Source organism: Sparus aurata, chromosome 5, assembly GCF_900880675.1.
Source record: "Sparus aurata chromosome 5, fSpaAur1.1, whole genome shotgun sequence".
In the NCBI taxonomy this organism is placed as follows: domain Eukaryota; kingdom Metazoa; phylum Chordata; class Actinopteri; order Spariformes; family Sparidae; genus Sparus; species Sparus aurata.
The window spans coordinates 35,418,644-35,489,653 of record NC_044191.1 but is presented as its reverse complement, the minus strand read 5'-3'; the positions used below and the strand labels follow the sequence as shown (position 1 = coordinate 35,489,653).

General features: G+C 41.9%; 7 protein-coding genes across 8 annotated transcripts; all 7 read left to right on the top strand.

The window, feature by feature from the left end:
• The first annotated feature begins 2,662 nt into the window (after positions 1–2,662).
• LOC115581354 (tripartite motif-containing protein 16-like) lies at positions 2,663–5,534 on the top strand. The gene has a single exon (XM_030416379.1). The coding sequence runs from the start codon at positions 2,663–2,665 to the stop codon at positions 4,328–4,330; it is 1,668 nt and encodes a 555-aa protein (XP_030272239.1). The 3' UTR covers positions 4,331–5,534.
• A 5,763-nt stretch (positions 5,535–11,297) lies between these two features.
• Positions 11,298–15,014, top strand: LOC115581374 (sulfotransferase 2B1-like). Of its 2 annotated transcripts, XM_030416412.1 has the most exons (7): positions 11,298–11,471; positions 11,993–12,189; positions 12,313–12,439; positions 12,571–12,665; positions 14,377–14,505; positions 14,550–14,554; positions 14,735–15,014. In XM_030416412.1, exons 1-7 carry the CDS (start codon positions 11,339–11,341, stop codon positions 14,787–14,789), a joined length of 741 nt encoding a protein of 246 aa, XP_030272272.1. In that variant the 5' UTR covers positions 11,298–11,338; the 3' UTR covers positions 14,790–15,014. The 2 variants fall into 2 exon arrangements, with proteins under 2 accessions (XP_030272272.1, XP_030272271.1); XM_030416411.1 differs by having other exon boundaries at positions 14,377–14,554.
• A 4,336-nt stretch (positions 15,015–19,350) lies between these two features.
• On the top strand, positions 19,351–21,128 carry LOC115581349 (tripartite motif-containing protein 16-like). Its single transcript, XM_030416374.1, has one exon. The coding sequence runs from the start codon at positions 19,351–19,353 to the stop codon at positions 21,022–21,024; it is 1,674 nt and encodes a 557-aa protein (XP_030272234.1). The 3' UTR covers positions 21,025–21,128.
• An 8,221-nt stretch (positions 21,129–29,349) lies between these two features.
• LOC115581351 (tripartite motif-containing protein 16-like) lies at positions 29,350–31,142 on the top strand. Its single transcript, XM_030416376.1, has one exon. The coding sequence runs from the start codon at positions 29,350–29,352 to the stop codon at positions 31,015–31,017; it is 1,668 nt and encodes a 555-aa protein (XP_030272236.1). The 3' UTR covers positions 31,018–31,142.
• Positions 31,143–37,826: 6,684 nt separating this feature from the next.
• On the top strand, positions 37,827–40,742 carry LOC115581387 (sulfotransferase 2B1-like). Its single transcript, XM_030416434.1, has 5 exons — positions 37,827–37,914; positions 38,035–38,161; positions 38,293–38,387; positions 40,097–40,274; positions 40,455–40,742. The coding sequence occupies exons 1-5, from the start codon at positions 37,867–37,869 to the stop codon at positions 40,562–40,564; spliced, it is 558 nt and encodes a 185-aa protein (XP_030272294.1). The 5' UTR covers positions 37,827–37,866; the 3' UTR covers positions 40,565–40,742.
• Positions 40,743–45,146: 4,404 nt separating this feature from the next.
• LOC115582203 (uncharacterized) lies at positions 45,147–56,712 on the top strand. Its single transcript, XM_030418019.1, has 2 exons — positions 45,147–46,820; positions 54,973–56,712. Exons 1-2 carry the CDS (start codon positions 45,147–45,149, stop codon positions 56,710–56,712), a joined length of 3,414 nt encoding a protein of 1,137 aa, XP_030273879.1.
• Positions 56,713–67,387: 10,675 nt separating this feature from the next.
• On the top strand, positions 67,388–70,259 carry LOC115581353 (tripartite motif-containing protein 16-like). The gene has a single exon (XM_030416378.1). The coding sequence runs from the start codon at positions 67,388–67,390 to the stop codon at positions 69,053–69,055; it is 1,668 nt and encodes a 555-aa protein (XP_030272238.1). The 3' UTR covers positions 69,056–70,259.
• Positions 70,260–71,010: the final 751 nt, after the last annotated feature.

Below are 71,010 nucleotides of genomic sequence, written 5' to 3'. Positions count from 1 at the left end.
AATATTCTTGAAATGATGCAGAGGAAGACGGAGGGAAAAAAGATTGTTTTGGTACGTGTGGACTCAGAGGCCGTCCACACAGAAACACTCTTTAGTGTAAACGCACATGTATTGCATCGTTTTGGCCGATCGTCTGCACAGATCCTGAAAACGCACTTTTTTGAAACTAGGTCTCAGGTTGGAAAAAATCAGAAAACGCAGCCCTCACGTTTTTGTGTGGACAGCGAACCCGCAAACTTTTCGCAACGATGACGCCATCAACCCACCCCTCGACCTCTAGCCTTCGACCTCTGAACCCCGCGACGTCTCATGACAACAACAACAACGGCGTACTTCATGCTTGTGTTGGTGTTTTCTGCAACTTACTCTCCTTGTAGTCGAGTGTGAGTCGCAGCAGCAGTTCGACCTCATTAACGGTCCACACAAACGAATCTGGTTTCGTTGCAGTAGCCATTTTTGTCTTCTTCTTGTTGTGCTCGGTTTCTCCGTCTACTGTCTGTTTGTTTACAGCGCGCAAGCTTAATGCACATGCTCCGTCTCTTCTTCTTCGTTTTTGGTGAATTTCAATCACCACCTATAGGCTGGAATATGAACTACAGCGTTTTGAGTTTTCAGTGGATTCATCTGGACACAAATACTCTTGAAACGATGCCGGAGGAAAAACGATTGTTTTGGTACATGTGGACCTACGTCCAGGTGAGCCCCGGTGTGAATGGCTGTTAAGCTGTCTGAGGAGAGATATCAGTGCAAGATTGTCTCCCCAGTGCTGGAAAGGAGTAAGGTTTAAGTGATGAAGTCTCAAGTCTCACCAATTGCTCCTAAGGAATTTTAGGAGAAACAAATGAGAAATGTTTGAGACCAAAAAAGACGACGACGAGACTGAGATGAGAACTTTCATTGAGCTCCTGAGCAGTGAGCAGTAAAACTTTCCTCTGGGTGATGATGTTGTTAAGTTTTGCTTCATCTAAAAACTGCAACATGTAAACATTTCCTGACTAATAGAAAAACAAAAGATCATTTTAATAAAATAGATTCAAAGATATAAATTACTGAATGACTTTAAAACAAGATATTTCATCTCATCTCTCCAAAATCTAAGATATTAAATCTTGGTGAGCTCAGACGTTTTTCTGCTCGTCATCTTGTTTGATAGAGTGAATACACAGATGTTGAATTTGTACAGTAGGTACTACTCAGGAAAATGTAGAAATATATAATGTATCTTTCTAATTGTCTAAGCTGGTGAGGCACTGGGCTAACTACGATTCTCAGCTGGATTGGATAAAGATGGAAATGGACATGGTGGCTCCCTCCAGAACCAAACAGGCTCTTTCTCAGATTAAAGTGGTTGAGGGGAAAAAATCCATTCTGAAGAACTCTCAGTGGTCTGAGGTGCAAAAGGTTGATGGGAAATCACAATACAAGCAGGAACATTCTTCCATATGGGATAACCCACGTATCGTGATGGGTAAACACTCATTTTGTTGGGATCCTTGGCAGAGGAATGGTATATGTGTGATTGATGATCTATATAAGTCATATCAGGAGCTGGTAGATCAATTTCTTTTGGAGGGAAGGGGTGAATTATGGAAATATCTACAACTAAGGAGCAGCGTGTGAAGTGTGTTCCCACTTAACAGAAGTATAGAGGAATCTAATATGTTGATCTGCCAAGTACAATGCATAGAGCTTCAATATTATACAAAAATATAATAGAATTACAAAGTGTGAATACAGAGAATCTTACATTAATATGGCAAAGAGATTTAGAATGTGAAATAAGTAAAGAGAAATGGCATCATATAGTTTCCAGGGTTGGTTGGGCCACTAGAGATATTAGAAGCAGATTTACTCATTACAGAATCACACATAGATATTACTACACTCCTGTGAAGCTTTTTAGAACGGGCTTAGTAGAAGACACAAGGTGTTGGAAGTGTTCGGGCCTTTTGGGAATGTCCTGTGGTGTTACCTTTCTGGAAAGAAGTATTAAGGAAACTGGGAGATTGGTTGGGACACTGGATACAGGAGTCTCCACTGTTCTGTCTCCTGGGAGAAAGCACACTTTTGCCACAAGGAGTCAACAAAGGACAGCATGCACTAATAACTGCAGGCCTCATCACTGCAGCGAGGCTGATACTGAGGAACTGGAAGAGCTCATGTTCATGTATGTAACAAAAGAAATGAACTCGTTATCACGGGACAACAGAGGACATAAAATGAATGAATGCATGGCCCTTTAGGGCTTCCGTAGATCACTCCCAACTGTCAGTCAGCTGTTTATCTGAAATATCAGCAAAGCCTGAGGAGCCAAGAAACATTTTACAACTACAAACTTTGATGTTTTCAAGTGTGGAGCAGGTTTTAACTGAGGCTCTGTTGTAAAAGAGGGAACAAAGTTCAGATTGACAGAGCTGCTCCTCGTCCTGGAGTGACTCACAGCTCCATCAGCCCTCCCTCTTCTTCCTCCTCTCACACAGCAGCTCCACTCTGTCACTATATTTCCTTGTTCCCTCCCCTTCATATCTACAGTCTGTGGATGGGCGTAACTGAGCTGACAGACCTCATTCGCTGCACAAACACACGTGTTCAGATCAGAGCTCAGACTAGTTTCAGTTATCAGGAAGTGAAGCTCAGACGGTCGTTGACACTGAGAGGTGAAATGGAGCAGAAAGCAGTTCAGCTGGACCGAGAGACTTTCTCTTGTTCCATCTGTTTGGATCTACTGAAGGATCCGGTGGCTACTCCCTGTGGACACAGCTACTGCAAGAACTGTATTAAAGACCACTGGGACACAGAGGATGAGAAGGGGATCCACAGCTGCCCTCAGTGCAGGAAGAGCTTCACACCGAGGCCTGAGCTGCTGAAAAACACCATGTTAGCAGTTTTAGTGGAGGAGCTGAAGAAGACTGGACTCCAAGCTGCTCCTGCTGATCTCTGCTATGCTGGACCTGAAGATGTGGCCTGTGATGTCTGCACTGGGAGGAAACTGAGAGCTGTCAAGTCCTGTTTGGTCTGTTTGGTTTCTTTCTGTGAGAAACACCTCCAGCCTCATTATACTGTGGCTCAATTCAAGAAACACAAGCTGGTGGAGCCGTCAGAGAAGCTCCAGGAGAACATCTGCTCTCGTCACGATGAGGTGATGAAGATGTTCTGTCGTACTGATCAGCAGTGTATCTGTTATCTCTGCCCTGTGGACGAACATAAAGGCCACGACACAGTGTCAGCTGCAGCAGAGAGGACTGAGAGGCAGAGAGAGCTGGAGGGGAGTCGACACAACATCCAGCAGAGAATCCAGGACAGAGAGGAAGATGTGAAGCTGCTTCAACAGGAGGTGGAGGCCATCAATGGCTCTGCTGATAAAGCAGTGGAGCACAGTGAGAAGATCTTCACCCAGCTGATCCGTCTCATGGAGGAAAGACGCTCTGATGTGAAGCAGCAGGTCAGATCCCAGCAGGAAACTGAAGTGAGTCGAGTCAAAGAGCTTCAGGAGAAGCTGGAGCAGGAGATCACTGAGCTGAAGAGGAAAGACGCTGAGCTGAAGAAGCTCTCACACACAGAGGATCACAACCAGTTTCTACACAACTACCCCTCACTGTCAGCACTCAGTGAGTCTACACACTCATCCAGCATCAAGATCCGTCCTCTCAAGTACTTTGAGGATGTGACAGCAGCTGTGTCAGAGCTCAGAGACAAACTACAGGACGTCCTGAGAGAGACATGGACCAACATCTCACTGACAGTGACTCAAGTGGATGTTTTACTGTCAAACCCACAACCAGAGCCCGAGACCAGAGCTGACTTCTTAAGATATTCACGTGAAATCACACTGGATCCAAACACAGCAAACACATATCTGTTATTATCTAAAGGGAACAGAAAAGCAACATACACGAGTCAACAACAGTCTTATTCTAGTCACCCAGACAGATTCACTGACTGGTATCAGGTCCTGAGTAGAGAGAGTCTGACTGGACGTTGTTACTGGGAGGTGGAGAGGAGAGGAGTAGTTTATGTAGCAGTCGCATACAAGAATATCAGCAGAGCAGGGCTCTCAGATGAAAGTGGATTTGGATACAATGACAAATCTTGGATGTTAGATTGTTCCACAATCAGTTATAACTTTTTTCACAACAAAGTCCAAACTCCCGTCTCAGGTCCTCAGTCCTCCAGAGTTGGAGTGTACCTGGATCACAGTGCAGGTATTCTGTCCTTCTACAGCGTCTCTGACACCATGACTCTCCTCCACAGAGTCCAGACCACATTCACTCAGCCTCTCTATGCTGGAGTTTGGGTTTATGACTCTGCTGAGTTCAGTAAACTCAAATAGACTGAAGTCATTTCAGGGTCAGTGGGTTAAATTGTGTGTTTCATTCCTTCAGACTTGTTGTGTTTCCATCATTGTTGCTGAGAGCTGATTGTTGTGGCATTTCTTCACTGCACACAGATCAACCTGTCAATCAAACATTGTGGGCGGTACTTTGCCGCCTTCTTGTTGTTGTGTAAATGTTGGACTTTCTTCAGGCGGCGCTCCTTCCTGTGTCTGTTCAGCCACGGAGGCTCTCGCTGCTCCTGATGACTTCACTTCACATGATCATAATCAATAAGGAGATGCTTCATTATTTGCTTGTACATAGCTGAGATTCTGCTCCAACACACTGATTGTGTGGATGAAGTGAATCTGATCATGAAATCACTGAACAAGAGTGCTTTAACAGACTTTACTGATATGTTTAATATACAAGTTATTAAAGGGTGTTTGTCCTTCACTGTTTTATGTTGTCATATTTCTTCCACAAGGAAACTTCTCACTTGTAAATATTCATAAAAGTCTGATTTCGGTAGGTTATATAGTTTTGATAAGTTCTCTAAAGTCTCTATTCCTTTATCTGTAACTATCTGATTATATCAGTCAAGCCTTTACTTAAACAGTTTTTAAAAGTTTTGTCATTCAAAGTTGGTTTAAATTCTCTGTCCATCACAATCTGTCTCATAAATATCAGATCCTTTTGAATATCCTTTGGTTTTGTAACTTTTACTCAGGCCATTATTGTGTTTCTTGTACATGTGTTCTCAGTTTTTCGGGTGTCATTGATAGTTATTTTAGCAGATATATACATATTCCAATATTTACCCATTTGTTGAATTTCAATTTCTTTCCACTTTGCTACTGAGGAGTTACATAACCAGACGGTGAGCGGTTTGACTAGAGCAGCGTAGTAATAATTCATTAAATTTGGGAGAGCGAGTCCTCCGTGTAGTTTGGCTGTTTTTAGCTTCTTAAGTTTCATACGAGGTTTTCTTTCTCCACAAATAAGTGTATAAATCATTTTAACAGTTTTTTATCGGTATGTAAATTGGCAAATTTTGAAAGAGGAATAAAAATCTTGGTAAAATGTTTGTTTCCATAATCTCAATTCTCTCTGTTATTGTTGGTGGGATCAGTTTCCATTTTTGTAAGTCTTGTTTAATTTGACTCTCCAAAGCCCCAAAATTATATTGATGAAGCTGATTAAAGTCAAATTGTCACCCCGCAGTATCTCCATTTATTGTGTTGCCATTTTAGGTTATATGTAGATCTGATAGTTTGTGATATTGACTGCCCAACTATCATTGCTTCTGATTTACCCATATTTAGTTTATAGTCAGACGTTGCACTGTATTGTGTTATTTCCTCCATAACTACCTCCAGGGATTGTGATATATTAGTTAGGTAGAGGATCAAATCATCCACATATATATTGCTAATTTGTGCTCTTCTTGTCCCAATAACAGTCCTTGTATTTTACAGTTTTGTCTCATTCTCTCTGCAAATGGTTCCATGGCCAAAATATAAATCAGTGGGGAGAGAGGGTCTCCCTGCCTTGTTCCCCGAAAAATACTGAAAGAATCTGATATTATACCATTTACTCGTATTCATGTCTTAGTTCTATTAAATATCATTTTTAACCAGCTGATAAATGCATCATTAAATTTACATATTTGACACACCTCAAATATAAAAGACCAAATGCTTTTTCTGCGTCTAGCGTTAAGATAATCATTTGTTGTTTTGTCTTTAAAGAGTTTTCTATTATATTCAAGGTTCTTCTGACGTTTATCCCCCAGAGTTCTATTGGGGACAAAACCTGACTGATCAGGATTTATAATGTTAGGAATAATGGATTTAAGTCATGTTGCAAGAACTGAAGTGAGTGATTTATGATCTACATTTAATAAAGATATTGGGCGATATGAGGCACAATCTGTTAGTTCTTTACCTTCTTTATGAATTAATGTGATAACAGCAGAATTCCAAGTATCTGCATATTGTCTGTTCTCCAGAGCCAGTTAAAGGTTTTACATAGCAGAGGTCCTAATAAAGCTTGAAATACTTTGTACAACTCATTTGTGGATCCATCACTTCCTGGACATTTCTCATTTTTTTTGTCTTTTTTATAATATCATACAATTCTGTCTCTGTTATTGACTTAATTAAATGATTATTTTGATCTTCCGTTACTTCTGGCAGAGTCATAGGTGTAGAATTGCGTATGGACGTGTCCACACCAATATTAAGGATGAAGGGAAATAAATGTGCCTCATGCGGCACACAAAGGGTTAAATCCTTTCCCACTTCAGCACCGCCTCCCAAATACGTCTTTGAGACAGGTCTGTGTTCTGATTGGCTGAGCTCCCTGTAGGCTCCTCCTCCTCCTGCAGGCTGTTGAAGGTGTTTCACTTGCAGACTTTGCAGAGTTGATGAGAGGAGGTCGACACTGTTCTCATGCAACACATGTCTGAGGATGTCGGGTAAGAAAAGAAAGGTGGAAGATATTAGAAGCTATTTCACCAAACAAAGTGTAAGTCACCTGAGGAAAATAGTCCCCCCTCGGCCTAATGAATACTACTGATCTCCTTGGAGGTTTGAGTCGTGCTGTGTCACTGCTCATAGCATCACTATTTTATTGATCAGGTGACAGAGGAACCCCGGACAGGTTGTAGCTCATATAGGGAAGATTCAGGGCTACAGGTAAATTTGACATGGTGCTATACTAAATGTTTTACTGCATATGTTTGACTGCTTATGTACAGCAGGTAATGCATCGTACAAACTTAATGTCAGGCTGGCATCATGTGTTATTTTCACACTTAAATTGTTTTTTGTCTCTTCCGTGTAATTTTCATCTATAAAATCAAACTGTGCCATTTTTTTTGCCAAGTTTTTACTCTTTCAAATGATCAACCATCTACAGAACTTTTCAGTACTTTCTGCTTCTTCTTCTTCTCATCATCATTATCATCACTTGTTATTGGTATTAATAATATTGTTTAAAGTGAGCCTCTTATCGTTTAACAGAAAAATACATCATACAAACAGCAAGTTTTGCATTCTTGTCAGTCTGATGGCAAGTTATCTGTCAAACTAACCAAAAGCTTCTTATTGATCATTATAAAGTTTCAGGGCGTTCCTGTAACCATGGTAACTGACGGTGCCAGAGGGGGGAGACGCTAAAGCCGTTTACACAGATACACTGCAGACAAAGTCCAGACTATAGTTGTTATTTCACACATGTAGCACACAACAGGAGACTCTCCATGTCAGACGAATTCTCATGTGTTGACTAAACTCAAAAACTAATTGGTAAAGTAGCAGCGCGACGAGTCCTTGCTAGCTAAGCAGCTAAACTTTAGCGCTGCTCTGTGTTTAGATCCCGCCCTGTGTGGGTCACTACCAGAGATGGACAGAGTACTCGACCCCAGTACTTGAGTAAGAGTACAAATACTACTGGTCAAAATTTACTCCGTTACAAGTAAAAGTAGCTCAGTCGACATGTTACTCGAGTAAGAGTAAAAAAGTACTTGCTTTTAAAAGTACTTAAGTATCCAAAAGTACATGCTTTTAATTTACTTTAAGTAAGAGTAAGAGTACATTTCTTATTTTTCACATCAATTAATTACTATAATTTTTTCTAAATGAATTTAAGGAGCTTTTAACTCTTGTTTCTGAGAATGAACTCTTTGAAACCACCTGCACTGATGTGCTTGCTTTTAGAACCACAATGTTATATAAAGCCTGCAGAAACACCTATAAAAACAGATACAATGAATGGGATCACAGGAGGACAGCAGATGTTGCAGATGCAGATTTTTATTAACAATCATTAAAACTGTAACCAAATGAACCTGCACCGTCCAACTGACTCTCTATCATTTAGCTAAGTTGGGAACTGGAACCCCCTCAGAGACCAATGTTGTCCCCAGACCACTGGTTGAGAATCACTGCTTTACAACAAACTACATCTGATGCAGCCATTATCGCGGTTTTGTGTTGACAAACGCAGTCGAGAGCGTGGCTACTTTGGTGGTATCCTTATGGGGAGGGATGACGTATTTCAGCTTTTACGTAGATCCCAGTGGAGAGCGTGCACTGTGATAGGTTTCCTTCTTTGACAAACACAGCTTGTGTCCAATAGTATTTTAGAAAAAAAAAAAAAAAAAAAGAGCAGACCTGAAAGTCACGAGTACTTTTCAGCCTTCCTAGAAATTAACTCGAGTAAAAGTAAAAATATTTGTCTTGGAAATGTATTCAAGTAAGAGTAATAAGTACCAAAGAAATCTAATACTCAAGTAAAGTACAAATCCTCTGGATATGTACTTAAGTACAGTACTCAAGTAAATTTACTCCGTTACTGTCCACCACTGGTCACTACACTGTCATTGGTCAGGCACGCACACGCTGTTAACGATACCATTGGCTGTAGAGTGTGACAATCTGTCAAAGATCAGCCACAGGTTCTCCTCTGATCTACATCAATCTCATAAGTCGCCTCTGTGAAGTTTGAATGACGGAAATCTGTCATAGCGACGGAGAACTTTAATCCATGCAAATGATAACTTGGATTGATGCTGCCTCTTACCACTAAGTTGCATCTTTGCTCCGATTCATTCAATTACCGTTCTAAAAATAGACCTGCAGACCTCACCTGGCAGTATCGTTATCTTCCTCCTGTCATCTGAAAATGTCCCGCGATTTCCACCGGAACATCAGGTAACTTCCTGCGTGCAGTTTCAAAATAAAAGCTGTCCGGTGTGTTAATATGTTTAACATGATGCTGTTCGGGGCTTCTTCTGTTTTTTCCTCTCAGAAATTTTTACTGAGGTCCGGACCTCGGTGACCTCATAGCTGGCTACGGCCCTGAGTGCAGGGGCACTTTAACGTTAGCATCAAAATCGCTATTTTTAAAACAGTAAGAAGGCTCGACACAACGTGAAACTTTGCTGGTAGTATCACCAGGGTCTCTACACATGAACACGAGCATTGAGAACATTGTTTGTGTACGCAGAGTTTACTAAAAAGAAGGTTTTTGGACAACTCACGTTAGCAGTAGCACCTCCGGCGCGCCGCCGTCCTGGCAGACAAAAAGTGTGTCTGTCAGGACGGGGATGGGGATCCCAGTGAGCAGGCACTAAACCAAAAGTTAGCTGGCTCAGTTGGTGGAAGTGTGCTTATTTTAGATGCAAATCCAGGCATGTCATACGTCTTCAGATAATAATCAGAGAGCTTATACATCAGCTGATTTGCAATGTTTTACCTCGTTTTACTGGTTCAAGGACCAAAGTGTCACAGAAAGGCTAAAATGAGAATCTAAATGACTAAGCAAATCAAATAGCTGATAGGAAAAGGAAAAGCAGCAGGTAAATGGAAATGCATCGTAAATATTAAAATCTTAAAGAGAGAGTGCACAGAAAGAAAACTGTTATGCTGCAGGCTAACATTGCCAGGGTTAATGTCTTAGCTAACAGTAGTTTGTTGGCTTCAAAGCTTGTGAATAAACATGCAGGGCCTTTCAGTTATAACTTGTCATGAACAAGTAAACGTTTGGGTCGCACAAATACATTTCTTTTTCATATAGTTACCTGTTGTTCAAGTAAAACATGAGAAATGAGCGTAAATACGCATCACGTATGACTTGTTGTTGACTAAAACTTGACTAAAACATCTAGACTAAAACTATGAAGGACTAAGATCAGTAAAATGTGCAGAACTAATGAAGCTTTTACGTCTACAGGTTAAGACTAAAATAGCTGCCAAAATGAATAATGCAGTATATAAGCACCACTGTTACAGACAAAACACTCTAAATAAAAAAGAAAATTCAGCATCCACGCTATTGTGACTATCCATCACTTTGCTTTATTTTAAGCACTTACCTTTATCTTAGATCTTTAGTGAGGGTGTGTCATTTTTGACCTGGAGGACAAGACAGAGCAGAATGTGAAGACAACAGGAGGGTTAACCTGACATATGTGTTTTACCAGTAGAGTGACAGACACCATATATAACCTAAATGTAAAGACAATACGGTTGTGTTGTAGTCAAGACCACACCAACCGTGACCAACACATTACCGAGACCAGAGAGTACCGAGACCAAGACTAGGCCAAGACATTTGGAAGTCGAGACTGAGACGCGGACACGTGCCTTCAAATATAAACCTTCATATATAGTACATGCAGACAAAATCATTCAATATCCTTTTGACATGAAAAGTCAATTTAAAAGTCAGTATAAACCGACGGGGCCTGTGTTCATCTACATTCTGCAAGTGTGAATGGGCACTAGAAGAAATTCAACCTATAATTTTAATATTTACAATACCGGTATTGTAAATAGTAAAATCTTAAAGAGAGAGTGCACAGAAAGAAAACTGTTATGCTGCAGGCTAACATTGCCAGGGTTAATGTCTTAGCTAACAGTAGTTTGTTGGCTTCAAAGCTTGTGAATAAACATGCAGGGCCTTTCAGTTATAACTTGTCATGAACAAGTAAACGTTTGGGTCGCACAAATAAATGTCTTTTTCATATAGTTACCTGTTGTTCAAGTAAAACATGAGAAATGTGTGTAAATCACGTATGATTTGTTGTTGACTAAATCTTGACTGAAATGTTAAATCTAGACTGAAACTATGAAGGACTAAGTTCACTAAAATCTGACAGAACTAATGACGCTTTTATGTCTACAGGTTAAGACTAAAATAGCTGCTGAAATGAATAATGCAGTATACAAGTGCTGTTGTTACAGACAAAACACTCTAAATAAAAAAGATCATTTAGTGTCCAGGCTAATTGTGACTTTCTATCACTTCGCTTTATTTCTTTAGTGAGGGTGGGTCATTTTTTAACCAGAGGACAACGGGCGTATACAGAATGTGGAGGGTTAACCTGTCATACATGTTCTACCAGTAAAGTGACAGAGAGCCGACACCCAAAGACAATACAGTGAATAAAGCTCCACTGCTGCCTGCACCGGTCTGATACTAACTACAGGGAATCTGCTAGATGTTCTCTCTGAACTATGACTGAAGCAGAGTTATACACTGTGTACAAGGGAATCTATCTCCTCAAAGAATTTCCACAGATTTCCAAATACTTTGAGGAGTTTTCTTTTCGGCCAGATGATATCATCATCTCAACATATCCCAAGTCAGGTACGTATTTGAACTGTTTTCCAAATGTTTGTGTATTTCAGGATTTGGGAATACCGTTAAACATGAACTACAATGTGTGTTTGTTTTTTAAAATACATGTCTTAATGTAGTGTTATTTCACATTACCCTTCATGAGTATTTAACCAACACTCGTGCATTTCTAACTGAAGGTGTATTTAATGGGAGGAGTTAAAGGCAATATGAGCACTCCACTAAAAACCTGTGAATGAATGGAATACCATTAAACATGAACTAGTGTGTTTTTAAAAAAAATACATGTGTCTTAATGCTGTCAAACAGACTCAAGACTCACTTGTTCAGACTTCACCTCGACCCCTCATAGCATGAAATGTGAATACAAGACAGAATACTTGAATCGAACAAAGGCGCACAACACCTAATTTGTTGTTTTGTTCTAATTTGATTTGGAATGATTTATTCACTGTTGGACTGTTGAAAGTCTGCAGGAGGCTGAAATGATAAACTAATAAGTCAAAGAAATTCTCCTGTCCTGCTCTCAGGTACCACATGGTCACAAGAGATTGTCCCTCTGATAGTCAATGGAGGAGATCCCACCTGTCTCCAGTCTCCTAACTGGGATCGTGTTCCCTGGCTGGAGGATCACCCAAACTTTGAAGAGAGGCCATCTCCACGAATAATTGCTACACATATACAGTACAACATGATGCCACCATCTTTCTTCAAAGTGAAGCCAAGGGTAAATCTGGCATAAAGTTTGTCAATGATTATTATCATCAACATTCTTTTCATTGATGCACATTCTACCTTTGGTGCCATACAAACAGCCATGTTAATGATGAATGTGACAACATCATTCCAGGTCATCAATGTCATGAGAAACCCCAAAGATGTGTTCACATCTACCATTCACTATCATGAGAAGGCCTCCTATCATGTCAGCCCAGGTCCACAGAACGAGTTTCTCCACAAGTTCCTCGATGGAAAAGGTTGTTCTCAAACTCATTCCAAGAAATGTGCTTTTTATCATAACACACAGTAAAGTAAGTGACAGTAACTTGAACTGCATTTCACTGATGGATGGATTATTGGAGTGTTTGTGATTTTCTTTCTCTTCTAGTTGCCTATGGCTCATGGTTTGATCATGTGAAGAGCTGGCTGAATGCTGAGGATAAAGAGCACATGATGCACATCTCCTATGAAGAGATGATAATGGTGAGACATTTAACAGTGTGCAGTAGCCTAGAGGTTAGAGACGCAACGTGTGGCTGGAGGGTTGGCGGTTCAAATCCCCAGACAGACAGGACTAATGTGGTTGGAGAAGGCAGTGCTTGCCCCTCCCTCATTACCACTGCTGAGGTGCCCTTGAGCAAAAAAGCCGTTAACCACAATTGATCCAGTGGAGCTGCTCAGCGGCCAGAAGATCAGACTGTGGTTGAGCTCTGATTCTCCACTTGTCCAACAGTTAAGTCCTTTTCCTTTGACTTGTTCTGCCTGAGTGTCTGCATCTGGGTTTTCGGGTCCTACTGCAGAAATGTTGTCCTGCTGATGGTGCAAGACAAAAGGTCTCTGGGGTCAAGGAATTTACAAATTATCCTCTGAGGACAATAGCCGTGTTGCCATGAAACATTTGTAAGAATATCACATGAGACATTTTACGAAAACTGCAAAATCCCCATAAAGTTTGTTTGTTGGCTTGAAGTGGATTTGGTCTTTTGTGAATCAGAGTTAATGCACAAATTGTTTAATGGAAACAGATTCACTGAATAAACTGTGACGTAGCGAACATTCAGCTCCCATGACTGATCAGCTGTTCACATCCACGCACCACGTAGCCTACACCGTGTCATGCTCTGACAAAATGAAGCTTTATGAAGCTAGTTCATTCGCTCGAAACAGTTTATGGTAACACACTGGATTCACATTTTGATTTTTTGGATTTTTTGCAAATTTTCAAAAGTTTGCTTAAAATTTGCTTGGTATTTTATGGAAACATGGCTGTATATGTCTGTATATTTCAGTGCATTACTTGTTGAGATATATTTCCACCTGAACCAATGTACCAACATCCTGGGAACGGACATTGAGATGGTGATATCTTACAAGTACCTGGGAGTTCACCTGAACAATAAGCTGGACTGATCACACTGTAGCAACATATAAGAAAGGTCAGAGCAGACGCTCAGGTCCTTTGGAGTGCAGGGGGCACTCCTGACTACTTCCTCCAACTCTGTGGTGGCATCAGCCATTCTCTACAGAGTAGTCTGCTGGAGCAGCAGCATCTCAGAAGCAGGAAGGAAGAGAATGGATGGAATTATGAGGAAGGCCAGCTCCATCCTGGGATGCCCTCTTGACCCAGTGCAGGTGATGGGAGGTGGGATGATGGATAAGCTGTCATGGCTGCTGGTGAAGGAGTCTCCCCCCCTGCAGGTCACTATCACAGCACTGGGCAGCTCATTCACTGATAGGCTGATACACCGTGAGTGTGTGAAGGAGAGGTATCACAGGTCCTTCCTACCTGCTGCTGACAGACTGTACAACCAGCACTGCTCCCAACAGACATCACATGTGCACTATATCATAAAATAACTCATTTCTCCGTTGTTTTTTTTTGCACTAACTGGACAATTTTTCATACCCAGATTTATTATTTATTCAACAACACACTGCCACACTGCTTATAAATACACAGTGTAAAACATTATTTATTTACAATATATATGAGTCTATTTATATTTCTTACTTTTTTATTGTATTGTTTATTTTTTACTATTATCATTGTTTATTACAATACTACTGTCCTTTGAAGAAATTTCCCCATTTGTGGGACAAATAAAGGAAATTCTGATTCTGATTCTAAACATATTTAAACAATTCCAACATCACAAGAATACACACATGGTGTGTGTGTGTCTGTTTATTGCAGGACCTGAAGGACTCTGTGTCCAGAATCGCTCAGTTCTTGGAGATACCTTTGGACGATGAGGTGATCGAGAAGATAGCAGACCGATGTCTTTTCAAGAACATGAAGACGAACAGCTCAAACTTCTCTTTGGTTCCTCTTGAAATTGATGACATGTCTAAGTCTGAATTTATGAGGAAAGGTGAGATTCAACAGATGATTCATACAGTATACAGTCCCGTTTAATTTCCACTGTTATTGGGGGCAAAGTATAGAGCCAAACACACTATCTTTATGAAATTTCATGTAAGCTGTACCCTAAAATGGAGCCACACGTCATTTCTTCAGTTGCACGATGATCATCCTGCATGTTGTGTTTCAGGAATTGCCGGAGATTGGAAAAACCAACTAACCGTGGCAGAAGCAGAGTACTTTGATGCAGTTTACAAAGACCAAATGAATGATGTCAAATACAAATTTGTATGGGATTAAGACAGAACTCATGAATGTCATTCCACCATACAATGATGCACAGAAACCTGTAAAGATGATGCAGTTGGTTGTTGTTCACTGAGATGTTCTGTCTGATTCTTGAGGTTTGTGGAAGCAGAAGATGATCTGAATACTAACAATGAAATTACATTAAAACCAACAATTTTCTGGTAAGTTCTCCTATTGTCCTTCAATGTTTTATCAATGTCTTGCTTTCTCTAAAGCAAGATGTTAAACATAAACATATATTTTCATCAATTCCCATCACTTTGGCAAATCATTCCAACTTTGGAACAATGTTTGAGCAGAAACTAGTTAGGAATTAATACATACAGAAGGGGTATGATCACTGGCAATTTGTAATTGCAACACTAATGTCAGCTGGTGGTACATGATTGGCTGATGTTCCCAATGAACTATGGACAAAACACAAATATGATGCAGGATTGATGAAAACTTCAGCACCATTGGTTGTCACATCTTAGTCAGTCTTAGTGATTACAGACCTTGTAAAGCTCAATACCCACTGAATCCAGAACTTATTGAAGGGATAACTCCATTATTTGGTTATTCTGCCGTGTCCAGACTCACCATGTCGTACTCCTATCTTCCCAGTAAAATAGACTCCACAGGAAAATCTACCTACAACTTGCTGATTTGTCCGAGATTTAAAAGCAGTGAATGACGCTGTACATGCCAGAGCACTGGTGGTTCTGTTTCCCCACACAATTCTGTCTCAGGTACCTCATGAAAGCAAGTACTTCTCAGTTGTAGATGTAGCAAATGCTTTTTTCAGTATACCCAGTCCCGCCCTGAGTAATTTGGTGCCCCAGGCAAAATCTTAGCCGGCGCCCTCTTTGCATCGCAGTCAAAATACTCACACAGAAACTGCATATATATATTCAAGATTTTATTTGTTTTAAGTCACACCAAATAAAAACTGAGGAAAGAAACAAGTGATAAAAATACAATATAAATAAGACATTGTGCAAACATATTATCTCTCAGCCTCAGAGTGCCGTCTCTCACTTATCTATCGTCAGCTGCTTTGCAAAACGACCTCCATCTCCTTCCATGTAGCCATGTGGGTATTGTGCTCCTGGCTATCCTCATGAACCTTCAGCAAGTGGCTTGCATTGTTCCAGTCCTTTAGTCCTTCTTTATTAAGTCTGTAGTCTTTTGGAGAAAACATTTGGCAGCAGAAGCAGTGCAAGCTATCATTTCTGTTTGAGTACATCAGCCAGCTTCTTTTGATTTGTTCAGCATTGACTAAGACTCTGTTACAAAAGTCATGCTGACACTCTCCCATCTTTTTATTTGAACTGGTCCTCTGTGAACTAACTCTCATCTCACTTTGTCAGTGAGAAGAGATGTCCAGTCAGCCTTTAGTCCTGATGCTGTGTCACTCTGCTGTGCTGAGGTAGAGGACAGGAGCACCTGATGCTGTATCACTCTGCTGTGCTGAGGTAGAGGACAGGAGCACCTGATGCTGTGTCACTCTGCTGTGCTGAGGTAGAGGACAGGAGCACCTGATGCTGTGTCTCTCTGCTGTGCTGAGGTAGAGGACAGGAGCACCTGATGCTGTGTCACTCTGCTGTGCTGAGGTAGAGGACAGGAGCACCTGATGCTGTGTCTCTCTGCTGTACTGAGGTAGAGGACAGGAGCACCTGATGCTGTGTCTCTCTGCTGTGCTGAGGTAGAGGACAGGAGCACCTGATGCTGTGTCACTCTGCTGTGCTGAGGTAGAGGACAGGAGCACCTGATGCTGTGTCACTCTGCTGTGCTGAGGTAGAGGACAGGAGCACCTGATGCTGTGTCACTCTGCTGTGCTGAGGTAGAGGACAGGAGCACCTGATGCTGTGTCTCTCTGCTGTGCTGAGGTAGAGGACAGGAGCACCTGATGCTGTGTCTCTCTGCTGTGCTGAGGTAGAGGACAGGAGCACCTGATGCTGTGTCTCTCTGCTGTGCTGAGGTAGAGGACAGGAGCACCTGATGCTGTGTCACTCTGCTGTGCTGAGGTAGAGGACAGGAGCACCTGATGCTGTGTCTCTCTGCTGTGCTGAGGTAGAGGACAGGAGCACCTGATGCTGTGTCTCTCTGCTGTGCTGAGGTAGAGGACAGGAGCACCTGATGCTGTGTCTCTCTGCTGTGCTGAGGTAGAGGACAGGAGCACCTGATGCTGTGTCTCTCTGCTGTGCTGAGGTAGAGGACAGGAGCACCTGATGCTGTGTCACTCTGCTGTGCTGAGGTAGAGGACAGGAGCACCTGATGCTGTGTCACTGGGCTGCTGGTGGTGAAATATGTTAAATGCATCTGAAGAGAGAAGAGAGTATATGTGACCACTGCATGTTACATTTTAATCAAAAATAATAAAAAAACAGATTGGTGTGTGCCATACATAAGACTAATATAGACCAATAATGGAAATGTGATGAGATTCATTCAACTTTATTGTCATTGAAAAGCAATACAGTCTAACCAGAATACAAGTGCAGTGTTTATATTTCACCTGTGAATGATATGTGAAAGCTAAGGTGTGGAGTATTAACAGTAATACACTCTAACTGCACTTTAACACTGATGTAACTTTAACAAACATAAACTGTGACACAATAAACCAAAGGTTTACAACTACACTATTACAAAGGGGATGGAAAACTAACAGCATTTAACTGACATACAAGCAGGAAAGACACCTGTAATAACACCTGAACAGGTCTAACGTTAACTTTCCAAACGTTCCTGATGAATTTAAGGTGGAGTAACATTAACACACGTCGACTCAGCTATTTATTGATTATTAAACGATGCTGCTATCGTCCGAAGTAAGCTAGCAGGCTAACACTCTGCTCCAACAACGATCATTGAACTATTAATTTAATTCACTTCATCACATTGACGTTACTGTATCTGTATCTTCTTCACGTCTTCCTCTTCTTTCCTTCTTTTCCTTCACTGGGTGCCGGATGGTTTCAGTCTTTTGGACCTTGTGGTTCTGCTACAGTATCAGTAAATCTCTCTCTTGGTCTTGGGGTCTCAGTCCGGTCAGATTCAGGCAGCTCGCCTCTCGACCCCCCTCACAGAGGACAGGTACAGTGCAGAGAACCGGGAACCAGAAAAAAGGCCTCTCCGTTAAATAATAGTCCTTGCCATATATATATATATATACATATATATATGTATATATACTGTATATATCCTCATATTTAAAATTTTTATCACCATACATTTTTTCTCCCCCTGTTTTCGGTGCCCCCCGCCAGTGGCGTGCACAGACTTTTTGAAGGGCAGGGGCGGAAAGAAGGGCACTTTAGCTGCGTTTTGGCTCCCACGAGGGCAGTTTATCATGTTTTAACCAGCCAAGGGGGCAGTTTAGTGTGTTTTGCCAACCAGGAGGGCACTTTAGCGCGCGTTTTTCAACAATTGGCCCCCTCCCGCACATCACTGCCCCCCGTGGATGACAGCGCCCATAGCATTTCACTATACTGCCTATGCCCAGGGCCGGCTCTGAGCACACGACTGGCTCTACCAATGAGACGGAATTATCTGGCACAGGAGTTGAGTCAGAGCCTTCTTTTATTGTGAGGTTGATTAGCTGGAGATAGAAACCAGGTGTGCCTCACTGCACTTGCGAAAGTAGGTCAACTCCGCCTCCGCCACCCTCCAGCACTGCAGGTGAAACAGTGGAGACAAGCAGAAAAAAACAAAGTGCACAACAAAACATAACCAAAGATTAAATCAAACACAACCCAGGCCATGACACAAAACATTGTTTCCAACCGTTTTCTCACTCTTAATGGTGATTGATTAGATTTATCAGACAGGGTGGAGTGGCAGGGTCACAGCAGCAGGTGGACTTCAATAAGGACACGGTGGTTCATTTAATTTAACATGTGAGCTAGTTGTAATATTAAAAGTAGGCCTAGTGAATACTACTGATCTCCTTGGAGGTTTGAGTCGTGTTGTGTCACTGCTCATAGCATCACTATTTTATTGATCAGGTGACAGAGGAACCCCGGACAGGTTGTAGCTCATATAGGGAAGATTCAGGGCTGCAGGTAAATTTGACATGGTGCTATACTAAATGTTTTACTGCATATGTTTGACTGCTTATGTACAGCAGGTAATGCATCGTACAAAGTTAATGTCAGGCTGGCATCATGTGTTATTTCATTAGTGTGCTGCATCAGGGAGAGGCCAGGTGGAGTTACAGGTGAGACCTCAACATAGTAAAACAACAAAGTTCAGATTGACAGAGCTGCTCCTCGTCCTGGAGTGACTCACAGCTCCATCAGCCCTCCCTCTTCTTCCTCCTCTCACACAGCAGCTCCACTCTGTCACTATATTTCCTTGTTCCCTCCCCTTCATATCTACAGTCTGTGGATGGGCGTAACTGAGCTGACAGACCTCATTCGCTGCACAAACACACGTGTTCAGATCAGAGCTCAGACTAGTTTCAGTTATCAGGAAGTGAAGCTCAGACGGTCGTTGACACTGAGAGGTGAAATGGAGCAGAAAGCAGTTCAGCTGGACCGAGAGACTTTCTCTTGTTCCATCTGTTTGGATCTACTGAAGGATCCGGTGACTACTCCCTGTGGACACAGCTACTGCAAGAACTGTATTAAAGACCACTGGGACACAGAGGATGAGAAGGGGATCCACAGCTGCCCTCAGTGCAGGAAGAGCTTCACACCGAGGCCTGAGCTGCTGAAAAACACCATGTTAGCAGTTTTAGTGGAGGAGCTGAAGAAGACTGGACTCCAAGCTGCTCCTGCTGATCTCTGCTATGCTGGACCTGAAGATGTGGCCTGTGATGTCTGCACTGGGAGGAAACTGAGAGCTCTCAAGTCCTGTTTGTTCTGTCTGTTGTCTTTCTGTGAGAAACACCTCCAGCCTCACATTGAAATCCCTGCCTATGGAAAACACAAGCTGGTGGAGCCGTCAGAGAAGCTCCAGGAGAACATCTGCTCTCGTCACGATGAGGTGATGAAGATGTTCTGTCGTACTGATCAGCAGTGTATCTGTTATCTCTGCTCTGTGGACGAACATAAAGGCCACGACACAGTGTCAGCTGCAGCAGAGAGGACTGAGAGGCAGAGAGAGCTGGAGGGGAGTCGACACAACATCCAGCAGAGAATCCAGGACAGAGAGGAAGATGTGAAGCTGCTTCAACAGGAGGTGGAGGCCATCAATGGCTCTGCTGATAAAGCAGTGGAGCACAGTGAGAAGATCTTCACCCAGCTGATCCGTCTCATGGAGGAAAGACGCTCTGATGTGAAGCAGCAGGTCAGATCCCAGCAGGAAACTGAAGTGAGTCGAGTCAAAGAGCTTCAGGAGAAGCTGGAGCAGGAGATCACTGAGCTGAAGAGGAAAGACGCTGAGCTGAAGAAGCTCTCACACACAGAGGATCACAACCAGTTTCTACACAACTACCCCTCACTGTCAGCACTCAGTGAGTCTACACACTCATCCAGCATCAAGATCCGTCCTCTCAAGTACTTTGAGGATGTGACAGCAGCTGTGTCAGAGCTCAGAGACAAACTACAGGACGTCCTGAGAGAGACATGGACCAACATCTCACTGACAGTGACTCAAGTGGATGTTTTACTGTCAAACCCACAACCAGAGCCCGAGACCAGAGCTGACTTCTTAAGATATTCACGTGAAATCACACTGGATCCAAACACAGCAAACAGATGGCTGTTATTATCTGAGGGGAACAGAAAAGCAACAAGAGTGAGTCAACAACAGTCTTATTCTAGTCACCCAGACAGATTCACTAACTGGTTTCAGGTCCTGAGTAGAGAGAGTCTGACTGGACGTTGTTACTGGGAGGTGGAGTGGAGAGGGGAAGTTGATGTAGCAGTCGCATACAAGAATATCAGCAGAGCAGGGAGCTCAGAGGAATGTTTATTTGGTAACAATGACAAATCTTGGATGTTATATTGTTCCACAAACAGTTATAACTTTTATCACAACAGTGTTGAAACTCCCGTCTCAGGTCCTCGGTCCTCCAGAGTTGGAGTGTACCTGGATCACAGTGCAGGTATTCTGTCCTTCTACAGCGTCTCTGACACCATGACTCTCCTCCACAGAGTCCAGACCACATTCACTCAGCCTCTCTATGCTGGAGTTTGTGTTTGGTCTGAATCCACTGCTGTGTTCAGTAAACTGAAATAGACTGAAGTCATTTCAGGGTCAGTGGGTTAAATTGTGTGTTTCATTCCTTCAGACTTGTTGTGTTTCCATCATTGTTGCTGAGAGCTGGTTGTTGTGGCATTTCTTCACTGCACACAGATCAACCTGTCAATCAAACATTGTGGGCGGTACTTTGCCGCCTTCTTGTTGTTGTGTAAATGTTGGACTTTCTTCAGGCGGCGCTCCTTCCTGTGTCTGTTCAGCCACGGAGGCTCTCGCTGCTCCTGATGACTTCACTTCACATGATCATAATCAATAAGGAGATGCTTCATTATTTGCTTGTACATAGCTGAGATTCTGCTCCAACACACTGATTGTGTGGATGAAGTCAATCTGATCATGAAATCACTGAACAAGAGTGCTTTAACAGACTTTACTGACGGGACGTGTGAACAAACTGAAGCTTTAAATCATGAATAAACAAACATGAACAAAGTCTTTTCTCCTCGTCTTCATTCAGGGTTTCATACAGAGCTGACGGAGAACATGTCAAACTAATATGAGAGTTCATTAGCTGAAGTTTGGCTGCAGTTCCTGTATTTTACTCCAGTATTTCCATTTTCTGTTCTGTTGTACTTCCACTCCACTACATTCTGCCAACAATGTAAAAAGAAATATATACAACAAAAATATACAAAATAAAGCAATCTTACAAGGCAGCATGTGATGAATAAAGAAAACATTGGAAAATATTATCATATTGAACGTAAACAACCAACGTAGCCTTTGTTAGCACTGATAGCTGTCAGGCTAGCTTTGTTAGCACTGATAGCTGTCAGGCTAGCTTTGTTAGCACTCATTGTTTTAAAAGTGTGTTGTGATGTTGTAACTCATTGCTGGTTAGCAGCAGCAGCTGGCTGTGGTAACATTATATGTTGGTAAAGCTAAAACATAAAGATTAGTGGTGCTACATGTTTTATTTGAATGTTTCCCTCAGTGATTCCATCAGTATGCCATCGGGCAGCAGCTCTCTGCTTCACTTGAGCCAAATACAACCCTGAACACAAGAACCTGGATCAGACACGCTGCAAAAAATGAATTAACCAAGAAAACACACAAGAGAGAACGTTGGATTTCTCTTTAAAAAGTTTAATTTCTTCATGATTTTTAAACAAAAAGAAGTTGAAAAGTTCAACAGACGTTTGATTCTATAAGAAAATGTTTAAAGGTTGAATATGTAATATGCTTATTAAAGCTATATTTTTTCAAAAATAATACATCCACGGGGCGTTTAGAGGGGCGCAGATTAAAAGTAATGCGTTTCCTTGAAAAATTATATCTAGTCTGAAATAAATAATTTAAGAAATTTTGACGGGTTCGACAATGACTTCCTGTTTACATCGTACCAGCCAAATAGCGGCCGGCATTGCAGGTTGCCAATTTCGCAACCTCAGCAATGCTCGGCACAGCTCGGCTGACACTGGGTCACATGGCGGAGTCTGCAAGCTCTTCAGAGCCCCAGCGAACGGTGCGTTATCTGTCCCAGCAGCTGAGTGACCAGAGGAGAGCAAAAACCAGAGTAAATATCGGTGAAGCATACGCTCGATGGACTCAGGTAAAGGATTTCCACGGCATCAAAACACGCGGAAATGGCGAACTTTCTCCTGGATCGGTAAGCTAACTCGCTTGCTAACTTAGCTAACGTTACCTGTCGGTCAAACTCCTCCGCTATACTTATTTTCATTGACATTTCTCATATCAAGTTGATCCTAGATATGAGAATACTGATCGTGACCCATCGACCTCCACACCCAGTAAACGGAGGAAACGGAGGCGGCTCAAACCTCCTGCCCTGTCCAAACCTGGCAACCCGACTGCTGGAATTACCTTTTTGCTGTTGCGACTATGATCTTGAGACACTAGATGGCGGCATTCAGCTCGTATTCCTGATCAAAAACAGGAAGTGAGATTGTCAGTTTGGATTTCAACCTCTCTGTGTCCTCATGTCTGCAGAGCTTCTGTAGCAGAGGTTACAGCTGAGCTGATCTCACCATCCAGTCACAGTCTCTTATGATTTATACTGTTTTATCAGTTAAAGGAACAGTTCACTTAGAAATACAAATCCAGTCATTATCTCCTCCCTCCATGCTGATGGAAAGTCAGGTGTATCTGGGGACTAAAACTTAAAAATCATAAAATTCTCTAAAACTACATTTAAACGTTGCTGAATTATCTGTTGGCACTTCCTGTTAGCAGTGAACCTGTGGATGTACAGACAACTATCACTGGATCACTGTGATACTGAAGACAACTTAAAAACATGACTTTTCTAAGGCAGGTTCTGCACATGTGAGGAGCGTCCTTTCTTTGAGGATTTGTAAGCAGATTGATGAAGTCCTCCTCTCCTCCTCCTGATGATATAAAGTCAGGTGAAGTGTCGTCGTCCACAGAACATTTCTGGAGCTTCACAGTAAAACAGAGTTGCTGACAAAGCAGCTGATTAACAAAGTTTGTATTATTACCTCATTAATAATGTAAATATTGTAAATCTTCTCCAAAACTACAGAGTGCTCCTTTAACTTGAGTGCAGAGACATTATTATTATCATTATTATTATTATTATTATTATTATCAGGCCTAAACGGGCAGTTATGGAATTAAAGCTGCATTATTTAAGAACTTTAGTTGAAATGTGAAACAGTAACAAATTGTGATGTTGTGATACACTGACGTTAGCATGCTAACCAGCTAGCAACAACCTGCTCCGGTCCAACAACCAGGTGCACAAACACTCTCCTCAGCTGATTCTTACATACTGCTCCTTTACACTTTACAACTGTAGATCAGTCACTTTCAAGGGCGGACTGGCGTACGGGGACACCGGGGATTTCCCCGGTGGCCGGTGGGCCATGTCAAAAAGAAAAAGAAAAGGGGGAAAAAAGTTTATCGCAGCGGCCAACAGAGTTTTGGTCCGCTGCGGGGCTGGGTCGGGCGGCTATTGTTGTGATAGGCTATACCTGTGTTCACGTATCACTGCCTATGCTGATAGCCAATCACTTTTCGTCCATGTGGGTAAGTCCCACCCATTTCCTCAGGCTGTTGCAGCTGTCACTTGTCAATCACACTGCGCTAACGGTGCAAGACCGCTTTGGTGGATTGAGAGCCAGCGCTGTCCGGGCAGATGGAGAATAAAAAACAAACCCAAAAATGCAAAGGTGGTGCAGAAAAGCTTTAGGGATAAAAAAAAAAAAAAAAAGTAATCCCTGGAGGAAGTTGCAGCCACAAGTCAGAAAATTATGGACCTATTTGTCGTTCGGGTTTAGCCATCACCACCAGACAAGAATCTGATGATGTTGCCATACCCAGCACTAGCAGCGTTAGCAGCGGTGAGCTTCGACAGCTGGATATTTCCATACACGCACCTGAGTACAGCAAGGATGCAGAGCACGAAACAAAGCGGCCTCCCGAGCCCAGTCAAAGACCCAGTGATATAATAATGGTAAGTTGTGTTTGGAACTTGATGATGCTTTAGGTGAAAATGCTCATTTGGCTAACGTTAGTTAATGCCGCGAAGTGCCTAGCCTAGTGTTAGCTAGCATATGGAGTCCAAAATGAGCGCCATTCACTGACCAGATGTTTCCTGTATTTGTCAGCCTGCCTGTAGATAATGTTATCGTCTGGTTGAAATCAACCTCTTACTGTCTTTGAATTGACTCTAATACTAAACGAGTATAAATGAATGAATAGTTTATTTATGTGTCTGTACGTGGCCCATCCTACATGGGATCATCATCATCAGACAGACACCACTTCACTCAGTAATAATATTCCAGAGTGTGTCATAGGCCTGCACGAAATGAGGAAAAACTGCAATGTGCAATAAAGATGTGACTTATGATAAATAAACAGGTATGGAGCCCAACAGTGGTCATGGGGAAGAACATAAATAATGTGCTGATGTGCACAAAAGATACAGGTCATTAAGTAATAATTTGAGGCTACAAGGTATAATTTATTACCACGTCTTAATTAACTTATTTATTTATTTAGGTTCAGTTTGTCTTGGCTATACTTAGTGTGTATGTCATTATCTTGATCACAATGAAAATATGATAAATTGTGCAGCCCTAATATGTATGTGTCTGGCTTAATATCCTTACATCATGTCATGTACATACTGTACTGATATTAAACTATTTCTTTTGAATATTTACTGATGATGATGTTGTTGCATTGGTTAACTAGCATAATTAACAATACTAATCTCTTATCTAGATTGAAGATAATCCAGCTGTGGACAGAGGAGAGGATCCCAGACAAAGCACTGTTATTGTTAAGGTAAGGCTGATGACAATAATGCTTGTTTGGCTTGTTTGCTTTTTAGCCATATGCACTAACTCATGCACTAATATGAAATACTGCCATCTTTATATTTTGTTGATAGTGCAGTTTTAGTGGTTTGTGTAGATGGTAGTTGTTACTCTGATCCTTGTTTTTTTACTTAATTTATAACTTCATGTAACGCTTAGCATTCTTGGCCAGGTCACCACTGATAAAGAGATTTCAATCTCAGTTGTTTTCATCTGGTTGAATAAAGGTTAAATAACTATAACAAAAAACATTGTGTTTAGTTATCCTTGTCTGTCTCTCTCTCAACCACAGCTGGAGACTTTTATCCTCATGGCTGCTCAACCAGTTGCTGTTACAAAGATGTTACAAATTCAGTAAGGTAATACTATATGGTCATTAATACTTATGTTTTTATAACTGTCTGACTTACATTTACATTAGTAAATGTCTTATCATTGTAGACTATTGAACTAACAATTAAAGGATATTGTGACTTAAGTAATATTTTTTGTCCCTAACCCATATAGGCCAGCATGTGTTCCAGAGAGGACTGTGACCCCCAGATTGTCAACACCAACCACTTCAACCCAGCCTCCTCCATAAGCACTGACTGACTGACTGACAAATTACCAATAAAAGGTAAAGACAGGAAAGGTTCTGGAGTAGAGTGAACCAAGTGAATGTCCAAGCTGGTGGGCTTGCCAGGATTTTTCACATTTCAAGTTTTTGGTTTTCAAATGTCAGTTTGCTATTTTCTGTTTAGTTTTCGTTTTCATAAATGTTCTGGGTTAAGTTTTTACATACTATATAGTTAGCTTTGTTTTTTATCTATTTTTAAATAACAATTTTATTGAAATGGGCTTATTGTTGTAATTATGTTGCCCCCTAGTGGTTTACTCATGGTATAGACAGTCAGTGTCATTCAGTTCTAACAGCCTGGCAAATTAGTCAGCCAAATATTATTGTATCAATGACCTGTTTGCATTAAAATTACTACATGCTGTAAAATCACTATACTGCTGTTTTATTGTAGGCTACTTAAGGGTTCAGGTTGATGATTACTACATGATTCTGGTCCAAAACAACATCAAATCAGTTTTTTTCATCAAGGTACATGAAACTTGTGTTGCCGGCTGGCTGCCAACACCGCGCATGAAGTGGGCCGGTCTGTCAATGACTCCCGGGCCACTTTTCCCCCCCAGTCCGCCCCTGGTCACTTTATTCTTGATTGAGAGGTTTTATTGATCTTTAATAAGCAATTTATGAAGGTTAAATATGAAAAAATACATTTTCAGTTGGACTGAGCTGCTGAAGTGATAGAAACTGATGAAAAGCTGATAAATGTGTGATAACTGCGGGGTAATTACAAAGACATCTGAAAGATGTTACTTGGTATGAACCTCCTACATACCACGACACCTGAGGACCTGTGACATGAAGTGTTGACTAACTGACATCTGGAGGAAATGTTCAGCTCAGCCACAGAAACTCCAGACGAGAGGACGAGAAACTCAAGTCAAGTAAGTTTTATTAAGAATGTTTTCACTTTAGGACTCTGGCCGTACAACACAGTGTAATATACATCTGTACTTTCAAATTAAAAAAAGGACAAAGAAGGACATAAAAAATAAACCCTCAAATTTTCATGACAAAGTCAAAAATGTCACGTACACAGAAAACGGGGACGATCACTCCCGAGACTCGGTCGACACATTCACTTGCATTGCGTGAGCACTCCGACGGTCCAGGAGACGAGAGCGGAGGTCGTGCTGTGGTGCATCGTGGGCCTTCATGTGTGTTGCTAAGTCCAGGTGAGTCCAGGTGAGTCCAGGTGTGACTGGTTGTTAAACTGTCTGGGGAGAGAACTCAGTACTACATTGTAGGAGGATGATCAGTAATGTCTGAGGTCACCTCCTCTGTTTAAAGACGGTCGTTCCAGTTTGACACAGATGGATTCTTTGACTCCTCGTTCAAACCGTCTGTCTTCTCTGGACAACATGTTCACATTGTTGTCCTCAAAGAACGATTTGTCTCCTTCAGATGTCAGTGGACAGCAGAGTGTTGACATGAGGAGTCGGCCCTCCTGTGTTGTCCACTCGTTTATGGAGAGGTTGTTTTATCTCTCCATTGTACAAATCTGTGCTCTCCATAAACTACATTACTCTGTCTATGCCTGAGTGTTTTGTCTTTAGGATGGACAAGTGTCTGCCTCAGTGTGTTGGCAGGTTTAAAGTGAACTGGGATATGATGTTTATTAAAGATCCTCCTGAGATGTTCTGCGACTCAGGGAATGATGATGTTGTTGAGTTTTGCTTCATCTAAAAACTGCAACATGTAAACATTTTCTGACTGATAGAAAAACAAAAGATCATTTTAATAAAATAGATTCAAAGCTATAAATTACTGAATGACTTTAAAACAAGATATTTCATCTCATCTCTTCAAAATCTAAGATTTTAAATCTTGATGAGCTCAGAAGTATTTCTGCTCGTCATCTTGTTTGATAGAGTGAATACACAGATGTTGAATTTGTACAGTAGGTACTACTCAGGAAAATGTAGAAATATATAATGTATCTTTCTAATTGTCTAAGCTGGTGAGGCACTGGGCTAACTACGATTCTCAGCTGGATTGGATAAAGATGGAAATGGACATGGTGGCTCCCTCCAGAACCAAACAGGCTCTTTCTCAGATTAAAGTGGTTGAGGGGAAAAAATCCCATTCTGAAGAACTCTCAGTGGTCTGAGGTGCAAAAGGTTGATGGGAAATCACAATACAAGCAGGAACATTCTTCCATATGGGATAACCCACGTATCGTGATGGGTAAACACTCATTTTGTTGGGATCCTTGGCAGAGGAATGGTATATGTGTGATTGATGATCTATATAAGTCATATCAGGAGCTGGTAGATCAATTTCTTTTGGAGGGAAGGGGTGAATTATGGAAATATCTACAACTAAGGAGCAGCGTGTGAAGTGTGTTCCCACTTAACAGAAGTATAGAGGAATCTAATATGTTGATCTGCCAAGTACAATGCATAGAGCTTCAATATTATACAAACATATAATGGAATTACAAAGTGTGAATACTGAGAATCTTAGATTAATATGGCAAAGAGATTTAGAATGTGAAATAAGTAAAGAGAAATGGCATCATATAGTTTCCAGGGTTGGTTGGGCCACTAGAGATATTAGAAGCAGATTTACTCATTACAGAATCACACATAGATATTACTACACTCCTGTGGAGCTTTTTAGAACGGGCTTAGTAGAAGACACAAGGTGTTGGAAGTGTACGGGCCTTTTGGGAATGTCCTGTGGTGTTACCTTTCTGGAAAGAAGTATTAAGGAAACTGGGAGATTGGTTGGGACACTGGATACAGGAGTCTCCACTGTTCTGTCTCCTGGGAGAAAGCACACTTTTGCCACAAGGAGTCAACAAAGGACAGCATGCACTAATAACTGCAGGCCTCATCACTGCAGCGAGGCTGATACTGAGGAACTGGAAGAGCTCATGTTCATGTATGTAACAAAAGAAATGAACTCGTTATCACGGGAAAACAGAGGACATAAAATGAATGAATGCATGGCCCTTTAGGGCTTCCGTAGATCACTCCCAACTGTCAGTCAGCTGTTTATCTGAAATATCAGCAAAGCCTGAGGAGCCAAGAAACATTTTACAACTACAAACTTTGATGTTTTCAAGTGTGGAGCAGGTTTTAACTGAGGCTCTGTTGTAAAAGAGGGAACAAAGTTCAGATTGACAGAGCTGCTCCTCGTCCTGGAGTGACTCACAGCTCCATCAGCCCTCCCTCTTCTTCCTCCTCTCACACAGCAGCTCCACTCTGTCACTATATTTCCTTGTTCCCTCCCCTTCATATCTACAGTCTGTGGATGGGCGTAACTGAGCTGACAGACCTCATTCGCTGCACAAACACACGTGTTCAGATCAGAGCTCAGACTAGTTTCAGTTATCAGGAAGTGAAGCTCAGACGGTCGTTGACACTGAGAGGTGAAATGGAGCAGAAAGCAGTTCAGCTGGACCGAGAGACTTTCTCTTGTTCCATCTGTTTGGATCTACTGAAGGATCCGGTGACTATTCCCTGTGGACACAGCTACTGCAAGAACTGTATTAAAGACCACTGGGACACAGAGGATGAGAAGGGGATCCACAGCTGCCCTCAGTGCAGGAAGAGCTTCACACCGAGGCCTGAGCTGCTGAAAAACACCATGTTAGCAGTTTTAGTGGAGGAGCTGAAGAAGACTGGACTCCAAGCTGCTCCTGCTGATCTCTGCTATGCTGGACCTGAAGATGTGGCCTGTGATGTCTGCACTGGGAGGAAACTGAGAGCTGTCAAGTCCTGTTTATCCTGTCCAGCCTCTTACTGTGAGAAACACCTCCAGCATCATTATGAAGCAGCTCCTTTAAAGAAACACAAGCTGGTGGAGCCGTCAGAGAAGCTCCAGGAGAACATCTGCTCTCGTCACGATGAGGTGATGAAGATGTTCTGTCGTACTGATCAGCAGTGTATCTGTTATCTCTGTTCCATGGACGAACATAAAGGCCACGACACAGTGTCAGCTGCAGCAGAGAGGACTGAGAGGCAGAGAGAGCTGGAGGGGAGTCGACACAACATCCAGCAGAGAATCCAGGACAGAGAGGAAGATGTGAAGCTGCTTCAACAGGAGGTGGAGGCCATCAATGGCTCTGCTGATAAAGCAGTGGAGCACAGTGAGAAGATCTTCACCCAGCTGTTCCGTCTCATGGAGAAAAGACGCTCTGATGTGAAGCAGCAGGTCAGATCCCAGCAGGAAACTGAAGTGAGTCGAGTCAAAGAGCTTCAGGAGAAGCTGGAGCAGGAGATCACTGAGCTGAAGAGGAAAGACGCTGAGCTGAAGAAGCTCTCACACACAGAGGATCACAACCAGTTTCTACACAACTACCCCTCACTGTCAGCACTCAGTGAGTCTACACACTCATCCAGCATCAAGATCCGTCCTCTCAAGTACTTTGAGGATGTGACAGCAGCTGTGTCAGAGCTCAGAGACAAACTACAGGACGTCCTGAGAGAGACATGGACCAACATCTCACTGACAGAGACTCAAGTGGATGTTTTACTGTCAAACCCACAACCAGAGCCCGAGACCAGAGCTGACTTCTTAAGATATTCATCTGAAATCACACTGGATCCAAACACAGCAAACACACAGCTGTTATTATCTGAGGGGAACAGAAAAGTAACAAACACGAGACAACAACAGTCTTATTCTAGTCACCCAGACAGATTCACTGGGTCGTGTCAGGTCCTGAGTAGAGAGAGTCTGACTGGACGTTGTTACTGGGAGGTGGAGTGGAGAGAGAGAGTTTATGTAGCAGTCGCATACAAGAATATCAGCAGAGCAGGGAGGTCACATGAATGTTACTTTGGATTCAATGACAAATCTTGGATGTTATATTGTGACACAGACAGTTATAACTTTTATCACAACAAAGTCCAAACTCCCGTCTCAGGTCCTCAGTCCTCCAGAGTTGGAGTGTACCTGGATCACAGTGCAGGTATTCTGTCCTTCTACAGCGTCTCTGACACCATGACTCTCCTCCACAGAGTCCAGACCACATTCACTCAGCCTCTCTATGCTGGAGTTTATGTTTATGACTCTGCTGAGTTCAGTAAAGTCAAATAGACTGAAGTCATTTCAGGGTCAGTGGGTTAAATTGTGTGTTTCATTCCTTCAGACTTGTTGTGTTTCCATCATTGTTGCTGAGAGCTGATTGTTGTGGCATTTCTTCACTGCACACAGATCAACCTGTCAATCAAACATTGTGGGCGGTACTTTGCCGCCTTCTTGTTGTTGTGTAAATGTTGGACTTTCTTCAGGCGGCGCTCCTTCCTGTGTCTGTTCAGCCACGGAGGCTCTCGCTGCTCCTGATGACTTCACTTCACATGATCATAATCAATAAGGAGATGCTTCATTATTTGCTTGTACATAGCTGAGATTCTGCTCCAACACACTGATTGTGTGGATGAAGTCAATCTGATCATGAAATCACTGAACAAGAGTGCTTTAACAGACTTTACTGATATGTTTAATATACAAGTTATTAAAGGGTGTTTGTCCTTCACTGTTTTATGTAGTCATATTTCTTCCACAAGGAAACTTCTCACTTGTAAATATTTATAAAAGTCAGATTTTTGTAGGTTATATAGTTTTGATAAGTTTTCAAAAATCTCTATTCCTTTATCTGTAACTCTGATTATATCAGTCAAGCCTTTACTTAAACATTTTTAAAAGTATTGTCATTCAAAGTTGGTTTAAATTCTCTGTCCATCACAATCTGTCTCATAAATATCAGATCCTTTTGAATATCCTTTGGTTTTGTAACTTTTCCACAGGCCATTATTGTGTTTCTTATACATGTGTTCTCAGTTATTCAGGTGTCATTGATAGTTATTTTAGCAGATATATATATATTCCAATATTTACCCATTTGTTGAATTTCAATTTCTACGAGGTTTTCTTTCTCCCCAAATAAATGTACTAATAATTTTAACAGTTCTTTTTTGGTATGTTAATTGGCAAATTTAAAAAGAGGAATAAAAATCTTGGTAAAATGTTTGTTTCCATGATCTCATTTCTCTCTGTTATTGTTGGTGGGATCAGTTTCCATTTTTGTAAGTCTTGTTTAATTTGACTTTCCAAAGCCTCAAAATTATATTGATGAAGCTGATTAAAGTCAAATTGTCACCCCGCAGTATCTCCATTTATTGTGTTGCCATTTTAGGTTATATGTAGATCTGATAGTTTGTGATATTGACTGCCCAACTATCATTGCTTCTGATTTACCCATATTTAGTTTATAGTCAGACGTTGCACTGTGTTGTGTTATTTCCTCCATAACTACCTCCAGGGATTGTGATATATTAGTTAGGTAGACGATCAAATCATCCACATATATATTGCTAATTTGTGCTCTTCTTGTCCCAATAACAGTCCTTGTATTTTACAGTTTTGTCTCATTCTCTCTGCAAATGGTTCCATGGCCAAAATATAAATCAGGGGAGAGAGAGGGTCTCCCTGCCTTGTTCCCTGAAAAAGACTGAAAGAATCTGATATTATACCATTTACTCGTATTCTTGTCTTAGGTGTATTAAATATCATTTTTAACCAGCTGATAAAAGTGTCATTAACTTTACATTTTTGACACACCTCAAATATAAAAGACCAAATGCTTTTTCTGCGTCTAGCGTTAAGATAATCATTTGTTGTTTTGTCTTTAAAGAGTTTTCTATTATATTCAAGGTTCTTCTGACGTTTATCCCCCAGAGTTCTATTGGGGACAAAACCTGACTGATCAGGATTTATAATGTGAGGAATAATGGATTTAAGTCGTGTTGCAAGAATTGAAGTGAGTAATTTATGATCTACATTTAATAAAGTTATTGGGCAATATGAGGCACAATCTGTTAGTTCCTTACCTTCTTTATGAATTAATGTGATAACAGCAGAATTCCAAGTATCTGCATATTGTCTGTTCTCCAGAGCCAGTTAAAGGTTTTACATAGCAGAGGTCCTAATAAAGCTTGAAATACTTTGTACAACTCATTTGTGAATCCATCACTTCCTGGACATTTCTCTTTTTTTTTGTCTTTTTGTTATAATATCATACAATTCTGTCTCCGTTATTGACTTAATTAAATGTTTATTTTGACATTCCGTTACTTCTGGCAGAGTCATAGGTGTAGAATTGTGTATGGACCGTATGAACGTGTCCACACTAATATTAAGGTTGAAGGGAAATAAATGTGCCTCATGCGGCACACAAAGGGTTAAATCCTTTCCCACTTCTGCACCGCCTCCCAAATGCGTCTTTGAGACAGGTGTGTGTTCTGATTGGCTGAGCTCCCTGTAGGCTCCTCCTCCTCCTGTAGGCTGTTGAAGGTGTTTCACTTGCAGGCTTTGCAGAGTTGATGAGAGGAGGTCGACACTGTTCTCATGCAACACATGTCTGATGATGTCGGGCAAGAAAAGAAAGGTGGAAGACATTAGAAGCTATTTCACCAAACAAAGTGTAAGTCACCTGAGGAAAATAGTCCCCCCTCATTGGCTGCTGCTAATGAATGCAAAACATTGTTTCCAACCGTTTTCTCACTCTTAATGGTGATTGATTAGATTTATCAGACAGGGTGGAGTGGCAGGGTCACAGCAGCAGGTGGACTTCAATAAGGACACGGTGGTTCATTTAATTTAACATGTGAGCTAGTTGTAATATTAAAAGTAGGCCTAGTGAATACTACTGATCTCCTTGGAGGTTTGAGTCGTGCTGTGTCACTGCTCATAGCATCACTATTTTATTGATCAGGTGACAGAGGAACCCCGGACAGGTTGTAGCTCATATAGGGAAGATTCAGGGCTACAGGTAAATTTGACATGGTGCTATACTAAATGTTTTACTGCATATGTTTGACTGCTTATGTACAGCAGGTAATGCATCGTACAAAGTTAATGTCAGGCTGGCATCATGTGTTATTTTCACACTTAAATTGTTTTTTGTCTCTTCCGTGTAATTTTCATCTATAAAATCAAACTGTGCCATTTTTTTTTTTTTTGCCAAGTTTTTACTCTTTCAAATGATCAACCATCTACAGAACTTTTCAGTACTTTCTGCTTCTTCTTCTTCTCATCATCATTATCATTACTTGTTAGTGGTATTAGTAACATTGTTTAAAGTGAGCCTCTTATCGTTTAACAGAAAAATACATCATACAAACAGCAACTTTTGCATTCTTGTCAGTCTGATGGCAAGTTATCTGTCAAACTAACCAAAAACTTCTTATTGATCATTATAAAGTTTCAGGGCGTTCCTGTAACCATGGTAACTGACGGTGCCAGAGGGGGGAGACGCTAAAGCCGTTTACACAGATACACTGCAGACAAAATCCAGACTATAGTTGTTATTTCACACATGTAGCACACAACAGGAGACTCTCCATGTCAGACGAATTCTCACGTGTTGACTAAACTCAAAAACTAATTGGTAACGTAGCGGCGCGACGAGTCCTTGCTAGCTAAGCAGCTAAACTTTAGCGCTGCTCTGTGTTTAGATCCCGCCCTGTGTGGGTCACTACCAGAGATGGACAGAGTACTCGACCCCAGTACTTGAGTAAGAGTACAAATACTACTGGTCAAAATTTACTCCGTTACAAGTAAAAGTAGCTCAGTCGACATGTTACTCGAGTAAGAGTAAAAAAGTACTTGCTTTTAAAAGTACTTAAGTATCCAAAAGTACATGCTTTTAAATTACTTTAAGTAAGAGTAAGAGTAAGAGTACATTTCTTATTTTTCACATCAATTAATTACTATAATTTTTTTCTAAATGAATTTAAGGAGCTTTTAACTCTTGTTTCTGAGAATGAACTCTTTGAAACCACCTGCACTGATGTGCTTGCTTTTAGAGCCACAATGTTATATAAAGCCTGCAGAAACACCTATAAAAACAGATAAAATGAATGGGATCACAGGAGGACAGCAGGTGTTGCAGATGCAGATGTTTATTAACAATCATTAAAACTGTAACCAAACGAACCTGCACCGTCCAACTAAATCTCTATCATTTAGCTAAGTTGGGAACTGGAACCCCCTCAGAGACCAATGTTGTCCCCAGACCACTGGTTGAGAATCACTGCTTTACAAAAAACTACATCTGATGCAGCCATTGTCGCGGTTTTGTGTTGACAAACGCAGTCGAGAGCGCGGCTACTTTGGTGGTATCCTTATGGGGAGGGATGACGTATTTCAGCTTTTAAGTAGATCCCAGTGGAGAGCGTGCACTGTGATAGGTTTCCTTCTTTGACAAACACAGCTTGTGTCCAATAGTATTTTAGAAAAAAAAAAAAAAAAAAAGAGCAGACCTGAAAGTAACAAGTACTTTTCAGCCTTCCTAGAAATTAACTCGAGTAAAAGTAAAAATATTTGTCTTGGAAATGTATTCAAGTAAGAGTAATAAGTACCAAAGAAATCTAATACTTAAGTAAAGTACAAATCCTCTGGATATGTACTTAAGTACAGTACTCAAGTAAATTTACTCCGTTACTGTCCACCACTGGTCACTACACTGTCATTGGTCAGGCGCGCACACGCTGTTAACGATACCATTGGCTGTAGAGTGTGACAATCTGTCAAAGATCAGCCACAGGTTCTCCTCTGATCTACATCAATCTCATAAGTCGCCTCTGTGAAGTTTGAATGACGGAAATCTGTCATAGCGACGGAGAACTTTAATCCATGCAAATGATAACTTGGGTTGATGCAGCCTCTTACCATTAAGTTGCATCTTTGCTCCGATTCATTCAATTACCGTTCTAAAAATAGACCTGCAGACCTCACCTGGCAGTATCGTTATCTTCCTCCTGTCATCTGAAAATGTCCCGCGATTTCCACCGGAACATCAGGTAACTTCCTGCGTGCGGTTTCAAAATAAAAGCTGTCCGGTGTGTTAATATGTTTAACATGATGCTGTTCGGGGCTTCTTCTGTTTTTTCCTCTCAGAAATTTTTACTGAGGTCCGGACCTCGGTGACCTCATAGCTGGCTACGGCCCTGGGTGCAGGGGCACTTTTACGTTAGCATCAAAATCGCTATTTTTAAAACAGTACGAAGGCTCGACACAACGTGAAACTTTGCTGGTAGTATCACCAGGGTCTCTACACATGAACACGAGCATTGAGAACATTGTTTGTGTACACAGAGTTTACTAAAAGAAGGTTTTTGGACAACTCACGTTAGCAGTAGCACCTCCGGCGTGCCGCCGTCCTGGCAGACTAAAAGTGTGTCTGTCAGGACGGGGATGGGGATCCCAGTGAGCAGGCACTAAACCAAAAGTTAGCTGGCTCAGTTGGTGGAAGTGTGCTTATTTTAGATGCAAATCCAGGCATGTCATACGTCTTCAGATAATAATCAGAGAGCTTATACATCAGCTGATTTGCAATGTTTTACCTCATTTTACTGGTTCAAGGACCAAAGTGTCACAGAAAGGCTAAAATGAGAATCTAAATGACTAAGCAAATCAAATAGCTAATAGGAAAAGGAAAAGCAGCAGGTAAATGGAAATGCATTGTAAATAGTAAAATCTTAAAGAGAGAGTGCACAGAAAGAAAACTGTTATGCTGCAGGCTAACATTGCCAGGGTTAATGTCTTAGCTAACAGTAGTTTGTTGGCTTCAAAGCTTGTGAATAAACATGCAGGGCCTTTCAGTTATAACTTGTCATGAACAAGTAAACGTTTGGGTCGCACAAATACATTTCTTTTTCATATAGTTACCTGTTGTTCAAGTAAAACATGAGAAATGTGTGTAAATACGCATCACGTATGACTTGTTGTTGACTAAAACTTGACTAAAACATCTAGACTGAAACTATGAAGGACTAAGATCACTAAAATCTGACAGAACAAATGAAGCTTTTACGTCTGCAGGTTAAGACTAAAATAGCTGCCAAAATGAATAATGCAGTATATAAGCACCACTGTTACAGACAAAACACTCTAAATAAAAAAGAAAATTCATCATCCACGCTATTGTGACTATCCATCACTTTGCTTTATTTTAAGCACTTACCTTTATCTTAGATCTTTAGTGAGGGTGTGTCATTTTTGACCTGGAGGACAAGACAGAGCAGAATGTGAAGACAACAGGAGGATTAACCTGACATATGTGTTTTACCAGTAGAGTGACAGACACCATATATAACCTAAATGTAAAGACAATACGGTTGTGTTGTAGTCAAGACCACACCAACCGTGACCAACACATTACCGAGACCAGAGAGTACCGAGACCAAGACTAGGCCAAGACATTTGGAAGTCGAGACTGAGACACTGACACGTGCCTTCAAATATAAACCTTCATATATAGTACATGCAGACAAAATCATTCAATGTCCTTTTGACATAAAAAGTCAATTTAAAGTCAGTATAAACCGACGGGGCCTGTGTTCATCTACATTCTGCAAGTATGAATGGGCACTAGAAGAAATTCAACCTATAATTTTAATATTTACAATACCGGTATTGTAAATAGTAAAATCTTAAAGAGAGAGTGCACAGAAAGAAAACTGTTATGCTGCAGGCTAACATTGCCAGGGTTAATGTCTTAGCTAACAGTAGTTTGTTGGCTTCAAAGCTTGTGAATAAACATGCAGGGCCTTTCAGTTATAACTTGTCATGAACAAGTAAACGTTTGGGTCGCACAAATAAATGTCTTTTTCATATAGTTACCTGTTGTTAAAGGAGTCATCACCCGGAAATCGCAATTTCTCTCGTTAAATCATGCAAATTGGTGTGGGGCCTCTGTTGAAACTTGCCTGAAAAGCTGGAGTTTGAAAGTGGCTTATTTTTTTAGCTTTGGCTCTTTTTCCGAACAGGAATAGCGCACAGTAGTGCGCGTTCCTAAAGCACGAGATTTTGACTCTGCTCCTGTGGTGACGTTACCACCCAAACTTTGAAGAGAGGCCATCTCCACGAATAATTGCTACACATATGCAGTACAACATGATGCCACCATCTTTCTTCAAAGTGAAGCCAAGGGTAAATCTGGCATAAAGTTTGTCACTGATTATTATCATCATTCTTTTCATTGATGCACATTCTACCTTTGGTGTCATACAAACATCCATGTTAATGATGAATGTGACAACATCATTCCAGGTCATCAATGTCATGAGAAACCCCAAAGATGTGTTCACATCTACCATTCACTATCATGCGAAGGCCTCCTATCATGTCAGCCCAGGTCCACAGAACGAGTTTCTCCACAAGTTCCTCGATGGAAAAGGTTGTTCTCAACCTCATCCCAAGAAATTAGCTTTTTATCATAACACACAGTAAAGTAAGTGACAGTAACCTGAACTGCATTTCACTGATAGATGGATTATTGGAGTGTTTGTGATTTTCTTTCTCCTCTAGTTGCCTATGGCTCATGGTTTGATCATGTGAAGAGCTGGCTGAATGCTGAGGATAAAGAGCACATGATGCACATCTCCTATGAAGAGATGATAATGGTGAGACATTTAACAGTGTGCAGTAGCCTAGAGGTTAGAGACGCAACGTGTGGCTGGAGGGTTGGCGGTTCAAATCCCCAGACAGACAGGACTAATGTGGTTGGGGAAGGCTGTGCTTGCCCCTCCCTCATTACCACTGCTTAGGTGCCCTTGAGCAAAAAAGCAGTTAACCACAATTGATCCAGTGGAGCTGCTCAGCGGCCAGAAGATCAGACTGTGGTTGAGCTCTGATTCTCCACTTGTCCAACAGTTAAGTCCTTTTCCTTTGACTTGTTCTGCCTGAGTGTCTGCATCTGGGTTTTCGGGTCCTACTGCAGAAGTTTTGTCCTGCTGATGGTGCAAGACAAAAGGTCTCTGGGGACAAGGAATTTACAAATTATCCTCTGAGGACAATAGCCGTGTTGCCATGAAACATTTGTAAGAATATCACATTAGACATTTTACGAAAACTGCAAAATCCCCATAAAGTTTGTTCGTTGGCTTGAAGTGGATTTGGTCTTTTGTGAATCAGAGTTAATGCACAAATTGTTTAATGGAAACAGATTTACTGAATAAACTGTGACGTAGCGAACATTCAGCTCCCATGACTGATCAGCTGTTCACATCCACGCACCACGTAGCCTACACCGTGTCATGCTCTGACAAAATGAAGCTTTATGAAGCTAGTTCATTCGCTCGAAACAGTTTATGGTAACGCACATTTTGATTTTTTGGATTTTTTGCAAACTTTCAAAAGTTTGCTTAAAATTTGCTTGGTATTTTATGGAAACATGGCTGTATATGTCTGTATATTTCAGTGCATTACTTGTTGAGATATATTTCCACCTGAACCAATGTACCAACATCCTGGGAACGGACATTGAGATGGTGATATCTTACAAGTACCTGGGAGTTCACCTGAACAATAAGCTGGACTGATCACACTGTAGCAACATATAAGAAAGGTCAGAGCAGACGCTCAGGTCCTTTGGAGTGCAGGGGGCACTCCTGACTACTTCCTCCAACTCTGTGGTGGCATCAGCCATTCTCTACAGAGTAGTCTGCTGGAGCAGCAGCATCTCAGAAGCAGGAAGGAAGAGAATGGATGGAATTATGAGGAAGGCCAGCTCCATCCTGGGATGCCCTCTTGACCCAGTGCAGGTGATGGGATGTGGGCTGATGGATAAGCTGTCATGGCTGCTGGTGAAGGAGTCTCCCCCCCTGCAGGTCACTATCACAGCACTGGGCAGCTCATTCACTGATAGGCTGATACACCGTGAGTGTGTGAAGGAGAGGTATCACAGGTCCTTCCTACCTGCTGCTGACAGACTGTACAACCAGCACTGCTCCCAACAGACATCACATGTGCACTATATCATAAAATAACTCATTTCTCTGTTGTTTTTTTTGCACTAACTGGACAATTTTTCATACCCAGATTTATTATTTATTCAACAACACACTGCCACACTGCTTATAAATACACAGTGTAAAACATTATTTATTTACAATATATATGAGTCTATTTATATTTCTTACTTTTTTTATTGTGTTGTTTATTTTTTACTATTATCATTGTTTATTACAATACTACTGTCCTTTGGCTGCTGCGAGGAAGAAATTTCAAATTAAGGAAATAAAGGAAATTCTGATTCTGATTCTAAACATATTTAAACAATTCCAATGTCACAAGAATACACACATGGTGTGTGTGTGTCTGTTTATTGCAGGACCTGAAGGACTCTGTGTCCAGAATCGCTCAGTTCTTGGAGATACCTTTGGACGATGAGGTGATCGAGAAGATAGCAGACCGATGTCTTTTCAAGAACATGAAGACGAACAGCTCAAACTTCTCTTTGGCTCCTCTTGAAATTGATGACATGTCTAAGTCTGAATTCATGAGGAAAGGTGCGTTTCAACAGATGATTCATACAGTATACAGTCCCGTTTAATTTCCACTGTTATTGGGGTCAAAGTATAGAGCCAAACACACTATCTTTATGAAATTTCATATAAGCTGTACCCTAAAATGGGGCCACACGTCATTTCTTCAGTTGCACGATGATCATCCTGCATGTTGTGTTTCAGGAATTGCCGGAGATTGGAAAAACCAACTAACCGTGGCAGAAGCAGAGTACTTTGATGCAGTTTACAAAGACCAAATGAATGATGTCAAATACAAATTTATATGGGATTAAGACACAACTCATGAATGTCATTCCACCATACAATGATGCACAGAAACCTGTAAAGATGATGCAGTTGGTTGTTGTTCACTGAGATGTTCTGTCTGCTTCTTGAGGTTTGTGGAAGCAGAAGATGATCTGAATACTAACAATGAAATCACATTAAAACCAACAATTTTCTGTTAAGTTCTCCTGTTGTCTTTCAATTTTTTATCAATGTCTTGCTTTCTCTAAAGCAAGATGTTAAACATAAACATATATTTTCATCAATTCCCATCACTTTGGCAAATCATTCCAACTTTGGAACAATGTTTGAGCAGAAACTAGTTAGGAATTAATACATACAGAAGGGGTATGATCACTGGCAACACTAATGTCAGCTGATGGTACATGATTGGCTGATGTTCCCAATGAACTATGGACAAAACACAAATATGATGCAGGATTGATGAAAACTTCAGCACCATTGGTTGTCACATCTTAGTCAGTCTTAGTGATTACAGACCTTGTAAAGCTCAATACCCACTGAATCCAGAACTTATTGAAGGGATAACTCCATTATTTGGTTATTCTGCCGTGTCCAGACTCACCATGTCGTACTCCTATCTTCCCAGTAAAATAGACTCCACAGGAAAATCTACCTCCAACTTGCTGATTTGTCCGAGATTTAAAAGCAGTGAATGACGCTGTACATGCCAGAGATCTGGTGGTTCTGTTTCCCCACACAATTCTGTCTCAGGTACCTCATGAAAGCAAGTACTTCTCAGTTGTAGATGTAGCAAATGCTTTTTTCAGTATACCCAGTCCCGCCCTGAGTAATTTGGTGCCCCAGGCAAAATCTTAGACGGCGCCCTCTTTGCATCGCAGTCAAAATACTCACACAGAAACTGCATATATATATTCAAGATTTTATTTGTTTTAAGTCACACCAAATAAAAACTGAGGAAAGAAACAAGTGATAAAAATACAATATAAATAAGACATTGTGCAAACATATTATCTCTCAGCCTCAGAGTGTCGTCTCTCTCTTATCTATCGTCAGCCGCTTTGCAAAACGACCTCCATCTCCTTCCATGTAGCCATGTGGGTATTGTGCTCCTGGCTATCCTCATGGACCTTCAGCAAGTGGCTTGCATTGTTCCAGTCCTTCAGTCCTTCTTTATTAAGTCTGTATTCTTTTGGAGAAAACATTTAGCAGCAGAAGCAGTGCAAGCTATCATTTCTGTTTGAGTACATCAGCCAGCTTCTTTTGATTTGTTCAGCATTGACTAAGACTCTGTTACAAAAGTCATGCTGACACTCTCCCATCTTTGTTTTTGGGAAATGTGTAACTGCTTTTTATTTTATTTTATTTGAACTGGTCCTCTGTGAACTAACTCTCATCTCACTTTGTCAGTTAGAAGAGATGTCCAGTCAGCTTTTAGTCCTGATGCTGTGTCTCTCTGCTGTGCTGAGGTAGAGGACAGGAGCACCTGATGCTGTGTCTCTCTGCTGTGCTGAGGTAGAGGACAGGAACACCTGATGCTGTGTCTCTCTGCTGTGCTGAGGTAGAGGACAGGAGCACCTGATGCTGTGTCTCTCTGCTGTGCTGAGGTAGAGGACAGGAGCACCTGATGCTGTGTCTCTCTGCTGTGCTGAGGTAGAGGACAGGAGCACATGATGCTGTGTCACTCTGCTGTGCTGAGGTAGAGGACAGGAGCACCTGATGCTGTGTCTCTCTGCTGTGCTGAGGTAGAGGACAGGAGCACCTGATGCTGTGTCACTCTGCTGTGCTGAGGTAGAGGACAGGAGCACCTGATGCTGTGTCACTCTGCTGTGCTGAGGTAGAGGACAGGAGCACCTGATGCTGTGTCACTCTGCTGTGCTGAGGTAGAGGACAGGAGCACCTGATGCTGTGTCACTCTGCTGTGCTGAGGTAGAGGACAGGAGCACCTGATGCTGTGTCTCTCTGCTGTGCTGAGGTAGAGGACAGGAGCACCTGATGCTGTGTCTCTCTGCTGTGCTGAGGTAGAGGACAGGAGCACCTGATGCTGTGTCACTCTGCTGTGCTGAGGTAGAGGACAGGAGCACCTGATGCTGTGTCACTCTGCTGTGCTGAGGTAGAGGACAGGAGCACCTGATGCTGTGTCTCTCTGCTGTGCTGAGGTAGAGGACAGGAGCACCTGATGCTGTGTCACTCTGCTGTGCTGAGGTAGAGGACAGGAGCACCTGATGCTGTGTCACTCTGCTGTGCTGAGGTAGAGGACAGGAGCACCTGATGCTGTGTCTCTCTGCTGTGCTGAGGTAGAGGACAGGAGCACCTGATGCTGTGTCACTGGGCTGCTGGTGCTGAAATATGTTAAATGCATCTGAAGAGAGAAGAGAGTATATGTGACCACTGCATGTTACATTTTAATCAAAAATAATAAAAAAACAGATTGGTGTGTGCCATACATAAGACTAATATAGACCAATAATGGACATGTGATGAGATTCATTCAACTTTATTGTCATTGAAAAGCAATACAGTCTAACCAGAATACAAGTGCAGTGTTTATATTTCACCTGTGAATGATATGTGAAAGCTAAGGTGTGGAGTATTAACAGTAATACACTCTAACTGCACTTTAACACTGATGTAACTTTAACAAACATAAACTGTGACACAATAAACCAAAGGTTTACAACTACACTATTACAAAGGGGATGGAAAACTAACAGCATTTAACTGACATACAAGCAGGAAAGACACCTGTAATAACACCTGAACAGGTCTAACGTTAACTTTCCAAACGTCCCTGATGAATTTAAGGTGGAGTAACATTAACACACGTCGACTCGGCTAATTATTGATTATTAAATGATGCTGCTATCGTCCGAAGTAAGCTAGCAGGCTAACACTCTGCTCCAACAACGATCATTGAACTATTAATTTAATTCACTTCATCACATTGACGTTACTGTACCTCTATCTTCTTCACGTTTTCCTTCCTCTTCTTTCCTTCTTTTCCTTCACTGGGTGCTGGATGGTTTCAGTCTTTTGGACCTTGTGGTTCTGCTACAGTATCAGTAAATCTCTCTCTTGGTCTTGGGGTCTCAGTCCGGTCAGATTCAGGCAGCTCGCCTCTCGACCCCCCTCACAGAGGACAGGTACAGTGCAGAGAACCGGGAACCAGAAAAAAGGCCTCTCCGTTAAATAATAGTCCTTGCCATGACGTTATATTGCTGTGGGCTTATATAACATTTCAAAATATTGGAAGCAATGGCACTGTTAATATATATATATATACATATATACTGTATATATACTCATATTTAAAATTTTTATCATTATAATTTTTTTCTCCCCCTGTTTTCGGTGCCCCCCGCCAGTGGCGTGCACAGACTTTTTGAAGGGCAGGGGCGGAAAGAAGGGCACTTTAGCTGCGTTTTGGCTCCCACGAGGGCACTTTATCATGTTTTAACCAGCCAAGGGGGCAGTTTAGTGTGTTTTGCCAACCAGGAGGGCACTTTAGCGTGCGTTTTTCAACAATTGGCCCCCTCCCGCACATCACTGCCCCCCGTGGATGACAGCGCCCATAGCGTTTCACTATACTGCCTATGCCCAGGGCCGGCTCTGAGCACACGACTGGCTCTACCAATGAGACGGAATTATCTGGCACAGGAGTTGAGTCAGAGCCTTCTTTTATTGTGAGGTTGATTAGGTGGAGATAGAAACCAGGTGTGCCTCGCTGCACTTGCGAAAGTAGGTCAACTCCGCCTCCGCCACCCTCCAGCACTGCAGGTGAAACAGTGGAGACAAGCAGAAAAAAACAAAGTGCACAACAAAACATAACCAAAGAATAAATCAAACACAACCCAGGCCATGACACAAAACATTGTTTCCAACCGTTTTCTCACTCTTAATGGTGATTGATTAGATTTATCAGACAGGGTGGAGTGGCAGGGTCACAGCAGCAGGTGGACTTCAATAAGGACACGGTGGTTCATTTAATTTAACATGTGAGCTAGTTGTAATATTAAAAGTAGGCCTAGTGAATACTACTGATCTCCTTGGAGGTTTGAGTCGTGCTGTGTCACTGCTCATAGCATCACTATTTTATTGATCAGGTGACAGAGGAACCCCGGACAGGTTGTAGCTCATATAGGGAAGATTCAGGGCTACAGGTAAATTTGACATGGTGCTATACTAAATGTTTTACTGCATATGTTTGACTGCTTATGTACAGCAGGTAATGCATCGTACAAAGTTAATGTCAGGCTGGCATCATGTGTTATTTCATTAGTGTGCTGCATCAGGGAGAGGCCAGGTGGAGTTACAGGTGAGACCTCAACATAGTAAAACAACAAAGTTCAGATTGACAGAGCTGCTCCTCGTCCTGGAGTGACTCACAGCTCCATCAGCCCTCCCTCTTCTTCCTCCTCTCACACAGCAGCTCCACTCTGTCACTATATTTCCTTGTTCCCTCCCCTTCATATCTACAGTCTGTGGATGGGCGTAACTGAGCTGACAGACCTCATTCGCTGCACAAACACACGTGTTCAGATCAGAGCTCAGACTAGTTTCAGTTATCAGGAAGTGAAGCTCAGACGGTCGTTGACACTGAGAGGTGAAATGGAGCAGAAAGCAGTTCAGCTGGACCGAGAGACTTTCTCTTGTTCCATCTGTTTGGATCTACTGAAGGATCCGGTGGCTACTCCCTGTGGACACAGCTACTGCAAGAACTGTATTAAAGACCACTGGGACACAGAGGATGAGAAGGGGATCCACAGCTGCCCTCAGTGCAGGAAGAGCTTCACACCGAGGCCTGAGCTGCTGAAAAACACCATGTTAGCAGTTTTAGTGGAGGAGCTGAAGAAGACTGGACTCCAAGCTGCTCCTGCTGATCTCTGCTATGCTGGACCTGAAGATGTGGCCTGTGATGTCTGCACTGGGAGGAAACTGAGAGCAGTCAAGTCCTGTTTATCCTGTCCAGCCTCTTACTGTGAGAAACACCTCCAGCCTCATTATGAAGCAGCTTTTTTAAAGAAACACAAGCTGGTGGAGCCGTCAGAGAAGCTCCAGGAGAACATCTGCTCTCGTCACGATGAGGTGATGAAGATGTTCTGTCGTACTGATCAGCAGTGTATCTGTTATCTCTGCTCTGTGGACGAACATAAAGGCCACGACACAGTGTCAGCTGCAGCAGAGAGGACTGAGAGGCAGAGAGAGCTGGAGGGGAGTCGACACAACATCCAGCAGAGAATCCAGGACAGAGAGGAAGATGTGAAGCTGCTTCAACAGGAGGTGGAGGCCATCAATGGCTCTGCTGATAAAGCAGTGGAGCACAGTGAGAAGATCTTCACCCAGCTGATCCGTCTCATGGAGGAAAGACGCTCTGATGTGAAGCAGCAGGTCAGATCCCAGCAGGAAACTGAAGTGAGTCGAGTCAAAGAGCTTCAGGAGAAGCTGGAGCAGGAGATCACTGAGCTGAAGAGGAAAGACGCTGAGCTGAAGAAGCTCTCACACACAGAGGATCACAACCAGTTTCTACACAACTACCCCTCACTGTCAGCACTCAGTGAGTCTACACACTCATCCAGCATCAAGATCCGTCCTCTCAAGTACTTTGAGGATGTGACAGCAGCTGTGTCAGAGCTCAGAGACAAACTACAGGACGTCCTGAGAGAGACATGGACCAACATCTCACTGACAGAGACTCAAGTGGATGTTTTACTGTCAAACCCACAACCAGAGCCCGAGACCAGAGCTGACTTCTTAAGATATTCACGTGAAATCACACTGGATCCAAACACAGCAAACACATGGCTGTTATTATCTGAGGGGAACAGAAAAGCAACATTCACGAGTCAACAACAGTCTTATTCTAGTCACCCAGACAGATTCACTGACTGGTATTATCAGGTCCTGAGTAGAGAGAGTCTGACTGGACGTTGTTACTGGGAGGTGGAGTGGAGAGGAGCAGTTAGTGTAGCAGTCGCATACAAGAATATCAGCAGAGCAGGGTACTCACATGAATGTGTATTTGGATTCAATGACAAATCTTGGATGTTAAATTGTTCCACAAACAGTTATAACTTTTATCACAACAAAGTCCAAACTCTCGTCTCAGGTCCTCAGTCCTCCAGAGTTGGAGTGTACCTGGATCACAGTGCAGGTATTCTGTCCTTCTACAGCGTCTCTGACACCATGACTCTCCTCCACAGAGTCCAGACCACATTCACTCAGCCTCTCTATGCTGGAGTTTGTGTTTGTTATGAATCCACTGCTGAGTTCAGTAAACTGAAATAGACTGAAGTCATTTCAGGGTCAGTGGGTTAAATTGTGTGTTTCATTCCTTCAGACTTGTTGTGTTTCCATCATTGTTGCTGAGAGCTGATTGTTGTGGCATTTCTTCACTGCACACAGATCAACCTGTCAATCAAACATTGTGGGCGGTACTTTGCCGCCTTCTTGTTGTTGTGTAAATGTTGGACTTTCTTCAGGCGGCGCTCCTTCCTGTGTCTGTTCAGCCACGGAGGCTCTCGCTGCTCCTGATGACTTCACTTCACATGATCATAATCAATAAGGAGATGCTTCATTATTTGCTTGTACATAGCTGAGATTCTGCTCCAACACACTGATTGTGTGGATGAAGTCAATCTGATCATGAAATCACTGAACAAGAGTGCTTTAACAGACTTTACTGACGGGACGTGTGAACAAACTGAAGCTTTAAATCATGAATAAACAAACATGAACAAAGTCTTTTCTCCTCGTCTTCATTCAGGGTTTCATACAGAGCTGACGGAGAACATGTCAAACTAACATGAGAGTTCATTAGCTGAAGTTTGGCTGCAGTTCCTGTATTTTACTCCAGTATTTCCATTTTCTGCTCTGTTGTACTTCCACTCCACTACATTCTGCCAACAATGTAAAAAGACATATATACAACAAAAATATACAAAATAAAGCAATCTTACAAGGCAGCATGTGATAAAGAAAAAATGAGATAATATTATTATATTAAACGTAAACAACCAACGTAGCCTTTGCTAGCACTGATAGCTGTCAGGCTAGCTTTGTTAGCACTCATTGTTTTAAAAGTGTGTTGTGATGTTGTAACTCATTGCTGGTTAGCAGCAGCAGCTGGCTGTGGTAACATTAGATATTGGTAAAGCTAAACCATAAAGATTACGGTATAAATGTTAAATATAAATGTTAAATATAAATGTCAAATATGAATATAAATGTTTGAGTTTCAGGCAGCAGCTCTCTGCTTCACTTGAGCCAAATACAACCCTGAACACAAGAACCTGGATCAGACACGCTGTAAAAAATGTATCAATCAACAAAACACACAAGAGAGAACGTTGGATTTCTCTTTAAAAAGTTTAATTTCTTCATGATTTTTAAACAAAAAGAAGTTGAAAAGTTCAACAGACGTTTGATTCTATAAGAAAATGTTTAAAGGTTGAATATGTAATATGCTTATTAAAGCTATATTTTTTCAAAAATAATACATCCACGGGGTGTTTAGAGGGGCGCAGATTAAAAGTAATGCGTTTCCTTGAAAAATTATATCTAGTCTGAAATAAATAATTTAAGAAATTTTGACGGGTTCGACAATGACTTCCTGTTTACATCGTACCAGCCAAATAGCGGCCGGCATTGCAGGTTGCCAATTTCGCAACCTCAGCAATGCTCGGCACAGCTCGGCTGACACTGGGTAAAATGGCGGAGTCTGCAAGCTCTTCAGAGCCCCAGCGAACGGTGCGTTATCTGTCCCAGCAGCTGAGTGACCGGAGAAGAGCAAAAACCAGAGTAAATATCGGTGAAGCATACGCTCGATGGACTCAGGTAAAGGATTTCCACGGCATCAAAACACGCGGAAATGGCGAACTTTCTCCTGGATCGGTAAGCTAACTCGCTTGCTAACTTAGCTAACGTTACCTGCCGGTCAAACTCCTCCGCTATACTTATTTTCATTATATCACGTTGATCCTAGATATGAGAATACTGATCGTGACCCATCGACCTCCACACCCAGTAAACGGAGGAAACGGAGGCGGCTCAAACCTCCTGCCCTGTCCAAACCTGGCAACCCGACTGCTGGAATTACCTTTTTGCTGTTGCGACTACGATCTTAAGACACTAGATGGCGGCATTCAGCTCGTATTCCTGATCAAAAACAGGAAGTGAGATTGTCAGTTTGGATTTCAACCTCTCTGTGTCCTCATGTCTGCAGAGCTTCTGTAGCAGAGGTTACAGCTGAGCTGATCTCACCATCCAGTCACAGTCTCTTATGATTTTTACTGTTTTATCAGTTAAAGGAACAGTTCACTTAAAAACACACATCCAGTCATTATCTCCTCCCTCCATGCGGATGGAAAATCGGGTGTATCTGGGGACTAAAACTTAAAAAACATCATAAAATTCTCTAAAACTATCACTGGATCACTGTGATACTGAAGACAACTAAAAACATGATTTTTCTAAGGCAAGTTCTGCACATGTGAGGAGCGTTTTTTCTTTGAGGATTTGTAAGCAGATTTATGAAGTCCTCCTCTCCTCCTCGTGATGATATAAAGTCAGGTGAAGTGTCGTCGTCCACAGAACATTTCTGGAGCTTCACAGTAAAACAGAGTTGCTGACAAAGCAGCTGACTAACAAAGTTTGTATTATTACCTCATTAATAATGTAAATATTGTAAATCTTCTCCAAAACTACAGAGTGCTCCTTTAACTTCAGTGCAGAGGCATTATTATAATCATTATTATTATTATGATTATCAGGCCTAAACGGGCAGTTATGGAATTAAAGCTGCATTATTTAAGAACTTTAGTTGAAACATGAAACAGTAACAAATTGTGATGTTGTGATACACTGACGTTAGCATGCTAACCAGCTAGCAACAACCTGCTCCGGTCCAACAACCAGGTGCACAAACACTCTCCTCAGCTGATTCTTACATACTGCACCTTTAGACTTTACAACTGTAGATCGGTCACTTTCAAGGGCGGACTGGCGTACGGGGACACCGGGGATTTCCCCGGTGGGCCGGTGGCCGGTGGGCCATGTCAAAAAGAAAAAGAAAAGGGGGAAAAAAGTTTATCGCAACGGCCAACAGAGTTTTGGTCCGCTGCGGGGCTGGGTCGGGCGGCTATTGTTGTGATAGGCTATACCTGTGTTCACGTATCACTGCCTATGCTGATAGCCAATCACTTTTCGTCCATGTGGGTAAGTCCCACCCATTTCCTCAGGCTGTTGCAGCTGTCACTTGTCAATCACACTGCGCTAACGGTGCAAGACCGCTTTGGTGGATTGAGAGCCAGCGCTGTCCGGGCAGATGGAGAATAAAAAACAAGCCCAAAAATGCAAAGGTGGTGCAGAAAAGCTTTAGGGGTAAAAAAAAAAAAGTAATCCCTCGAGGAAGTTGCAGCCACAAGTCAGAAAATGACGGACCTATTTGTCGTTCGGATTTAGCCATCACCACCAGACAAGAATCTGATGATGTTGCCATACCCAGCACTAGCAGCGTTAGCAGCGGTGAGCTTCGACAGCTGGATATTTCCATACACGCACCTGAGTCCAGCAAGGATGCAGAGCACGAAACAAAGCGGCCTCCCGAGCCCAGTCAAAGACCCAGTGATATAATAATGGTAAGTTGTGTTTGGAACTTGATGATGCTTTAGGTGAAAATGCTCATTTGGCTAACGTTAGTTATTTCCGCGAAGTGCCTAGCCTAGTGTTAGCTAGCATATGGAGTCCAAAATGAGCGCCATTCACTGACCAGATGTTTCCTGTATTTGTCAACCTGCCTATAGATAATGTTATCGTCTGGTTGAAATCAACCTCTTACTGTCTTTGAATTGACTCTAATACTAAACGAGTATAAATGAATGAATAGTTTATTTATGTGTCTGTACGTGGCCCATCCTACATGGGATCATCATCATCAGACAGACACCACTTCACTCAGTAATAATATTCCAGAGTGTGTCATAGGCCTGCACGAAATGAGGAAAAACTGCAATGTGCAATAAAGATGTGACTTATGATAAATAAACATGTATGGAGCCCAACAGTGGTCATGGGGAAGAACATAAATAATGTGCTGATGTGCACAAAAGATACAGGTCATTAAGTAATAATTTGAGGCTACAAGGTATAATTTATTACCACGTCTTCATTAACTTATTTATTTATTTAGGTTCAGTTTGTCTTGGCTATACTTAGTGTGTATGTCATTATCTTGATCACAATGAAAATATGATAAATTGTGCAGCCCTAATATGTATGTGTCTGGCTTAATATCCTTACATCATGTCATGTACATACTGTAATGATATTAAACTATTTCTTTTGAATATTTACTGATGATGATGTTGTTGCATTGGTTAACTAGCATAATTAACAATACTAATCTTATCTAGATTGAAGATAATCCAGCTGTGAACAGAGGAGAGGATCCCAGACAAAGCACTGTTATTGTTAAGGTAAGGCTGATGACAATAATGCTTGTTTGGCTTGTTTGCTTTTTAGCCATATGCACTAACTCATGCACTAATATGAAATACTGCCATCTTTATACTTTGTTGATAGTGCAGTTTCAGTGGTTTGTGTAGATGGTAGTTGTTACTCTGATCCTTGTTTTTTTACTTAATTTATAACTTCATGTAACGCTTAGCTTTCTTGGCCAGGTCACCACTGATAAAGAGATTTCAATCTCAGTTGTTTTCATCTGGTTGAATAAAGGTTAAATAACTATAACAAAAAACATGTTGTTTAGTTATCCTTGTCTGTCTCTCTCTCAACCACAGCTGGAGACTTTTATCCTCATGGCTGCTCAACCAGTTGTTGTTACAAAGATGTTACAAATTCAGTAAGGTAATACTATATGGTCATTAATACTTATGTTTTTATAACTGTCTGACTTACATTTACATTAGTAAATGTCTTATCATTGTAGACTATTGAACTAGCAATTAAAGGATATTGTAACTTAAGTAACATTTTTTGTCCCTAACCCATATAGGCCAGCATGTGTTCCAGAGAGGACTGTGACCCCCAGATTGTCAACACCAACCACTTCAACCCAGCCTCCTCCATAAGCGCTGACTGACTGACTGACAAATTACCAATAAAAGGTAAAGACAGGAAAGGTTCTCGAGTGAACCAAGTGAATGTCCAAGCTGGTGGGCTTGCCAGGATTTTTCACATTTCAAGTTTTTAGTTTTCAAATGTCAGTTTGCTATTTTCAGTTTAGTTTTCGTTTTCATAAATGTTCTGGGTTAAGTTTTTACATACTATATAGTTAGCTTTGTTTTTTATCTATTTTTAAATAACAATTTTATTGAAATGGGCTTATTGTTGTAATTATGTTGCCCCCTAGTGGTTTACTCATGGTATAGACAGTCAGTGTCATTCAGTTCTAACAGCCTGGCAAATTAGTCAGCCAAATGTTATTGTATCAATGACCTGTTTGCATTAAAATTACTACATGCTGTAAAATCACTATACTGCTGTTTTATTGTAGGCTACTTAAGGGTTCAGGTTGATGATTACTACATGATTCTGGTCCAAAACAACATCAAATGCAGTTTTTTTCATCAAGGTACATGAAACTTGTGTTTCCGGCTGGCTGCCAACACCGCGCATGAAGTGGGCCGGTCTGTCAATGACTCCCGGGCCACTTTTCCCCCCCAGTCCGCCCCTGGTCACTTTATTCTTGATTGAGAGGTTTTATTGATCTTTAATAAGCAATTTATGAAGGTTAAATATGAAAAAATACATTTTCAGTTGGACTGAGCTGCTGAAGTGATAGAAACTGATGAAAAGCTGATAAATGTGTGATAACTGCGGGGTAATTACAAAGACATTTGAAAGATGTTACTTGGTATGAACCACCTACATACCACGACACCTGAGGACCTGTGACATGAAGTGTTGACTAACTGACATCTGGAGGAAATGTTCAGCTCAGCCACAGAAACTCCAGACGAGAGGACGAGAAACTCAAGTCAAGTAAGTTTTATTAAGAATGTTTTCACTTTAGGACACTGGCCGTACAACACAGTGTAATATACATCTGTACTTTCAAATTTAAAAAAGGACAAAGAAGGACATAAAAAATAAACCCTCAAATTTTCATGACAAAGTCAAAAATGTCACGTACACAGAAAACGGGGACGATCACTCCCGAGACTCGGCCGACACATTCACTTGCATTGCGTGAGCACTCCGACGGTCCAGGAGACGAGAGCGGAGGTCGTGCTGTGGTGCATCGTGGGCCTTCATGTGTGTTGCTAAGTCCAGGTGAGTCCAGGTGAGTCCAGGTGTGACTGGTTGTTAAACTGTCTGGGGAGAGAACTCAGTACTACATTGTAGGAGGATGATCAGTAATGTCTGAGGTCACCTCCTCTGTTTAAAGACGGTCGTTCTAGTTTGACACAGATGGATTCTTTGACTCCTCGTTCAAACCGTCTGTCTTCTCTGGACAACATGTTCACATTGTTGTCCTCAAAGAACGATTTGTCTCCTTCAGATGTCAGTGGACAGCAGAGTGTTGACATGAGGAGTCGGCCCTCCTGTGTTGTCCACTCGTTTATGGAGAGGTTGTTTTATCTCTCCATTGTACAAATCTGTGCTCTCCATAAACTACATTTCTCTGTCTATGCCTGAGTGTTTTGTCTTTAGGATGGACAAGTGTCTGCCTCAGTGTGTTGGCAGGTTTAAAGTGAACTGGGATATGATGTTTATTAAAGATCCTCCTGAGATGTTCTGCAACTCAGGGAATGATGATGTTGTTGAGTTTTGCTTCATCTGAAAACTGCAACATGTAAACATTTCCTGACTGATAGAAAAACAAAAGATCATTTTAATAATATAGATTCAAAGATATAAATTACTGAATAACTTTAAAACGAGATATTTCATCTCATCTCTTCAAAATCTAAGATATTAAATCTTGATGAGCTCAGACGTTTTTCTGCTCGTCATCTTGTTTGATAGAGTGAATACACAGATGTTGAATTTGTACAGTAGGTACTACTCAGGAAAATGTAGAAATATATAATGTATCTTTCTAATTGTCTAAGCTGGTGAGGCACTGGGCTAACTACGATTCTCAGCTGGATTGGATAAAGATAGAAATGGACATGGTGGCTCCCTCCAGAACCAAACAGGCTCTTTCTCAGATTAAAGTGGTTGAGGGGAAAAAATCCCATTCTGAAGAACTCTCAGTGGTCTGAGGTGCAAAAGGTTGATGGGAAATCACAATACAAGCAGGAACATTCTTCCATATGGGATAACCCACGTATCGTGATGGGTAAACACTCATTTTGTTGGGATCCTTGGCAGAGGAATGGTATATGTGTGATTGATGATCTATATAAGTCATATCAGGAGCTGGTAGATCAATTTCTTTTGGAGGGAAGGGGTGAATTATGGAAATATCTACAACTAAGGAGCAGTGTGTGAAGTGTGTTCCCACTTAACAGAAGTATAGAGGAATCTAATATGTTGATCTGCCAAGTACAATGCATAGAGCTTCAATATTATACAAAAATATAATAGAATTACAAAGTGTGAATACAGAGAATCTTACATTAATATGGCAAAGAGATTTAGAATGTGAAATAAGTAAAGAGAAATGGCATCATATAGTTTCCAGGGTTGGTTGGGCCACTAGAGATATTAGAAGCAGATTTACTCATTACAGAATCACACATAGATATTACTACACTCCTGTGAAGCTTTTTAGAACGGGCTTAGTAGAAGACACAAGGTGTTGGAAGTGTTCGGGCCTTTTGGGAATGTCCTGTGGTGTTACCTTTCTGGAAAGAAGTATTAAGGAAACTGGGAGATTGGTTGGGACACTGGATACAGGAGTCTCCACTGTTCTGTCTCCTGGGAGAAAGCACACTTTTGCCACAAGGAGTCAACAAAGGACAGCATGCACTAATAACTGCAGGCCTCATCACTGCAGCGAGGCTGATACTGAGGAACTGGAAGAGCTCATGTTCATGTATGTAACAAAAGAAATGAACTCGTTATCACGGGACAACAGAGGACATAAAATGAATGAATGCATGGCCCTTTAGGGCTTCCGTAGATCACTCCCAACTGTCAGTCAGCTGTTTATCTGAAATATCAGCAAAGCCTGAGGAGCCAAGAAACATTTTACAACTACAAACTTTGATGTTTTCAAGTGTGGAGCAGGTTTTAACTGAGGCTCTGTTGTAAAAGAGGGAGCAAAGTTCAGATTGATAGAGCTGCTCCTCGTCCTGGAGTGACTCGCAGCTCCATCAGCCCTCCCTCTTCTTCCTCCTCTCACACAGCAGCTCCACTCTGTCACTATATTTCCTTGTTCCCTCCCCTTCATATCTACAGTCTGTGGATGGGCGTAACTGAGCTGACAGACCTCATTCGCTGCACAAACACACGTGTTCAGATCAGAGCTCAGACTAGTTTCAGTTATCAGGAAGTGAAGCTCAGACGGTCGTTGACACTGAGAGGTGAAATGGAGCAGAAAGCAGTTCAGCTGGACCGAGAGACTTTCTCTTGTTCCATCTGTTTGGATCTACTGAAGGATCCGGTGGCTACTCCCTGTGGACACAGCTACTGCAAGAACTGTATTAAAGACCACTGGGACACAGAGGATGAGAAGGGGATCCACAGCTGCCCTCAGTGCAGGAAGAGCTTCACACCGAGGCCTGAGCTGCTGAAAAACACCATGTTAGCAGTTTTAGTGGAGGAGCTGAAGAAGACTGGACTCCAAGCTGCTCCTGCTGATCTCTGCTATGCTGGACCTGAAGATGTGGCCTGTGATGTCTGCACTGGGAGGAAACTGAGAGCTGTCAAGTCCTGTTTGGTCTGTTTGGTTTCTTTCTGTGAGAAACACCTCCAGCCTCATTATACTGTGGCTCAATTCAAGAAACACAAGCTGGTGGAGCCGTCAGAGAAGCTCCAGGAGAACATCTGCTCTCGTCACGATGAGGTGATGAAGATGTTCTGTCGTACTGATCAGCAGTGTATCTGTTATCTCTGCCCTGTGGACGAACATAAAGGCCACGACACAGTGTCAGCTGCAGCAGAGAGGACTGAGAGGCAGAGAGAGCTGGAGGGGAGTCGACACAACATCCAGCAGAGAATCCAGGACAGAGAGGAAGATGTGAAGCTGCTTCAACAGGAGGTGGAGGCCATCAATGGCTCTGCTGATAAAGCAGTGGAGCACAGTGAGAAGATCTTCACCCAGCTGATCCGTCTCATGGAGGAAAGACGCTCTGATGTGAAGCAGCAGGTCAGATCCCAGCAGGAAACTGAAGTGAGTCGAGTCAAAGAGCTTCAGGAGAAGCTGGAGCAGGAGATCACTGAGCTGAAGAGGAAAGACGCTGAGCTGAAGAAGCTCTCACACACAGAGGATCACAACCAGTTTCTACACAACTACCCCTCACTGTCAGCACTCAGTGAGTCTACACACTCATCCAGCATCAAGATCCGTCCTCTCAAGTACTTTGAGGATGTGACAGCAGCTGTGTCAGAGCTCAGAGACAAACTACAGGACGTCCTGAGAGAGACATGGACCAACATCTCACTGACAGAGACTCAAGTGGATGTTTTACTGTCAAACCCACAACCAGAGCCCGAGACCAGAGCTGACTTCTTAAGATATTCATCTGAAATCACACTGGATCCAAACACAGCAAACACACATCTGGTATTATCTGAGGGGAACAGAAAAGCAACAAGAGTGAGTCAACAACAGTCTTATTCTAGTCACCCAGACAGATTCACTTACTGGTGGCAGGTCCTGAGTAGAGAGAGTCTGACTGGACGTTGTTACTGGGAGGTGGAGTGGAGAGGAGGAGTTTATGTAGCAGTCGCATACAAGAATATCAGCAGAGCAGGGAGCTCACATGAATGTTTATTTGGATTAAATGACAAATCTTGGAGGTTAGATTGTGACACAAACAGTTATAACTTTTATCACAACTGTGTCCAAACTCCCGTCTCAGGTCCTCAGTCCTCCAGAGTTGGAGTGTACCTGGATCACAGTGCAGGTATTCTGTCCTTCTACAGCGTCTCTGACACCATGACTCTCCTCCACAGAGTCCAGACCACATTCACTCAGCCTCTCTATGCTGGAGTTTATGTTTATGGTTCTGACTCCACTGCTGAGTTCAGTAAACTGAAATAGTCTGAAGTCATTTCAGGGTCAGTGGGTTAAATTGTGTGTTTCATTCCTTCAGACTTGTTGTGTTTCCATCATTGTTGCTGAGAGCTGATTGTTGTGGCATTTCTTCACTGCACACAGATCAACCTGTCAATCAAACATTGTGGGCGGTACTTTGCCGCCTTCTTGTTGTTGTGTAAATGTTGGACTTTCTTCAGGCGGCGCTCCTTCCTGTGTCTGTTCAGCCACGGAGGCTCTCGCTGCTCCTGATGACTTCACTTCACATGATCATAATCAATAAGGAGATGCTTCATTATTTGCTTGTACATAGCTGAGATTCTGCTCCAACACACTGATTGTGTGGATGAAGTGAATCTGATCATGAAATCACTGAACAAGAGTGCTTTAACAGACTTTACTGACGGGACGTGTGAACAAACTGAAGCTTTAAATCATGAATAAACAAACATGAACAAAGTCTTTTCTCCTCGTCTTCATTCAGGGTTTCATACAGAGCTGACGGAGAACATGTCAAACTAATATGAGAGTTCATTAGCTGAAGTTTGGCTGCAGTTCCTGTATTTTACTCCAGTATTTCCATTTTCTGCTCTGTTGTACTTCCACTCCACTACATTCTGCCAACAATGTAAAAAGAAATATATACAACAAAAATATACAAAATAAAGCAATCTTACAAGGCAGCATGTGATGAATAAAGAAAAAATGAGATAATAATATTATATTGAACGTAAACAACCAACGTAGCCTTTGTTAGCACTGATAGCTGTCAGGCTAGCTTTGTTAGCAATCATTGTTTTAAAAGTGTGTTGTGATGTTGTAACTCATTGCTGGTTAGCAGCAGCAGCTGGCTGTGGTAACATTATATGTTGGTAAAGCTAAAACATAAAGATTAGTGGTGCTACATGTTTTATTTGAATGTTTCCCTCAGTGATTCCATCAGTATGCCATCGGGCAGCAGCTCTCTGCTTCACTCGAGCCAAATACAACCCTGAACACAAGAACCTGGATCAGACACGCTGCAAAAAATGAATTAACCGACAAAACACACAAGAGAGAACGTTGGATTTCTCTTTAAAAAGTTTAATTTCTTCATGATTTTTTTTTTTTTAACACTTTTATTTTTTTAAATTTTTTCAACAAGAAAACAGAAACAGGGGAGGTCTGGGACATGACAGCACGTAATACGATCAGTAGGAAAAAAACAAAACAGTCACAGGTATATAGCACCAGATTTAAGAAGTGTCAAGAGGATATAGATATAGCTACTCAATATTTATTTGGTAATAACAGTCCCATTTATTCCAAAGTGCATCCCCCTTCTCTTTTTGAAGTCGAAGGGTGAAAGTCATTTTCTCCATCAGACGGATAGTGTTGACCACACTGATAAAGGACGAGATGGTGGGAGGGTTCTTCTGAAGCCAGCATTTAGTTATTGTTTTTTTACTTGCGACCATAAATATCTTCAGGAGATATGTGTCACTTTTACTGAGACCTTGAGGGGCATGTCCGAGGTACAGTACGTTGAAAGAGAAGTCAGTGTCCAGGTCTAGAACCTCTGATATCAAGTTTCGCACTCCCTTCCAAAAAGGCTGAACATGTGGGCATAACCAGAAAATATGCGCATGGTCCGCCGAGTCTGATCCACACTCCCTCCAGCAGAAGTGTTGTGACCCACTTGGTTTTGATTTTTGATAGGGGGTAATAAAGAAACGGGTCAAAACTTTCCAGTAGAAGTCTCTCCAGAAGAATGAACTTGTAGTAGTAGACCGGGTTTCCCATGCTTTACTCCACATATCCTCAGTTATTACCATGTTTAGTTCCTTTTCCCAGCGTTCCTTTATATAATCTGTTGAGGATTTATTCATTGAAGTGAAAGCCTTGTATAGTCTACCCACGATGCCTTTGAATTGTAAGCATCAATAAATACCTCAATTATTTTAGAGGGCTCCGGAGAGTCATGACTCTTAACTTCCATTACAAAAAAATTACGGATCTGTAGGCACCGAAAAAAATCTCCTCTGTCCAGTTCATGAGTCCGACATATGTCCTCAAAGTCATTAAAGTGTCCATTTGTCACTATCCGACACAAAGAAGATATGCCCTGCCTAGCCATCCTTCTGTATCTGTGGTCCAGAGCTGCTGGGAGGAAGTGTGGGTCGTACGCAGGCCAGCACAACAGCTTCATCTCCCTATGGAGATTAAATCTCTTAACCACTTGTAACCACAGTTTCATTGAAAAAGAAACACACTGATTTTGGAGCTGAAATACTTCACTTATTCTGCTGAGGCATCCCAGTGCCGACTGTATAGGTATGTCCATTAAAGACAACTCAATCGCTTTCCATTTAGCTTCATAAACTGGATTACACCAACACCACAGGGGCCTCAGCTGAGCTGACAAAAAGTAATCTTTAAGACAAGGCAGAGCCATGCCCCCCCTCTCCCCGGGCAGCTGTAATGTTGAATATCTAACCCTGGGCCTTTTATTATTCCAGATGAACCTAGACATATGTCTATCCCATTCCCTAAACTGTTTCAGAGGCACTTCCACTGGAAGTGCTGTGAATAGGTATAACAATCTTGGGAGGATGTTCATTTTAATAGTCCTTATTCTGCTGCCGAGGTCGAGGGGTAGCACGCCCCATCTACCTAAATCATCATATATATTCCTATTAATCTGCTTATAATTAACATCATACAGCTTTGCCAGGTTCTTGGTTAAAAAGACACCTAAATACTTAATATGTGGTTGGAACCAGTTAAGTGTGTACTTTTTTAACAGTTCTTGTGACGGGGTATAATTAAAGGATAATACTTGAGTTTTTTGAACATTAAGTACATAACCAGAGTATCTCCCATACATCCCCAGAATATTCATTAGTACTGGAACACCAGATTCAGGGTTTTTCAGTGTTACCAACACGTCATCTGCGTAAAGGCAGATTTTATTTTCAACCCCTCCCACAGGTATACCCTCCAGGGCAGTCTCCTCCCTAATAGCCTGAGCCAGTGGTTCGATAAACAGATTGAAAAGCGAAGGGCTAAGAGGGCACCCCTGTCTACATCCTCGTTGTAGCCTTATCGGATTTGATAGACTTCTGTTTATTTTTATCCTTGCTGTTGGAGAGGAGTAAAGGGTCCTTATACACTGTGTGAATGATTCACAGAATCCAAATCTAGACATAACTTGAAATAGGAAGTCCCAGCCGACTGAGTCAAAGGCCTTCTCTGCATCAAGGCTGAGAAGGACTGCACTCATTTGTTCTGTGGAGATGTGATCAATTACATGGAGGACTCTCCTTATGTTGTCATGTGTTTGTCTATTCCTTATAAAGCCTGTCTGGTCCTCTTCTATTAGGGAGGGCATTACTGTTTCTAATCTCTTCCTCAATATAGCTGCATATATTTTGTAATCTGTGTTTAGTACACTAATGGGTCTATAGTTTTTACAGTACATTTTATCTTTCCCCTCCTTTGGTATAACTGAAATAAACGCCTCGTTCCATGATGGTGGGAGGAACCCTTCCTTCATGGTGTAGTTGAAAGAGGCTTGTAATAAAGGAAGCAGTGGCTTTCTCATGCATTTATACCATTCTGCAGGGTATCCCATCACAGCCTGCAGACTTGTTAACTTTTAGGCCTGAAATTATACCATCTATTTCCTCTATAGAGATTTCTGATACAAGTTCTTCATTTTGAATTTTACCAATGTGGGGGAGGTCTAGTGAGTCTTAAAATGTTTGAATTGTTGGCCTGTCTGCCTTGTCTGGTTGTGTGTATAATGATTTGTAATATGTCTCAAAGGCTTTTTGTACACCCTCCAGTTTTGTGGTGACTTTGTTTGTTTGGGGGTTCTTAATTCTATGAATTGTAGTTTCAGCTTGCTGTTTTCTAAGTCTCCATGCGAGTAGTTTGGAGGCCTTAGGTCCTGCTTCATAGTACCTTTGCTTCAAATATTTAAGTTTTTTTTCAATTTCCTCACTGAGGATTTTATCAATCTCCTGCTTAACTGGCCTCATTTGCTCTAATGTAGATGAATCTTTGTTAATACTATGAACTTGCTCCAGACTCTTTAGTTTTTCCTGCAGATCTGACAGCCTTTTGGCTTTAATCTTTTTTAACTCTGCTGACAAAGCTATTATTTTCCCTCTGAGGAAGGCTTTAGATGCATCCCAAAGTATAGCCGGATTGACCTCCCCATTATCATTAAATTCTAGATACGATTTTAATTCTGCAGTCATTCCTGTTTTAAATGAGTTCCTGTTCAGTAGACCTGTATTCATTCTCCATTGTGTGATTTTTGGCCTTCCATCCAACTGTAATTTCAGGTGGATGCTGGAATGGTTGGAAATGTCTCTGTGTCCAATTTGACAATCTTTCACTTTGTGACAATCTTTATTAAACATGAAGAAATAATTGATTCTTGAATAAATATTATGTCTTGCAGAATAAAAAGTGAATTCACTGTCAAATAGGTGTAAATACCGCCACATATCAATCAACCCTAATTCCTGCAATATTTTATTTATTTCTTTTTCTAAGGGATTCCTTCTTCTTGTTTTGTTAGTCGTGTCTAACTTTGGATTCAGAAGCATATTAAGATCCCCTGCACATATGAGGGTACCATATGTTTCTGTGGCAATCAAATTGAAAATGTTCCTGTAAAAAGCAATATCACTGCCTGGAGGAGCGTATATGTTACAGAGAGTGACTTTTTTATGTTCCAGTTTGCCCTTTACCAGAATAAATCTACCCTCCTTATCCTTGTGTTCTGAGACCAATTCAAAGCAAACCGAATTTGAAATTAATATTGCAACCCCTCTCTTTTTTCCTGCTCTATATGATGAGAAAAAGGAATTTCTAAAACCCCTCTCAAGCTCACAACAATAAAAGGCACAGCGAGTCATTACTCATCCATTACGGCATCCTCCTGGTCCTGCCTCTGGAAACCTTTGAGTCTCTCTCGTATGCTCTCCTGGTAGTCCTGCGCGTCCCCGGTGCGTCGCGGTCCCACTGTACTCCACGGCATAAGATTGTAAATACTATCCACAGTGATGTCCTTGGATCTGCTCCTCGGCATCGGTCCCACGGAGAGGCCCCGCTTTCTCAGGTCTGCCGCTGCTTCTTCGGCGCTGTTGAACGTGACCGTGCCTGAATCAAAATGCACGCGCATCCGAGTAAGAGGAGTTTGGAAACGGATCCCGTTTTCCTTGAGTACTCGCTTAATTGGCGTGTATTCCTTCCTCCTCTGCTGCACAGCCTCAGCATAGTCATGGTCGAAAAACACACGTCTCTCCTGGACGTAGATGCTTTTCTTCCAAGCGGCCTGGAGGATTTTCTCCTTCACCGTGAACTGTAGGAAACAAACCACCGTAGAGCGCGGCGGTGCTCCGTCAGGTGGCTGTGAGGCCAGCGCTCTGTGTGCTCTTTCAATTCCCAAACTTTGCCCCTGACGCAGGCCTGTAGTGTCCCCCAGCTCCGACTGAATCATGTTTTCCACATACCGTAGCATAGATGTGCCCTCTGCCTTTTCGGGGATACCATAAATCCGAATGTTATTACGTCGGGAGCGCTCCTCCAAGTCGGCGACCTTGGCCTGGAGTGACTTTTGGTTATTCAGCAGCTGGATAAGCGCGTCTTTAACGCCGGTATCCCAAGGCTCTCTTCCCGCTACGCTCCTCTCCACTTCCCCCAGTCGCTTGGCTACCTCCTCGACCTGGCCGGGTTGCGGCTTTGATTTGCTGGTTGATTTCAGATCGTAGCTCGTCGAGTTGTACTTTCATGTCCTCTCTAAAACTGAGCCGAACTTGCGACAACTCTTTTTTTCATTTCAGATTTAAGGTCCCGCAAGCCTTCGGCTACGACCTCGCTCACCATTTTGCGAATGGAGTTAAGCGTGGCCGGGGAGTCCTCCATCCCGTCGCCATCTTCACTTGCACAAACATCACTCATGTCGCCGTCTTTTCGCTGCGCCGGTTGTCGAGTGGTTGGAGTGCATGCCACATACGCAGTGGACCCGGGTTCGAATTTAGGGCAGAGGAAGTTTACTGCAAGCCACAACCCCCCCTTCTCTGTCCCACTTTCAATCTATTCCCTGCAAAAACACAGGTGTCCATGCCTGAATGCCAGACAAAGGCAAAGAGAATGCCGTAACACTTCACACAACATAACAGTGCAGAATCGATTGTCTAAACATACATGATTATTAAATGTTTTAGAAATCATTCACCTGCAGTCCATTTGGATTTCTGTGGATTGCAGGAAGTTGTTCTGACTTCACCTGAAAGCGCTTAATACTGGCAGGGGCAACCCGCCACGTTACAAACACACGTTGGGAAGAGGCTGATATTCACCCCCGGCGTGCACTGTCCCAAACGCAGGCGGTTGCCGCCTCCGTGACCAACGACCAAGCCATGGGGCTTAAGCCGCAGCGTGTTTGGACGGCAGCATGCCCCAACGTGCGCGCGGACTGCGAGGGCCCGTTCATCACTGCTTGCAGTTTTAATTTTTTTTTTTACTTTTGTAAAAATCATTTCTCATCCAATGATAGAACTAACAAAACAAAAAAACATTGCTTTGGCAGAGGCATAGTAGTATCTGCCATACTACAATGCTTTTTTTTGTTTTGTTCAAGTTCATCAGTGCAATAAACATTTTGTGAAAAAAAATCGTGCCAGAGAATCGTGATCTCAATTCTAAGCAAAAAAATCGTGATTCACATTTTTTCCAGAATCGTGCAGCCCTACCATATATTATAATAGTGAAATACAAATAACATTAAACATGGACAGCAATGAATAGAATAACAATAGAAATATGAAATGCAAATACAAATGGCCATTCGTAAAAAAAACCTCAGTATGTACAATTAATTTTGTCAGTGAACATCGGAGGACTCGCAGCGCACATATGATTCATGAGCACCTGGTATTCCCAGGCAGTCTCCCATCCAAGTACTAACCAGGCCCAAATGCCAAAGAAATAGAGTTCAAGCTTCACCGCAATACAACGGCCCAACGGATGAGTGTCCAATGGGGAAGGGTTGGAAGGTGAGTGTGTGTGCTGTGTGTAGGGGCCGTTAGTGAGTTGCGAGGGGCCGAACAATTAGGAAAAGGGAGCGGCTGCATAAAGGAGCCTCCTACCAGCCTGACCAGAGCAGTGGGGGTTCTGTTGGTTCTTTTCTCAGGACACAGTCTTCAGGCTGGGTGCCCAGGCTAATTCTCAGCTCGCCATCAACCTGGCCTGTATGGAAAACAGGTCCAATTAAATATCTAGTGTGCACACAACATTCAACAAATACTACAACCAATTAACACAGGCTGCATTAAATAAATAGCAGTATCTTAAATTCAATAATTCCAATATTGTACAATATAATCAAAGCGTGATATATATAAATCAATATGAATCATTAACATAATATTTGTTATATCAAAATATTCGTCACAGTACGTCAGTATCACCAAGACGAGCATCCAGACCAAAATGCATAGCGGTACCAGCAGCTACCTGGACTGCATGTAAGTGCATTGGATGCAAAGCACCAACAACAAGAAGACTAGCTTAAAGAGCTTCAGTACATTCAATTCTTGCCACAAAGATAATACACACAATCATAAAATCACGTCACACTTCTAACACTTCATGTGGCAGGACACATTCTGAGAAACTAGACATACAAGACACTTAACCGCTCCGACAATCAACAGGTAGCGGCTAGGCTAAGCCAACGCCATTCAAATGAATAGCGTTAGCACGACTCACCAAAGTCTGTGATTAAATCGGCATACGGCTCCAATTCTGATGCTCAGCGGCTCTGGTAGTCGGCTCCTATGTTTCAACAGTTATTGCATTTCGTTCTGGAATGGTTGATGTTGAATTAAGTGAACGATGATACGACGTACCTGCAGCAAACATTTCACCAGCCTGCTCCTCTCGCTACTGCTGGCAGCAAGCCACAGCTGGGTCATGTTACCGCCACTGGTCGCGCTCTGATGACGTGAAGTGATGACGTACGGCGCAATCACATGACAATTTTGCTTTATAAGGGAAAAGATTATAAATAAATAAGGGTTTTCCCACCCGGGTTACATGTGACATGAAGTGTTGACTAACTGACATCTGGAGGAAATGTTCAGCTCTGCCACAGAAACTCCAGACAGACGAGAAACTCAAGTCAAGTAAGTTTTATTAAGAATGTTTTCACTTTAGGACACTGGCCGTACAACACAGTGTAATATACATCTGTACTTTCAAATTAAAAAAAGGACAAAGAAGGACATAAAAAATAAACCCTCAAATTTTCATGACAAAGTCAAAAATGTCACGTACACAGAAAATGGGGACGATCACTCCCGAGACTCGGTCGACACATTCACTTGCATTGCGTGAGCACTCCGACGGTCCAGGAGACGAGAGCGGAGGTCGGTGCTGTGGTGCATCGTGGGCCTTCATGTGTGTTGCTAAGTCCAGGTGAGTCCAGGTGAGTCCAGGTGTGACTGGTTGTTAAACTGTCTGGGGAGAGAACTCAGTACTACATTGTAGGAGGATGATCAGTAATGTCTGAGGTCACCTCCTCTGTTTAAAGACGGTCGTTCCAGTTTGACACAGATGGATTCTTTGACTCCTCGTTCAAACCGTCTGTCTTCTCTGGACAACATGTTCACATTGTTGTCCTCAAAGAACGATTTGTCTCCTTCAGATGTCAGTGGACAGCAGAGTGTTGACATGAGGAGTCGGCCCTCCTGTGTTGTCCACTCGTTTATGGAGAGGTTGTTTTATCTCTCCATTGTACAAATCTGTGCTCTCCATAAACTACATTACTCTGTCTATGCCTGAGTGTTTTGTCTTTAGGATGGACAAGTGTCTGCCTCAGTGTGTTGGCAGGTTTAAAGTGAACTGGGATATGATGTTTATTAAAGATCCTCCTGAGATGTTCTGCGACTCAGGGAATGATGATGTTGTTGAGTTTTGCTTCATCTGAAAACTGCAACATGTAAACATTTCCTGACTGATAGAAAAACAAAAGATCATTTTAATAATATAGATTCAAAGATATAAATTACTGAATAACTTTAAAACAAGATATTTCATCTCATCTCTCCAAAATCTAAGATATTAAATCTTGATGATCTCAGAAGTTTTTCTGCTCGTCATCTTGTTTGATAGAGTGAATACACAGATGTTGAATTTGTACAGTAGGTACTACTCAGGAAAATGTAGAAATATATAATTTATCTTTCTAATTGTCTAAGCTGGTGAGGCACTGGGCTAACTACGATTCTCAGCTGGATTGGATAAAGATAGAAATGGACATGGTGGCTGCCTCCAGAACCAAACAGGCTCTTTCTCAGATTAAAGTGGCTGAGGGGAAAAAATCCCATTCTGAAGAACTCTCAGTGGTCTGAGGTGCAAAAGGTTGATGGGAAATCACAATACAAGCAGGAACATTCTTCCATATGGGATAACCCACGTATCGTGATGGGTAAACACTCATTTTGTTGGGATCCTTGGCAGAGGAATGGTATATGTGTGATTGATGATCTATATAAGTCATATCAGGAGCTGGTAGATCAATTTCTTTTGGAGGGAAGGGGTGAATTATGGAAATATCTACAACTAAGGAGCAGCGTGTGAAGTGTGTTCCCACTTAACAGAAGTATAGAGGAATCTAATATGTTGATCTGCCAAGTACAATGCATAGAGCTTCAATATTATACAAACATATAATGGAATTACAAAGTGTGAATACTGAGAATCTTAGATTAATATGGCAAAGAGATTTAGAATGTGAAATAAGTAAAGAGAAATGGCATCATATAGTTTCCAGGGTTGGTTGGGCCACTAGAGATATTAGAAGCAGATTTACTCATTACAGAATCACACATAGATATTACTACACTCCTGTGGAGCTTTTTAGAACGGGCTTAGTAGAAGACACAAGGTGTTGGAAGTGTACGGGCCTTTTGGGAATGTCCTGTGGTGTTACCTTTCTGGAAAGAAGTATTAAGGAAACTGGGAGATTGGTTGGGACACTGGATACAGGAGTCTCCACTGTTCTGTCTCCTGGGAGAAAGCACACTTTTGCCACAAGGAGTCAACAAAGGACAGCATGCACTAATAACTGCAGGCCTCATCACTGCAGCGAGGCTGATACTGAGGAACTGGAAGAGCTCATGTTCATGTATGTAACAAAAGAAATGAACTCGTTATCACGGGACAACAGAGGACATAAAATGAATGAATGCATGGCCCTTTAGGGCTTCCGTAGATCACTCCCAACTGTCAGTCAGCTGTTTATCTGAAATATCAGCAAAGCCTGAGGAGCCAAGAAACATTTTACAACTACAAACTTTGATGTTTTCAAGTGTGGAGCAGGTTTTAACTGAGGCTCTGTTGTAAAAGAGGGAACAAAGTTCAGATTGACAGAGCTGCTCCTCGTCCTGGAGTGACTCACAGCTCCATCAGCCCTCCCTCTTCTTCCTCCTCTCACACAGCAGCTCCACTCTGTCACTATATTTCCTTGTTCCCTCCCCTTCATATCTACAGTCTGTGGATGGGCGTAACTGAGCTGACAGACCTCATTCGCTGCACAAACACACGTGTTCAGATCAGAGCTCAGACTAGTTTCAGTTATCAGGAAGTGAAGCTCAGACGGTCGTTGACACTGAGAGGTGAAATGGAGCAGAAAGCAGTTCAGCTGGACCGAGAGACTTTCTCTTGTTCCATCTGTTTGGATCTACTGAAGGATCCGGTGGCTACTCCCTGTGGACACAGCTACTGCAAGAACTGTATTAAAGACCACTGGGACACAGAGGATGAGAAGGGGATCCACAGCTGCCCTCAGTGCAGGAAGAGCTTCACACCGAGGCCTGAGCTGCTGAAAAACACCATGTTAGCAGTTTTAGTGGAGGAGCTGAAGAAGACTGGACTCCAAGCTGCTCCTGCTGATCTCTGCTATGCTGGACCTGAAGATGTGGCCTGTGATGTCTGCACTGGGAGGAAACTGAGAGCTGTCAAGTCCTGTTTGGTCTGTTTGGTTTCTTTCTGTGAGAAACACCTCCAGCCTCATTATACTGTGGCTCAATTCAAGAAACACAAGCTGGTGGAGCCGTCAGAGAAGCTCCAGGAGAACATCTGCTCTCGTCACGATGAGGTGATGAAGATGTTCTGTCGTACTGATCAGCAGTGTATCTGTTATCTCTGCCCTGTGGACGAACATAAAGGCCACGACACAGTGTCAGCTGCAGCAGAGAGGACTGAGAGGCAGAGAGAGCTGGAGGGGAGTCGACACAACATCCAGCAGAGAATCCAGGACAGAGAGGAAGATGTGAAGCTGCTTCAACAGGAGGTGGAGGCCATCAATGGCTCTGCTGATAAAGCAGTGGAGCACAGTGAGAAGATCTTCACCCAGCTGATCCGTCTCATGGAGGAAAGACGCTCTGATGTGAAGCAGCAGGTCAGATCCCAGCAGGAAACTGAAGTGAGTCGAGTCAAAGAGCTTCAGGAGAAGCTGGAGCAGGAGATCACTGAGCTGAAGAGGAAAGACGCTGAGCTGAAGAAGCTCTCACACACAGAGGATCACAACCAGTTTCTACACAACTACCCCTCACTGTCAGCACTCAGTGAGTCTACACACTCATCCAGCATCAAGATCCGTCCTCTCAAGTACTTTGAGGATGTGACAGCAGCTGTGTCAGAGCTCAGAGACAAACTACAGGACGTCCTGAGAGAGACATGGACCAACATCTCACTGACAGTGACTCAAGTGGATGTTTTACTGTCAAACCCACAACCAGAGCCCGAGACCAGAGCTGACTTCTTAAGATATTCACGTGAAATCACACTGGATCCAAACACAGCAAACACATATCTGTTATTATCTGAGGGGAACAGAAAAGCAACATACACGAGTCAACAACAGTCTTATTCTAGTCACCCAGACAGATTCACTGACTGGTATCAGGTCCTGAGTAGAGAGAGTCTGACTGGACGTTGTTACTGGGAGGTGGAGAGGAGAGGAGTAGTTTATGTAGCAGTCGCATACAAGAATATCAGCAGAGCAGGGCTCTCAGATGAAAGTGGATTTGGATACAATGACAAATCTTGGATGTTAGATTGTTCCACAATCAGTTATAACTTTTTTCACAACAAAGTCCAAACTCCCGTCTCAGGTCCTCGGTCCTCCAGAGTTGGAGTGTACCTGGATCACAGTGCAGGTATTCTGTCCTTCTACAGCGTCTCTGACACCATGACTCTCCTCCACAGAGTCCAGACCACATTCACTCAGCCTCTCTATGCTGGAGTTTATGTTTATGACTCTGCTGAGTTCAGTAAACTCAAATAGACTGAAGTCATTTCAGGGTCAGTGGGTTAAATTGTGTGTTTCATTCCTTCAGACTTGTTGTGTTTCCATCATTGTTGCTGAGAGCTGATTGTTGTGGCATTTCTTCACTGCACACAGATCAACCTGTCAATCAAACATTGTGGGCGGTACTTTGCCGCCTTCTTGTTGTTGTGTAAATGTTGGACTTTCTTCAGGCGGCGCTCCTTCCTGTGTCTGTTCAGCCACGGAGGCTCTCGCTGCTCCTGATGACTTCACTTCACATGATCATAATCAATAAGGAGATGCTTCATTATTTGCTTGTACATAGCTGAGATTCTGCTCCAACACACTGATTGTGTGGATGAAGTGAATCTGATCATGAAATCACTGAACAAGAGTGCTTTAACAGACTTTACTGATATGTTTAATATACAAGTTATTAAAGGGTGTTTGTCCTTCACTGTTTTATGTTGTCATATTTCTTCCACAAGGAAACTTCTCACTTGTAAATATTTATAAAAGTCTGATTTCGGTAGGTTATATAGTTTTGATTAGTTCTCTAAAGTCTCTATTCCTTTATCTGTAACTATCTGATTATATCAGTCAAGCCTTTACTTAAACAGTTTTTAAATGTATTGTCATTCAAAGTTGGTTTAAATTCTCTGTCCATCACAATCTGTCTCATAAATATCAGATCCTTTTGAATATCCTTTGGTTTTGTAACTTTTCCACAGGCCATTATTGTGTTTCTTGTACATGTGTTCTCAGTTTTTCGGGTGTCATTGATAGTTATTTTAGCAGATATATACATATTCCAATATTTACCCATTTGTTGAATTTCAGTTTCTTTCCACTTTGCTACTGAGGAGTTACATAACCAGACGGTGAGCGGTTTGACTAGAGCAGCGTAGTAATAATTCATTAAATTTGGGAGAGCGAGTCCTCCGTGTAGTTTGGCTGTTTTTAGCTTCTTAAGTTTCATACGAGGTTTTCTTTCTCCACAAATAAGTGTATAAATCATTTTAACAGTTTTTTATCGGTATGTAAATTGGCAAATTTTGAAAGAGGAATAAAAATCTTGGTAAAATGTTTGTTTCCATAATCTCAATTCTCTCTGTTATTGTTGGTGGGATCAGTTTCCATTTTTGTAAGTCTTGTTTAATTTGACTCTCCAAAGCCCCAAAATTATATTGATGAAGCTGATTAAAGTCAAATTGTCACCCCGCAGTATCTCCATTTATTGTGTTGCCATTTTAGGTCATATGTAGATCTGATAGTTTGTGATATTGACTGCCCAACTATCATTGCTTCTGATTTACCCATATTTAGTTTATAGTCAGACGTTGCACTGTATTGTGTTATTTCCTCCATAACTACCTCCAGGGATTGTGATATATTAGTTAGGTAGAGGATCAAATCATCCACATATATATTGCTAATTTGTGCTCTTCTTGTCCCAATAACAGTCCTTGTATTTTACAGTTTTGTCTCATTCTCTCTGCAAATGGTTCCATGGCCAAAATATAAATCAGTGGGGAGAGAGAGTCTCCCTGCCTTGTTCCCTGAAAAAGACTGAAAGAATCTGATATTATACCATTTACTCGTATTCATGTCTTAGTTCTATTAAATATCATTTTTAACCAGCTGATAAATGCATCATTAAATTTACATATTTGACACACCTCAAATATAAAAGACCAAATGCTTTTTCTGCGTCTAGCGTTAAGATAATCATTTGTTGTTTTGTCTTTAAAGAGTTTTCTATTATATTCAAGGTTCTTCTGACGTTTATCCCCCAGAGTTCTATTGGGGACAAAACCTGACTGATCAGGATTTATAATGTCAGGAATAATGGATTTAAGTCATGTTGCAAGAACTGAAGTGAGTGATTTATGATCTACATTTAATAAAGATATTGGGCGATATGAGGCACAATCTGTTAGTTCTTTACCTTCTTTATGAATTAATGTGATAAC

Coding starts and splice junctions, on each gene's coding strand:
- LOC115581354 (XM_030416379.1), top strand. CDS start 2,663: ATGGAGCAGAAAGCAGTTCAGCTGGACCGAGAGACTTTCTCTTGTTCC.
- LOC115581374 (XM_030416411.1), top strand. CDS start 11,339: ATGACTGAAGCAGAGTTATACACTGTGTACAAGGGAATCTATCTCCTC. Junction 12,190..12,312: donor TCTTCAAAGTGAAGCCAAGG/GTAAATCTGGCA, acceptor ACATCATTCCAG/GTCATCAATGTCATGAGAAA. Junction 14,555..14,734: donor GTCTGAATTTATGAGGAAAG/GTGAGATTCAAC, acceptor GTTGTGTTTCAG/GAATTGCCGGAGATTGGAAA.
- LOC115581349 (XM_030416374.1), top strand. CDS start 19,351: ATGGAGCAGAAAGCAGTTCAGCTGGACCGAGAGACTTTCTCTTGTTCC.
- LOC115581351 (XM_030416376.1), top strand. CDS start 29,350: ATGGAGCAGAAAGCAGTTCAGCTGGACCGAGAGACTTTCTCTTGTTCC.
- LOC115581387 (XM_030416434.1), top strand. CDS start 37,867: ATGCAGTACAACATGATGCCACCATCTTTCTTCAAAGTGAAGCCAAGG. Junction 37,915..38,034: donor TCTTCAAAGTGAAGCCAAGG/GTAAATCTGGCA, acceptor ACATCATTCCAG/GTCATCAATGTCATGAGAAA. Junction 38,388..40,096: donor CCTATGAAGAGATGATAATG/GTGAGACATTTA, acceptor TGTTTATTGCAG/GACCTGAAGGACTCTGTGTC.
- LOC115582203 (XM_030418019.1), top strand. CDS start 45,147: ATGGAGCAGAAAGCAGTTCAGCTGGACCGAGAGACTTTCTCTTGTTCC. Junction 46,821..54,972: donor CTGAGTTCAGTAAACTGAAA/TAGACTGAAGTC, acceptor GTTCAGATCAGA/GCTCAGACTAGTTTCAGTTA.
- LOC115581353 (XM_030416378.1), top strand. CDS start 67,388: ATGGAGCAGAAAGCAGTTCAGCTGGACCGAGAGACTTTCTCTTGTTCC.